The following is a 63225-nucleotide window of genomic DNA, read 5'->3' on the forward strand; positions in this document are numbered from 1 at the left end:
GGTATCACATATTACAAATTTCTCACATTAAGACAAGAAAAATTGGCCTTTAGAAGACATGAAGAAGGATAATGTGTCCCACCCTAAATCATATTCTATAATCTTAGAGAGGTAATGGAGAATGCCTTCAGCTAGACTATGGCTCATTCGGAAAAGAAAGAGGAGGGGAGAGTGTGGTGGGCTGGTTAAGGAAGAAAAAGGTGATCACAATCTCCTAGTAGCCTCAGTGGTGCTTTCCTAGTTTTTCATACCACAGCTCATGTAGAAAACGGCAACGTTCTACACAGCACGTTGGGGTAGACAGATGAGTCTGCTCATAGAAAGAGCTAAGCAGACCAGAGATTCTGAACACTGCAAGAGACAGGAGATCAATGCCCTCTGTGTGCAGAAACCCTGTTAGGAAAATGCTCCAGGGAATATCCATCATTCTGTTAGTGTTCATCACCGCATGCTCTCAGCAATGCCTGGCACTGGCTCTATCTTTTCTACTTTGAAGAATAGGAAGGCTAATACCAGGAGGTTGCTGGGCCACTTTCCTGCTCCTTGTAAAGAAGGATATGGGATGGTTTCCCCATTTCCACAGTCAAGTATGGAATACTATTAAGTAGATATGGCATTACATGTAGAACATTTTTCTGGATTACTCTATGTTATTTACATTTGAGTGTAATGATTTAATTGTTATATTAGAAAGCATGTACAAGTTATCTTGTCTTTTAAATAAGAAAATAAAAACAAAGGCAATAGAACTTATTTTTATCCTCAGATGAAAATTATTTGCATGTTGGCATCTTAAAAAATCATATATTCCAGGTTAATAAAAATGAATAAAGATGAGGAGAAGGAATCAAAAAGAGATAAAGTCAAAAAGCAGCTTTGCTATCAACTTTTATAAAACCAAAAATAGCTAAAAACATCAAATGATTAATATTTCAAATAAAAATCCTTGTTGATCACTTTCCTAAATTATGTAGTACTAAAAATTTGAGTTTCAAAAAAAAATTTGAGTTTCCATATATACATGTCAAACTAGGTTGAACTTTAGTTCAACATTGTATCTTTCAACATTAATTGGGTGCACCAAAATAAATCAGAATATATAACTTTGAAAATAATGCATCAACTTAAAAAAATAAATGGCACATAGTACTAACCGTAAACTATAGTAACATTTATACTAACATGGAAAGCAAATAATGATCATACATTTTGTGTTGATCTAGTTGTAATTTCTGTTTACTCATGTCCCCAGAAACCTAACTCATTGACAAATAGAGCAACTTAAAATCAAATGTAAAACCAAGTTGCATATTAAGCCTACTCACCAATTGACAGTAATGTGAACTAAGCTTCAGTTTTATGAACTGAATAAATAGCCACTTCATCTTTACAGCATAGCTATTATAACTACTAATTTTTAACTTAAATCATATCAAAAAGGTGGTTGATGATTTGTTTCTAACTATGAGTTAATTTTGAAGGGAGACATGAGAGGCATAAAAGTTAATTGATCCCTTCAGAGATGGTAGGGCAATTATCAAGGTCATTATTTGACTTGCTGGTGAGCCACGTAAGGAAAATTAGACTAATGGAAAATTCTCTTACGATGTTTCCATTAAATAATCTATGGATTGCTAGCTCCCTTCAGCACTCACTTAGAGTTAGAAATAAGAAAATTGAAGATGACTATAAAAAAGGGAAATTGCAATGGTTGAGACAGGAAGTGATTAAGGTAAAAAGAAGAACTTTAGTTGAGTCAGGGTCACGGTAAGAATGATTTCTGTTTTGACCCTGTTCCAGTGTATTGGAAAAGCAAGCCTATGGAGAGAAAAAGTAATTCCACAGTGCCAACATATGGCATATGTTACACTTCAATTGTTTCATCATCCACTTTGATGTGAATGAATTCAAACAGTAAGCTAGAAAAATTGGTACTCTACAAAATTGGTACAGAAATTTTGTATAAATATGAATGCATGTCATAGATACTGAAATTCTGGGTTTAATTTTAAAGTTAAAGTGATTTTAGAAACAACAAATACGGGAATCCCTGGGTGGCTCAGTGGTTTATCACCTGCCTTTGGCCCAGGGCGCGATCCTGGAGACCCGGGATCGAATCCCACGTCGGGCTCCCGGTGCATGGAACCTGCCTCTCCCTCTGCCTGTGTCTCTGCCTCTCTCTCTCTCACTGTGTGCCTATCGTAAATAAATAAAAATTTAAAAAAAAAAAAAAGAAAGAAACAACAAATACCCACCATTTGCTTCGACATGGATAGAACTGGAGGCTATTATGCTGAATGAAATAAGTCAATCGGAGAAGGTCAAACATTATATGGTCTAGTTCATTTGGGGAATATAAAAAATAGTGAAAGGGAATAAAAGGGAAAGGAGAAAAAATGAGTGGGAAATATCAGAAAGGGAGACAGAACATGAAAGACTCCTAATTCTGGGAAACGAACTAGGGGTCGTGGAAGGGGAGGAGGGCGGGGGGTGAGGGTGACTGGGTGACAAGCACTGAGGTGGGCACTTGACGGGATGAGCACTGGGTGTCATTCTATATGTTGGCAAATTGAACACCAATAAAAAATAAATTTATAAAAAAAATTTTTTTAAGCAAAAAAAAAGTTAAAGTGATTTTTTAAAAAACTCACAACCTTCCAATGTTTTATTAAGATTCACTGCACCAGAGAATGGAAGGATATGAATAAGATTTCACTACTTCATTCAGTGGGCAGTAGGCATGATGTGCTCTCTGTATAGTTAACTGTGGAAAACCCAGCAGGAAATGGAGCTCCCTCCCTGTCAAGGATGCACTTTAATTAACTCTTGTAGGGAGAGAAGATTACATGCAGGCATGATGAGTAGTAGTTTTGCCCAACAAAGTATCTATGCACAATAGATTAATGACATCCAAAGAGACCTGGAACTCACATTCACCTGGGTACAGTCCTGAAGTCTAGCAAGGAAATAAATGCTGATAAGAATATGGAGAATGAAACAAAGGGAAATGGAAAACAACAAAAACTAAATATTGATATATTTTAATGAAAATTCAAGACCCAAAGGAAATAACCAAGATAACTGAAAGGAGTAGATCTTGGCACAATTGGAAAAAACACCTGATGGAATAACGGCACATTGAATCCTATGAGCTAGGAAAGAGGCGCAATGAGTAAAAGAATGTATGTGAAGGATTTGTCACTATCTATATCATTAATAGTATATAACACTTTTTCTCATAACGTTTTTTATAGGAATTCATTAACTTACTGGGTTTCAACAATAACATATCATATACCAAACACATGATATGCTGGGCAATATGTTAAGTACTTTGTATCTGTCTCTTTAGCTTCACTGATTCGATGAGGTAGGTGTGAATATGACGTTTTTTTTACAGAGGTACAAACTGAGACTCAAAATGGAAGTGACTTGCCCAACACCTCATGATTAGTAAGTGAAGAAATAGGAATGAACTCAGCCCTGCTTGACTTAAAGGTTCATATCTTAATCAGTGCAACGCCAAGCTTGCTGGACCTTCCACAACACAGGGGCCAGGTCTGTCTTACACAGGCTTGAACCCGTGGTTCTAAGCCTTCCAATCCACATCCCCACCTTAGCCCCCATCTTATAGCAAATGGTTTGTAATATTCTCTTTAGAGAATATGCCAAAAGGAGTTTATATATAGTTTACTGTAATATATACTGTTTACTATATATATATATATATATATATATAGTTGACTATAAATCATACATATATATATATATAGTCAATGTAATGTACTGGTTCTTATATAAAGAGTAAACTACAGAAAGATTGTTAATAATAAATAATAGGCATTTCAATAGATACACGCTCAGGAATGACAATGCTAAAAACTTCATTAAGAAATTTGATGCTTGGGGATCCCTGGGTGGCTCAGCGGTTTAGCACCTGCTTTCTGCCCAGGATATGATCCTGGAGTTCCAGGATTGAGTCCCACATCAGGCTCCCTGGGTGGAGCCTGCTTCTCCCTCTGCCTGTGTCTCTGCCTCTCTCTCTGTGTCTCTCATGAAAAAAATAAATAAAATCCTAAAAAAAAAAAATTGATGCTTGCATCTAAATATAGAGTCACCATAATGGAAGAGTTATACATGCAGAGAACTTTCTTTGGTCACTAAAATACATAAGAGGTATTGCCATTGGTAATGCAGTTTTCTAAAATAATAAGCAACTCTTGTTAAATTTCTATGCAAAATATGGTGATTATATTAGCATAAAACAAAGTAGAATTCAGGACAAGGAATATTATCAGAGATAGAGACATTGCATATTGATAAGAGGGGCAATTCTTTAAAACCTTAATAGATATTCATTTAACAACAAAACTTCAAAATTCATGAAGCAAAAACTGAGATAACTAAAGAAAGAAAGTCCACAATTGTAGAGACTTTGACGTTCATCTCTTAATAATTAGTAGAACTAAGTAGACAAAAAACTAGTAAGGATATAGAAGATCTGAACAAAACTATCAGGAAACTTGATCCAATTGATACTTACAAACCACTGTATCCAACAATTATATACACATTCTTTTAAGAGTATGTGGAACATTTATCAAATATACTAAGCTATTAAGGAACAAAAATCAGTGTATTTCAAAAAGTCAAAATCTTATAGGGCTTGTTTTGAATGGAACTAAATAAGGAATTAGCAACAGAGAGATATCTAGAAAATCCCCATATATTTGGAAATAATACATTCCTAAGTAACACATGGGTCAAAGGGGGGAAAATATCTTTTAACTAAATGATAATAAAAACCTAATCTATCAAAATTTGATATTAAACAAAATTGGTGAGATTCAGATAATGCAGTATTTACAGGAAAATTTATAGCTTTAAATGACTACACTAGTAAAGAAAAAAAAGGCTTAAAATCAGCGATCTATGGGGCAGTTGGGTGGCTCGGGGTTGAGTGTCTGTCTTTGGCTTAGGTCATGATCCCAGGGTCCTAGGATCACGTCTCTCATCGAGGTCCCCACAGGAAACCTGCTTCTCCCTCTACCTATGTTTCTGCCTCTCCCTCTGTGTCTCTCATGAATAAATATATACAAATCTTTGAAAGAAAATCAGTGATCTAAGTTGCCATCTCAAGAAGTTAGCAAAAAAGAAGCAAATTAAAACCAAATAAGTAGGGATCCCTGGGTGGCTCAGCGGTTTAGTGCCTGCCTTCAGCCCAGGGCGTGATCCTGGAGTCCTGGGATCGAGTCCCACATCAGGCTCTCCGTAGAGAGCCGGCTTCTCCCTCTGCCTATGTCTCTGCTTCTCTGTGTGTGTGTGTCTCTCATGAATAAATAAATAGTCTTTCTTAAAAATAAATAAATAAATAAATAAATAAATCAAACAAACCAAATAAGTAGAAGGAAAGTCATAATAAAAATATGAGAAAAAATCATTTCAATAAAAAACATTGAAGAATATTAAGAAGTTGAATATTTGAAAAGATTAGGAAAATTTGTAAACCCCTAGCAAGAATAATTTTTTTTAAGTGAGATAAAACATAATGACTGCTCTCCAGTATAAAAGATATTACTATAGATCCTAGATATAGCAAATGACAATGTTTATGAACAATCTTAGACCAATACATTTTAAAATCTAGACAAAATGGACGAATTTTTTCTAAAACTCAACTCCTTAATGCTGATTCAACAAGCAATGGAAAATCAGAATGGTTATATTCTATTTTTAAAAATTAAGATCACAACCAAAACCTTTTCCATAAAGAAAACTACAGGTCTGAATGGTTTCATTAGAGATTCCTAACATATATGTAAAGAAGAAATAATGTCACTCACAAATTTTCAAAAAAACAGAGGAGGGAATACTTTCCAATTCATTTTAGAAGGTCAACAACCACTACCAAAAGCTGACAAAGACATTACACAAAAATTCTCAGCAAAATTGAATCCAACAAGATAAGGATGATCTGTTATGACAAAGGGCTTTTATCCTGGGAATGCAAGCATACTTTGACATTCTAAAGTCAATCAATACAATTCACTACCTTAACAGAATAGAGGGGGAAAAAACATCTCAATAAATACAAAAAAGGCATTTGACATAATTCAGGTAAAAGCACTCAGCAAACAAGGAAAGATGGGATTTAATTGGGCTCACAGGGGGAAACTATTAGAGAAAAAAATAAATAAAAAGTAGTCGAGGCACTGCTTTGCCTATCATCTAACAAAAGGAATCGCACTGGAAAAATTTGCTTTGCAATTTGGGTTTGCAAATGGTCACAAAGGTGGTAAGGATGATGATGGTGATGGTGATGACGACATGATGGTGATTGTATTCTATTTGGAAAGCTTTGTTCTCAAGATTCAAAGGCCTTGTCTACTGTCCTTGGCTCAAAACAAAAACACAGTAGAGAAGATGTCTGCATATTCAGAAAATCCAGGTGAGCAAAGGTATAACAGACTTTTCTTTCTAAAACTAAACTGAGGGGATCCCTGGGTGGTGCAGCGGTTTGGCGCCTGCCTTTGGCCCAGGGCACGATCCTGGAGACCCGGGATCAAATCCCACTTCGGGCTCCTGGTGCATGGAGCCTGCTTCTCCCTCTGCCTGTGTCTCTGCCTCTCTCTCTCTCTCTCTGTGACTATCATAAATAAATAAATAAAAATTTAAAAAAATAAAAAATAAAATAAAACTAAACTGAACTTACTTCTGGAGGCCTCATATCTGCTCAGTGGTAGATAATATAACCTTATTAATTCAAGGGAAACTCATTTACTCCAACAATTAACAAATATTTACTAAGTACTTATATGTGCCAGGCACTTGGGATTCATAAGTGAAAAAAAAAAAAAAAAAAAACAAGAAACAACAACAACAACAACAAAAAGAATAGAAAAAGATCTTGCCTGTGAGGAGTTTTTATTCTTCTATCAAGAAGATAGACAATTTAATTAATTAATTAAGTATAAATAAACAAGTTGTATATGAGGTTAAAAGGACCTAGGTAGGGGGAAAAGTCAAAATAGTACAAGGTAAGTGGAATCAAGAGTCTAGGGCTGATGGAAGTGTGAGAGGGTGCTAGGGGTAAGGATAATTAATAGCATTAAATAAGGTGAGCAGGATATGCCTCTTTGTGATGATGACATTTGAGCAAAATACTTAAAGGAGGTGAGGAAGTTTGCCCAGTGACCATGTGGAAGGACAGTATTCTGGGTAGAAGAAACTCCTAGAGCTATTAGCAGCAACATGCTGAATTTTTTTTTTCAGGAGAGCAGAAGGCCATTGTGGCAGAGGTGAATGAGGAGGAGGACAGAAGAAGAAGGTGAAGTTAAATAAGTAATAGGGACTGGATCCTGTAAAGTCTTGAAGATCACTATAAGAACTTTGGGTTTTACCCATTGCTGAATTTTGGGCAGAGAAGGGACAAGGTCTGACTTACATTTCAACGTTCCCTCTGGCTTCTGTGTTGAGAATGGGCTGCAGAGGAATGTTCTGGTTATCTATTGCTGGCTAACAATTCACCCCCAAAAAAAGAGTCTTAGGACACAACCACCATTTTATCTCTTGATTTTTGTGAGTTAAAAATCCAGGCAAGACTCATCTGGGTAATTCTGTTCCATGTGGCATCAACTAAGGTCATCTAGTGATATTTTGCTGTTGGAAAGGCTACTCTGGAGAGTCCAAGATGGCTTCACTCAAGGGTCTAGTGTTTTGGAAGGTTGGGCTGAGACTGTCCACTGGAGTACCGACATATAGACTCCTCACCGTGGAGGACTGGACTTTTGCATAGAACTGTCGGGCTCCCTGGCTGTTCCAAGAATCAGAAAGTGGAAGCTGCCCATTTCTTAAGAGTTGGGCCTGAAAACTCACATAGCATCACTTCTGTGATATTGTAGAGCTTGAGGAAGTTACAGAATCAGCCAAAAATCAAGGAAAGGGACCATAGATTACATATCACATCTCTCTGTGAAAGAAGTATCAAAGAATGTGTGGCAATCTCTACAGTCTATTCTCTGACCACAAATTACTTAATATTCCTCCACTTGTAAACTATAATCCTTCCTTCCTCAAACCCTTAAATGTACCTTCCCTTATAACACCAGCTTCAGGCTCAGGTCCAGGATCTCATTGTCCAGATCACAACCTTGCCCCTATCTTCTGCTTCCCCCAACCTATGAGAATTTTATCAAATCAGGATGGGGGATCTGCTTTGATATCATCATCATCATCATCTTTTTTTCAAATCAACTTTACAAGGCAAACACTTCCTACTCCATTGCCCCTGGGCTGCATCTTTGCTTTCTTTTCTCTCACAAGTCCAACCCCATCAAGAAAGTCTTGGCTTTAAGATGATAGTCTCTGCTGAATTTTTTCAAAAAAATTTTGAAGCTTATACACCATGAACAAGCTTTGTGTTTAATCACCATGAGAAAATTAATGTCACAGTGCAAAAGGGACTGGCCTGGGAGAAAACTGGGGGCAGACAGGCAACCTAGGAGGTCATTGCAATCCTCTGCACTTAAGACGACATGGACCACGATCTTGCTTTGGACTGGGTTGGTGATTTGTTCTCTTGTCCAGTGATAATGTTGAAAATGATTTCTTCCTTAGGTTATACTGACTCTATCCAAAACATATTTTATTATTCTATGTTTTGCCATGTCAGAAAGCTCTTAAAAAGATGTCTAACACCACGTAATCATTATCATTATTAGTAGTAATTTATTTCTTAGAACCTAGGAATTTTCAGTTCTTCCAGTAAATGTAGTCTATCATTGTGTAGAGTTACCAGTAGGTGGGGATGTTGAACAATATTTTTCTGGATTGTCATAAGACTTGTTCCCAATTAAAAAAAGGGGGGGGAGGGCTGTGAATAAACAGTTGCCCTATTATTTGCATAATCTCTTAATGAAAAAAATATTTTAATTATAAAAAACTTTTTAAAGGTTTCTAAATAACCAAAAATGATCGTATTCAGCCTAGAATGTGAACTCTGAAGCTCCTGTGGAAAGAGTCTTTCACTGCAACAGGTCAACATTTCAGCCTCTCGCCTCTTGATTACTTAGTGGACTCTAAATCAATATCTCATTTCAGTTTTGGGCTAAGGACTTCAAGAGTGGCTTATAAAATATAAATAATGAGTAAGTGCCTGTATCTGACTCACTTACTGAAAATACTAAAGTAGAGCCTGACTTTACTTACTTTCTTATTATTAACAGCTGTTAAGCAACTCCTGGTGCCAGGTGCTAAATTAGGTGCTTTCCATACTCGGTAACCTTGTAGCTGCAGGGCAGCCCCAGGAGGGAGTATTATTCATTTTATTTTACGTATAAGGGAGCGGAGAAATTAAGTTACTTGGCTAGGCTCATTCAACTACTAGGTGGCAGAGACAGAAGTTTAACTCACCCTTGGTTGACTCATGTTTTTCATCTACCTAATAAGACATCAAAATACATTTACTGATTTTTAAAAGAGAAATTAAATTGAGCACATGTGTTGTAGGTCATACTTCTGTTTAAGTATCTAATTGATGGACTGTTTCATCCTTGGAGACAATTCTGACTCAAGAGCCTAAATATTAAGTCAAATTGGCAAATATCTCTCCAGCACAGAAACGACAACACTGAACAGCAAATGTGGCTTCAGTCTCAGGGTGGGGGTTTCTGGGCATCTATGGAAGCTGCCAATTTAGCAACAGAAGAGTAATGTTTTCCTGATTTCCCTGGAGAGTTCTTGCCTTGAACTTGTCATCCTAACCTAAATGAGATACCATTTTTTCCTGAAACTTTAGGGAATAACAATGGAGAGGGATTTGAGAAGACAAGAGACTGAATGTTAGAAAATATTTTAAATTCATATGTTTAGCATAATTTATAAAGAACCCCTTAAATCAATAAGAAAATGGACAAACCTCATTTTCAAATGGACAAAACAGAATATGCACTTTGTGGAAGCTGTCTCCGTGTGGCCCCCTCTCCCTAGGGTGAGGGTGAATAAAGGCGGAGAAGTGAGAACCCTGAGAGCTTGGGGGGGGGGGGGTCGAGGGGAGGGGGAAGGGGAAGGAACAGTTCAACCCAGTGTATCCCATTTGATTTAGATAAAAAATCCTTTTATCAAAGGACAACTAATAATATCTTAAGGAAGTTTGGGAAGCAATGATCTAGAGATTTTATTCTTTGTCTCTTTCTCTAGTACCTCACATAAAATTCTCTAGCAGATTTTCCTAGCACCCATACTTTGAAGTCATCAGACACTTCTCTTTTGCTAGGATCCTATCATTCCCTGAAATTCTAACTCATCAGTATTTTGTGGGTTTTTTTTGTTATCTCCTAAAATATTTTTTCTGAAGTGGAGTTAAATTTTTTGTTTACTTTATCATCATAAGAAAATGCTTTCATCATTTCTTGTTTACTATAGTAAATTAGAGTGGTTTTAAACTAACCCAGAAAGTGAAATGTGAAAATATACTAAGAGATAGTAACAGAGTTCAAAACTTGAAAAATATCGTTTATTCTTTTCCTGTTTTTCTTTACTGTCTTTGAAGCCAGTTGAGGAAACTCTTTGATCTTTTCATTTTCCAAGATGGACATATTCTGTTGTTGTTAGGTAAACAAAAAGACAGAGCTGTGAAGACCGAATTAAATGTTTCAGCCACACCTCATTAAAATGTATATTTACCACATCCTTAGTAAGAGAAAAGATGGTTTGCATTTTACCTTTTATCCCATTTTATCTGAATATTTTGGGATAAATATAACGATACAATAGTATTGAGAAATATTGTATAGTTTTCTTGAATTTTTATCTACCTTGTTACAGTCTCTATAGCCAACTAACACAACGTTCTGAATCTGTCCAACATCCTTAGTGTATCTGTGAATGAAAACTGAGAAAAGAAAAATATATGAATTTTAGAGCTGGCAATTTTTCTAAGTAATGACATCAGCAAATTCTCCTGGCTCTACTTTTTAAATATATTCAGATTTTGACTACTTCTCACTTTCTGTGCTGTTACTAGATTCATCAGAACCAGCATCATCTTATCTAAATTATTGCAACAGCTACTGACTCACATCTAATCTATTCTCAACAGAGATAAAATGATTCTTTAAACATGTAAATCGACTATATCACTCTACTACTCAAAATCTTCCAGTAAGTTCCCATTTCAGAGTAAAAAGTCAAATCCTTACGATAATTTGCAAGGCCCTCATGACACAGTCCCCTGTCATTTCTCTAGTTTATTTCTTACTTTCCCCCTTGTTCTCTTTCCTCCAAATACACTGGCCTCCTTGCTATTCTTCCTTTCCAGGCCTTTCCACTGGCCTCTACCTGGGTAACTCTTTCCTCTCACATCCACAGGGTTCCCTCCCTCACCTTAAATCTTTCCCCAAATGTCATCTTCTTAGCAAGGCCTTCACTGATGAACTTACCTGACTAAAATCCCAACCCTACTCTGGAACTTCCTATGTCCTTTCCTGATTTACTATTCTTCATAACCTTCCTAATACCTTCTAATATATGATAAAACATACATTTTGTATAATTGTTTGCCTCCTCCGTTAGAATGTAAACTTCCTGAGGGATGTTTCCTGTTTTGTTCACTTGTGTTTTCCCACCACCCAACCCAGAACAGTTCCAGAGATATTTAGGCACAGTTTAATATACCTCTTTCCCAAAAAAGGAAAGTATCTACAGGCAAATTAAAAGTAACTTTGATCAATTGCCAGCTAACTGTCTGAGGCTAATTTAGACAAAGCATGCCTCAGAATAGAATTGCAAGTTTAAACGATCCAAGTTCTTTCTACATTTCCCTAAAGCACTGAATTGCTACATAGTCGGTTTACCTTTAGTAGTCTCTCAGAAAATTTGATAATAGTCTATCAGCACATGATTCAAAGGGGCACATGCACCCCAATGTTTGTAGAAGCCCTATCAATAGCCGAATTATGGAATGAGTCCAAATGCCCATCGACTGATGAATGGATAAAGAAGATGTGGTATATATGTACAATGGAATATTATTCAACCATCAGAAAGAATGAAATCTTGCCATTTGCAACAACATGGATGGAACTAGAGGATATTATGCTAAGTGAAATAAGTCAGAGAAAGACAAATATCATATGGTTTCACTCCTATGTAGAATTTAAGGAACAAAACAGATAAAAATGGGGAAGGAAAAGAAAAAGAAAAGAAGAGCAGAGAGGGAGGCAAACTATAAGAGACTCTATAGTTAAGAGAACAAACTGAGGGTTGCTAGAGGGGGGGGTTGGGCGGGTGGGCTAAATGGATGATGGGCATGAAGCAGGGCACATGTTGTGATGAGCACTGGGTGTTGCATGTAAGTGATGAATCACTAAATCCTACTCCTGAAACCAATATTACACTACATGTTAACTAACTTGAATTTAAATAAAATTTTTAAAAATAGTCTATCAGCACAAATATATATATGACTCAATCTCATTTCTTAATTCCAGCTCTCATTTTCTATTCTACAGATTTAAAGAATTACATACATTTATTTCTATAGTATTTGAGGACAAATTTGAAGAGCTAAATTGAAATAACTGGTCAATTGAATCTAGCCATTCTATAAAGCAGACATAAGTAGAATTATCTTTCTAAATTAGTTATCTGTTACACTGGCTTTTTCAATCATAGTAGAGAGGTTTCTACCTATTTGTTCCCAAGAGCTCTATTATCCCTTTGTACAAGAAGCTTTGGAAAAAAAAAAAAACTCTCAATGATTGCTTGCCAACTGCAGCAGTTAGATCTGCAATAATTCACCAACCTAGTCTAACCAAAGTTGTCTGCCTTTGTTTGAGGGATTAAACCTGTTGATTATCTAGAATCCCAAGGAAGAAGACCTGAGCTTGTCTTTTACACAATGTCCTATTTCCCTCCCCAAATCACCAACCTCTTATTTTTGCTTAGATCGATGTGAAACCTATAGAGTCAAATATTTTTGTTGCTGAGCAATCTGCAGTCCTTTCACTGGCAACCTGTTCATATGCCAGTTTCTGGTTTTGTCGTCTATTACCTATCATGTACTTTGGCCTGTTCCTTGCTACTGAATTGAAACTAAGAGCTGCATACATAGCACACATAAAAAGTTGTTTATCCTTAAAACACAAACATGTGACACTCACAACATGAACTGTGAACCTAATGGAGTGGTTTGAAAACAAATAACAAGTTGGTAGTGAACAGTCTGTTGGGCCTCCACCCAGCCAGGTGCTTCTTACTATGCTGCCTCCTTAGGAATGGAGAGCAGAGAATGAATAAATAGGGAAGCGGGTGTCAGTGATTCCCCAAACAAGTCATCATCCTGACCTTACAAACTGGAGAAAACCAATATGAACTTGGAGCTCCTGTTTTTCACTGCTGAATGTTCTCCATTGATATTCAGGTTTGACCTCCTCTGAGTAGGGCAGGTCCCCAAAGCAACGTCCACCCAGCTAAGAAGGGTAGTCTAAGCTATAATCACACATTTCTCTGCTGTTCCAACATACTCATTTATCTGTTCCACAATTAGTTAGTGCGTGTCTACCTGGTGGCTAGGCACTGTATAAGATACTGGGTATAATTAAGTAAAAATACAGACATAAAAAAAAACATTAAAAAAATACGGACATAATCTCTGTCCTTATAGAGCTTTAAAATATAGTGGAAGTGATGCATTATAAACAAATAACCAACAGCAACAGATATTAATGAATGCTGTGAAGAAAATTAATACATTCTCTAAGAAAGTGATATATAAGCTAAAATCAAATACAAGATGGTTGAAAATCCTCTAGTATCAACATCTGCAAGGTAAAAGAATCTCTTTACACTTTTTCAACTTTGAGCCAAACACAGCAAACTGGGGCAAAAGGAACAGGCTTCTTGCCAATGTAAGCATCTATGGTGTGCAGAATGTTTATTTGGGAATGTGGGGATATAGAGGCACAGTTTTTAAATTCCTGGAAAAAATATTTTTATAGATTAAGTATTATTTATTTCCCATGAAGAAAAGAGAGCAAAGTGGTTGACTTTCACTATGTCCAAATATATCAAAAAACTGATTGAAAAGTAAGACATTCACTCAATCGATGAATTGTATCAATAGCATTAAAGTAATGACATAGCAGATTTGTTCTTAAATTGAATTCGTAATTTATTTGATATTAAAAATGTCTTTCACGTACATGCAAATTGTTATGCAAAAGACTAAAAGCTTTTAGGTTTTTTAATAACACCGTCAAAAATAAAATCTTGAAAAAAATAAAGTAAAATAAAATCTTGTTTGCAATATGAGGGATTCAATTAATACATAAAAGAAGATTGAGGCCATTGATTGGATACTGAAGCAGATCTGTCAGGATCTTGATTTCCTTGCTTATTTTGCGATTAGTGATGAGGTGGGCAAAAGCAGTACTTTTGTAAGTGGAACAGTAATATCAGAAGGGAAAAGAGAATGAAATGCTGCATTGCCATTCCATGGGAGGCTATAAAATGTAGATCTAGATGATAACATAAAATACTCAAGTTCTTCCCTTCAGAGAGAGGGGAAAACACACACACACACACACACACACACACACACACACACACTTTCAATTTACGAGACATTTTAATAACAGTATCTTTTTTTATATGATTTGCAGAAAAAATGAAATGAAAATATCTCTGAAAAATGAACACCTGTCCTGTTCTGTAAAAACTACTAGAACACTGCAGGCTGCTTCTCCTGCTTAGCCTCACTGAGAAATAACTACCCTTCCCTTCATTTTGTGGTAAGTAGGGGAAGCAGGTCTGGGTTCCTGAGGGTAGTGATGTAGCTGCGTTTTCCTCTGCGATGGATGAGAAGTGACTTGTGGGTGATAGTGCTTAGCTTACATGATCTTTTGCCAGGTGGTATTAAGTGGTGACGTGTATCTACCAAATGATGTTGGTGGAAGACTAGTGAGATAGTTCAAGTTACGAATGGGAGCAACAAAGGCAGGATCGTTATCTCAGAAAACATTCCTGTGTTTCCTGGGAAGCAAAGCTTAAATTGAATAGACAGTGTTTTTAGCTTTTCTGGGGGTAACAGGCCCATTTGGCAATCTGATAAAAGCACCTAATGCTCTCCCCAGAATAATCCACATATGCACATTTACTCAAAATTTTTATACAATTTGAAGGGATTCACAGACTTTCAGGAACTCCATCCATGGACCTCCATGGGTGCCCTAAGTAGAATAATATCCTTTATGTTGTATATTAAAGGAAATTAATTATATAATGTTAAAACTATATATGAAATGAAAAAAAAATGCTAGGAGAGAAATTTTAATTACAGATAGCAATACAGCAGAGAAGATGATGTACGATGGAACAGAAGTGTTGCAATGATAAATGACAATTCAATATGGGATAGCATGGTGAGGAAATACTCAGGCAAGGTGGATAAATGCAGAGGAATGGGGTACCTGATAGGGGAAAGATTGTAACAGGACCAAAATTTGACTATTCTCTTATAATCTTGCTAAGAGCCATCTCTAATCTTATTGATATATTTGAAATCCAACTAAAGGAAATAAACTGCTTAGCTATGCAGTCTATTAGGTTCTTTGCAGATTTAGGCCTTTGCCATGTAATTTTACCCTTTGCTGAAGTTTTACTGAACTTTGTGATTTACAGGACAATGGTATTCCTCTAGCATTCCTTGCTGCTTATGCAACATGAATTGACATTTTGATTTTTGCAAGTGAATAATAATAGACTATAAAAAATGCTGACCATATCTAGTATAGACTCGAGCTCAAATTAGCTTACTGGGGCTCATCTGCCATGAGCTTATTGATGACTTGTTAAAAATATCAACTGAACAATACACTGGTAATGTTGATAAATACATCACAAAACTGTATTTTTTCAGAAAGACGATAAATTATGGGATGTACAAAGACCCATCAAACCCTGTCTCAGCCCTACAAAGAGTGTCCATCTAGTTGAAGTGGTAATAGTTAAGGACACACAAAAAAATCAAGAAACAGTAAGAAGAGGAAGTAAATGTGAAAGACATTAGCACAATAGATGCCAGTTCAAAGTGCCTGAAGCATTGAGTTCCCAGCTCAGTGCTTAGAGTTGTGTTCCTAAGGCTACACTCTCCTGTTACAACTACTTGATAAGGGATTCTTGTGGAAGAGAAGCATACAATGAACATAAAAAAGCACTCGAATTTCATGTCAGTCAAGTAAAATGTAGTTTTGGTATTGTGCTCTGAATATTTGCTTAATATATAAGTTTTAGCTAAATATATTTTTTTTGTGTGCAGCCTTGGGGGGAAAAAAACCCTAAAGCGATGGACAATGTGGACTGATGCATGAGAACTAATTCTTAAACTCTGTATGTCTTCCCCCAGGCTGTGGATACTGGCATCTACCTTCATAACACTGGTGTTAGCTTCTTTCATGTCAGGGTTAGCACTCTGAACTGTCAGGCTGGCTCTGTATGCAGGCGGAGCGTCATAGCCTGGCTAGTGGCCCAGAAATTCCCCCATGAACCTCTGCCATGCTGTCCCTCCCTGCGGTTCCTCTTGCAAATAATTGAAATCCATTGTTTAAATTGATTCCTTTAATTTTGAAGACAGTACTTCTGTTTCTAATAATCTCATTGCAGATGCAAATAGCACTGTGGTGTCCTTACTAGTATGACATTTAAAGAAGCATGAAAGAGGGCTGTGGAGTTGGGGAGGGTGGATGGAAAACCATGGTAGCAAGAGAGAAAACTAACATGTTGATTAACTAACATGCTAAAACTAATACACTGATTAAAAGGGTCTTAGAGTGCTGATGCCATACTGTGAGCCTCAGGTCCCAGAGAGCCATTTCCAGCCTTACCCAGTCTTTACCGCAGCCTTTTATCATTGTGGGGAGGAGGGGGTCATTCCATCATCAGTGCGACAAACATGGTGATAGAAGAGAGCATCCCTACTCATTGAGTACATGTCCCTGCTGTACTTGTCCAAGCAGGGCAATGGTGTCTTTATGAGAATTACGTGAGTGGTATAACTATCACTTCCATTCTACTTCCTTTAAATAATATTAACCAGATAGCTCTTCCCATAATGAGAGTTACAAAGAAATACAGAACCTTGAGATCAAAAGGAGGAAAGAACTACAGCCATCAGTAATTCATCTCTCAAAATTTCTTCAAGAGTGTTTATCCTTCAGAAACTGTTGTTTAAAAAAGATATTTTGGGGACGACTGGGTTTCTCAGCAGTTGAGCCTTTGGTTTAGGTTGTGATCCCAGGTCTGGGGATCAAGTCCCGCATTGGGGTCCCCACAGGGAGCCTGCTTCTTCCTCTGTCCATGTCTCTGCCTCTCCCTCTGTGTCTCTCATGAATAAATAAATAAAATCTTTTTAAAAAATTTAAAAAGATCTTTTGGAATAGTAATAGTTATTGCTGTCATGACATGTCAAACACATGCAAGTGTTTTTAAGTTGCAGAAAATATGTGGTTACTGTAGATTCAAAATTATGGCTAAAAGTACAGTTCCTGGTCCCAAACAAAACCTTGATAATGACAGAAACTACAGTAGTGAAGAGAATATGTCCAGTGGAATTCTGAAGTAATTAATATACTCTGTATCTTCCGTCAAGCCTAACTCAATAATGACTCACCTCCTAGGGAGACAATAACCAACTAGTGGTACTAGTATAAACATCATCGTTTCCACCAGGCATACATTTATGGTGTTTGAGGAAGAGCTCTGAGCAATGCCAACTGTAGAGAGCACTCCAAATTTAAGAAATAAGAAACTTTCAGATTGGTTTTGGAAAGGTGAAGGTGGAAGCTGCTATGTTCTGAATGTTTTGTGTCTTCCCAAAATGTATATAATGAAATAGAACCTCAAAGGTTATGGTATTGGGTGGTGAGGACTTCAGGAAGTGATTACATCCTGAGAGTAGAGCACTCCTGAATGGGATTAATACCCTTATAAAAGCAGCCTTGAGAAAGCTCACTGGCCTCTCCTACCATATGAGATTTATCACGGGATCTTACCAGATATTGAACCTGCCAGTACCATGATCTTGGACTTCCCAACCTCAAGAGCTGTGAAATAAATGTCTGTTGATTATAGGCCACCAAGTTCACAATATTTTTGTTATAGCAGCCCTAATGTACTAAGACAGGAGCTCATTATTGAAAGCCTACTAGAATACAGGAGCTTTATAAATCAATTCAGTTCAAGTCTCAAAATGTACCTATGAGAAAGAAGAGCCTACATATTTTATAAACGAGAAAATTATTGTTCAGAAAAACTTAGTAACTGATTTATGGTCAGTTATGATTTATGGTGAACAGAGCCAACCAGTCTGTAAGATTCTAAAGTTTGAGCTCTTTCTGCCACATAACATTGCATTTTATAGGACAAACCCTTTTTTCCTACCTTTAGAAGGCTCCTTTATAAAAATAGACTTTCCAACTTAGATTATATGTATTAAAATAAGAAAATGTGATTTATCTTTAACTTTTGTCAGATTAACAAAGTCCCTAAATATTGTTAAAATTGCAACCTAAATCTTGTTAAAATTGGTACAACTTTGTCACTGATTTTTTTCAAATAAATGTCAGGTTTGGGTAATAAGGTCACATGAGGGTCATACTTGAGAATCACTCAGTTATTTAATATCAATTATATACTTTTGCTGGACAATTATCTGAACTTACCATTTTTTATTATATTTTTGCTAAAATCGTCTTTGAATTTGTAACTTCAGTAGACCTTGGAGGTTATCTGAGCAAAATGCCTGCATTCATGAAAACAAATATATCCAACAGCACACATATGAATACATACACAAATGAATAATAAGATTACAATGGGCAAAATGCAATTACTTTACATATGAAGAGACTTCAAATCCATGTATATTAAACTTTCAAACAACTGAAGTTAACTGATTTGGATTCACAGAGGAAATTCTTCCATTGGTAAGAATGTAGGACTTAAGGAACATTGGACGCTGTGTGAAGAGCTGTGACTCGTCCACTCTTTGGTTGCCATTACCTCACATGTCAATGGAAACTAAGGCTGATCTGGATGATGAAAATCACTAAAATAGCCACTGTACTCTTTTATCTCCTGAAATTCCTTTAAATGTGTCAGCTTCCCAACAACAAACTGGTTGTATGGAGTTTGGAACTGCCCGCCCATGATACAGTCTTTCTTTTTTTTTTCTTTTTTTTTTTTTTTTTTTGATACAGTCTTTCTTAATCCAATGTCTCAAAAAGACTGATTTTTAAAAGTAAAGTTAAAATTTTTAAAACTTTTTCTTAATGGTTCCCAAGTTACTGAGGTTTATCTATCCTCTGTTAGATTCTAAAAGATATCCATTAAATCACATCAGTTCAGATTCCTAAGCATGTAAGAACATGTAGAAACAAATTTTAGTTTGTCCCAAATTTAAATTTGTTCCAAATTTATAAAAATAAAATCTACAAACTGTGGCAATGTCAATGATCTATGACAGACCTTTCTTGTTCAAAGCCAAACACTAGCTCAGGTAAATTTCATCTCAATTTTAGGCTTGACCATTACCACCAAAACTACTTATTTCTAACACATGTAAACTGAGAGGGATAAATACCTAAACTTAATTGAATTTCACTTTTTTAAAGATTTTATTTATTTATGAGAGACACACACATAGAGAGAGAGAGAGGCAGAGACACAGGCAGAGGGAGAAGCAGGCTCCATGCAGGGAGCCCTATGGGGGTCTCGATCCCGGGTCTCCAGGATCACACCCTGGGCTGAAGGCGGCACTAAACCACTGAGCCACCCAGGCTGCCCAATTTCATTTTTTTTAAAAGAGCTTTTCTGGAGAAACAAAAGCAGAGTGCTATTTTTCTCAACTGTTTATAACTACACTTTAGATTTTGGGCCTTGAATGCAAGATCTTTGGAAATGCATAACTGTCCACTCCTGATATGGGAAGCCTTTCCCAAACTGCACCCTCTTGGAGATTCTTGTATTCTACTTCAAAAGAAATGCCAACATGACCCAAAGTCCTTGGCATATCAGTGAGGCAAAAGAGTACTATCCCAGGGAGGATCAGTGTTTCTAATTCTATAACTTTTTTCCTAGCATGACTGCTAGGATACATCTCCAACAATGGAATGTTGGAGTCTGATATGTTCTTATTGGTGAAGAACTGTTTTGACTATCATCAAGCATCTGAAAACTGAATGCTTCCGGCCTTTGACACTGCCCTATACCTTACATGGTGTTTACAGGTGAAATAGAAACCATGTTGTTGGCACTCTGTGAGCTTAATGATCCCTAAGAACTCACATGAACTGAGCAAATGAGATAGAAGCATGGCACTACTGATTATACCGATTACCTGCTTTGGGAGTACTCTTGTTACTTCCCAGCCTTGCCAGACTCCTGATGACTTTGTGGCTGCCACTTCTCCAGGACATATCATGATTGGAGGTTTATTTGCCATTCATGAGAAAATGCTGCCCTCAGAAGACTATCCCAGACGACCAGAAATCCAGAAGTGTGTTGGGTGAGTAAAGTCTCAAAGAACACTTTTAGATTTCCAGAATATATTATGAAACTAAGGCATGTAAACATTCACTTGTATTAACATCTAAATTATTTTTATAAAACTTAAACTCATATATTTTTAAGTTGCATATAGTCTTGCAATCATTCCTGTAAAGAGAAATATATCAGCACTGTATGTATAATCAATCTCCAAGTGCAGAGGCAATGAATGATTTCCATTAATATATTTATTTGAATTTTGCCTAAAACAAACAAACAAACAAACCCTGAAGTCACTTGAGGAAACCAGTTAAGAGACACTATAGCCTGTCCACTACAAACATGCTTAACACATTTATATTTATATTATATATATTTATTACATATTAACATTAATGTAAATCAATTTATATTATATATCTATTTATACTATTCATTATTCATGTTTCTATCATCCACAATATGCATATTGTTTTATTTATTTTATTTTTTAAAATTTTTATTTATTTATGATAGTCATACAGAGAGAGAGAGAGAGAGAGGCAAAGACATAGGCAGAGGGAGAAGCAGGCTCCATACACCGGGAGCCCGACGTGGGATTCGATCCCGGATCTCCAGGATCGCGCCCTGGGCCAAAGGCAGGCGCCAAACCGCTGCGCCACCCAGGGATCCCCTGCATATTGTTTTATTTTTTATTTTTTTTTTAATTTTTATTTATTTATGATAGTCACAGAGAGAGAGAGAGAGAGAGGCCGAGACACAGGCAGAGGGAGAAGCAGGCTCCATGCACCGGGAGCCCGATGTGGGATTCGATCCCGGGTCTCCAGGATCGCGCCCTGGGCCAAAGGCAGGCGCCAAACCGCTGCGCCACCCAGGGATCCCTGCATACTGTTTTAAATATCAATCTAGGGATCCCTGGGTGGCTCAACGGTTTAGCGCCTGCCTTTGGCCCAGGATGAGATTCTGGAGTCCTAGGATCGAGTCCCATATAAGGCTCCCGGCATGGAGCTTGCTTCTCCCTCTGCCTGTGTCTCTGCCTCTCTTCTGTGTGTCTTTCATGAATGAATGAATGAATGAATGAATGAATGAATGAATAAATAAATAAATAAATAAATAAATAAATAAAATATCAATCTAGGGGATCCCTGGGTGGCTCAGAGGTTTAGCGCCTGCCTTCGGCCCAGGGCGTGGTCCTGGAGTCCTGGGATTGAGTCCCACATCGGGCTCCCTGCATGGAGCCTGCTTCTCCCTTTGCCTGTGTGTCTGTCTCTCTCTCTCTGTGTGTCTCTCATGAATAAATAAATAAATAAAATCTTTAAAAATAAATAAATAAATAAGTAAATAAATAAGTAAATAAGTAATAAATAAATAAATGTCAATCTATTATTTAGTGTTTTGTTTAAAATAGGCTACATTTAAAATTTCTCTTTACACTAGCATTTTGGTCAGTACTGCATTCATTTCATTCTTGAAATAATCTAATTCTTTCATAATAAAGTTAGACCTTACTTCAACTTAAATTGTTCCTTCTTCTTTTATGAACGCTTTCCCCTGAAAGTTTGATGATAGAAAAGACACATGGCACAGTGTATAATTGAAAAGTAAAGCTAGGCAGAGGATGTTACAAATGGATTTTTTTGTATTTTTTTAAGGAGAGCAAGATACTTGAATTGTAATTTCTGTCTGGAAACAAACTAATTTCATAGACTTAGGCACATCACTTAAACTCTTTGAGTTCCAGTTTCCAATTTTCTCTTTTGTAAAAGAAGGGCCCGATCACTTCTAAGGACACAGGCAGCATCAGCTTCTGTTGCTATGGCAATGTGACTGCCATGCTTCCTTCCACTCTGAAATCCTGCTTTCTATCTTGATGTTTTTGTATATAAATGTAACATTCTCTTTCCTCCCCCCTTTTTTTCTTTATCAAAAAGTGTTTACCAACTGTCAGATAAAATGTGGTTGCATATCCCACTAAGATTCCTTCCTGGCATTCTCTCTAGAAGTTGAACACTTTAAGCTACTGTCTTCTTAAATGTTGATTATCAGGAATACCAGCAAATGCCTCAGGATAATTCATTAAAAATTTCAGAGCATTAAATTGGTACCCAAAGAATGACTGCAGATTTGAGGCCCACAATTTTAAGCCAACAATTAAGGATGGAAAATACAAAAAAAAAAAATCATTGATCTAATAAGCAAATTTTTTCTGAAAAATCTCTGAATTGAACATCCTTTCACCGTATTGCCACTCCGGGACAGAAACAGTATTCACTCAGCATCAAACAACTATTTACTAAGTGCCTACATTAACTAAGCCCTATTCTAGACACTGGGATACTGAAGGAATACAGCAAAGAGGTTTAGACTCTCATGGAGCTAACATGTGGGGACCTTGAAGATATTATACATTTAAAATGTCATTTATTTTTTTTTAATTAATTTTTATTGGTGTTCAATTTACCAACATACAAAAAAACACCCAGTGCTCATCCCGTCAAGTGTCCACCTCAGTGCCCGTCACCCATTCCCCTCCAACACCCGCCCTCCTCCCCCTCCACCACCCCTAGTTCGTTTCCCCGAGTTAGGAGTCTTTATGTTCTGTCTCCCTTCCTGATATTTCCCAACATTTCTTCTCCCTTCCTTTATATTCCCTTTCACTATTATTCATATTCCCCAAATGAATGAGAACATACACTGTTTGTCCTTCTCCGATTGACTTATTTCACTCAGCATAATACCCTCCAGTTCCATCCACGTTGAAGCAAATGGTGGGTATTTGTCGTTTCTAATGGCTGAGTAATATTCCATTGTATACATAAACCACATCTTCTTTATCCATTCATCTTTCGATGGACACCGAGGCTCCTTCCACAGTTTGGCTATTGTGGCCATTGCTGATAGAAACATCGGGGTGCAGGTGTCCCGACGTTTCATTGCATCTGAATCTTTGGGGTAAATCCCCATAAAATGTCATTTAATTCATTATTTTGGTTATAGTTCATTACTTAAACTTTTCTCTCTTTGTTTCTTTCTTTAAATTAAAAACTTAATGCTGATTTGCCAAACTTCACTTTTAGATAGTCTCCAATAGGGCACCCGGGATGGCTCAGGGTTTAGCGCCTGCCTTCAGCCCAGGGCGTGATCCTGGAAATAAAATCTTAAAAAAATAAAAAATAAAAAATAGTCTCCAATGACAAATATTATTCAAATACTTTAATTTATCGTAACTCAATGAACTAAAAGGAAACTTAAAAATATCAAAACCCTGAACAATGATATTCTCCTCTATGAACGGATAAAGATGATGGAGCATTATAGACCATTATTCAGCCATAAAAAAAGAATGAAATCTTGTCATTTACAACAACATGGATAAGTCTAGGGAGTGTAATGCTAAGCGAAATTAATCAGGGAAAGACAAATACCATATGGTTTCACCCATTTAAGATACAAAATGAACAAAAGAAAAATAAAGAAACAAACCAAAAAGCAGTCTCTTCACCGCAGAGAACAAACTGATGGCTAACAGAGGGAAGGTAGGTAGGGGGTTGGGGGAAATAGGCAAAGACGATTAAGAGTATACTTCTTATATTGAGACTGAGTAATATACAGAATTTTTGAATCTCTATATTGTACGTCAGAAACTAATATAATATTGCATGGTAGTTGTACTGGAATTTAAAATAAAATAATAATAATAATAATAATGTCCTCTATTCATTTAAAAACATTTGAATGCTTACTAATCTTTACTATATATTAGGTACTGTTTGTAACTGCATATATGCAGTGGTAGGTGACAATAAACTTAATTGTAAATCAGTAATCAAGCAACTCAATGCCCTGAAGTAATCATAAATCAAGAGGTCAAATGGGAAAACCCACTTAAAGAGGAAATAGCTATGTTTCATAACTAAAATAGTGCACTTCATCTAGAAGAAAACTATTGTGTTTATACATATAGTCTGTTTTATATGTAATTCTTAAGAGTCTTTTTCTTTTAAAGATTTTTTATTATTATTATTCATGAGAGACACACAGAGAGAGAGAGAGAGAGAGAGAGAGAGGCGGAGACACAGGCAGAGGGAGAAGCAGGCTCCACACAGGGAGCCCAACATGGAACTCGATCCCAGGTCTCCAGGATCACACCCTGGGCTGAAGGCGGCACTAAACCGCTGAGCCACCCGGACTGCCCAATTCTTAAGAGTCTTATTAATCTGGTTTCCAACCACAATAGTTTATAATTTTAAAAAAAAACACATAAAACACAGGCTAGTGAGTCTAAGGAATAGATACTTGGATAACAATAAAATGGTGACATCTAACTAGAAGAAGGACTAAAAATCAGACACATCTTCATACTGCAGAATACTAAACTGAGTATTCAAATGATCCCAAAATTAATTAAGAAAAAGTTAAATTCTGTTCCACAGACTCCATTTGAGACCCTGTATACCTTTTAGAAAGGTTTCCACCAAGAACTATTTTTAAATAAATAAAGTTTAGACCAGCTTTACTGGTCCAGAAATGGTCTATTGTAAGGCAGAAATGTGAATAAAATGAGTTACCATAATGTCTATAGAAGAGTTATGTTCAGATTTAAAAAAAAAATTTGTTTCCCAACAGCTTTGAAATATCAATTTTTCTTCAAACTCTTGCCATGATTCATAGCATTGAGATGATCAACAATTCAACACTATTATCCGGAGTCAAACTGGGGTATGAAATCTATGACACCTGTACCGAAGTCACAGTGGCAATGGCAGCTACTCTGAGGTTTCTCTCTAAGCGCAACTGCTCCAGAGAAATTGTGGAGTTTAAGTGTGATTATTCCAGCTACATGCCAAGAGTTAAGGCTGTGATAGGTGCTGGCTACTCAGAAATAACAATGGCTGTCTCCAGGATGCTGAATTTACAGCTCATGCCACAGGTAGGTTTTGTCTTACCCTAGATGTTGTTTTTGAGCATATTCTTTATTATTAGAAGATCAGGGAGTTGCTTTTATTTTATTCTTTCTTTCTCTTCAGTCAAAGAGGGCATGGTGCCCTACTCTGGATAGTATAATGGACAGAGCACTAAGGGAATATAGTTGCCCCTCAATCTGTCATGTCAGATCCAGTTTCTGACAGTTTTCAGTGGGATTCAGATAAGACAAATCTCTGAGGTCCTCAACTCCCTTGTTTCTGAAATAACATCAGTTGGGTGCTATGAAGAAAACCGAAGAGAGATCGGGGGATAAGAGGACACGCAGGTCAAGGAACACTTCCTGAAACTCGAATGGGAAGGGATAGCCAAGCAAAGACAGGGAGGAGAGGACAGTATCTATGCTGAGAAAGTAGCAAGTACAAAGTTGAAATGTCCAAAGAATAGCAAAAGGTCAATATAGCTAGGTCAGGTATATAGAAAGAAGTGCAGTAAGCAGTGCATTTCCAGAGATAAGCAAGGGCTGGTCATTCAGTATCTTTTAAGCTGTGATACAATTTGCATTTTCTTCTGGGTATGATGGGAAGCATTGAGCAGAGACTATAGTACTACATGTCTCCTTGTAATGCAAGCCAATATATAATCAGGAAGTAAGCAAAAAGGCCTCTGAAAGACCAAAACCAACATAAAGAGCCTTTCACTGAGGCACACTCTACTCAAGAGTCTAGCACGTCCCCTTGGTTTGCATTTTGAGTCTACTTACCTTCCCATCACATTACTCTGTGACTCACTAAGCCACTGTTTCTAGGCTCCAGGGAGATTAGAAGCCAAAAGTTAGAAAGGAGAAAGAGTTAATAGTCATGTTATCAAGAAATAGCCATTTGATAGAAGTGAACAGATGGAAAATATATATATAATAAATGTGCATAAGAATTTAAAATACATAACTTTCTGGAGTTAGAGTAAATAAGAGCATACACCCATGAAGAACTCTGAGAGTTCCATTATATAGCCTAGTGAGGTTGATAAAAAAAGGTTTATATCCAAAGTGACAAAAGAATTATCCCCCCAAATAACTCAGAGATAAAGCTTTGGCTCAAGTTTTCTAGACTACGTATAATGCTAGTTAGGTGATGAGTAAGAAAAGTAGACTATTTTTAACAATGATTATGTCGTGTAAAAATGTAATTTCCATGATAGACAACACAAAAGGAAAGGGGACTCTCCACAGGGGACACTGATTTTACTGAAGCTCAGGTGTCAAATGTAGATGAGCACAGGGATGCCAGGTACAAAATGGAAATCTGCACAGCAATTTCAGGGAACTAAGGTTTAGTCAATGTCAACCATGGGCCAATATCCATTTAAATGTCCTCCTTGAATCTTCACGGGAATCCTATCATGTCATAGGCAAAGAAATATTAATTTTCCCAAATTTATTGAAGTCAAGATTCTGACTGTTTGTCTGACTCCAAAGCCTGTTGTCTTTCCACCATACCAGGTGGCTGCTGTAAATAGTTAAAAAAAAAAAAAAAAAAAAATATATATATATATATAGAAACACATATGCATTCTATATATATATATATATATATATATATATACACAGAAACACATATGCATTATATATATATATATATATATATATATATATATACACACACAGAAACACATTGGAATTGCAGCTAATAATAATTCCCCCTCGAACAAAATCACCAGAGCTGTACATCAAGCCAAACTTTGCATACATGTTAGGTGGGTCTCCCAAAATGCTGATGCCTGTTTGAGTAGAGCAGGGGCCAGAAAACTATAGCATGTTGATCAAATGTGGCTCCCAAGCTATTAAGCTACCAAGTAAGAAAGGTCTTTACTTGTTTTAAGGATTGTAACAAAAAATATAAAATACACACACACACACATACACACAATGGAGACTGTATGTGACCAAAAAAGCTTAAAATATTTTATCTCTCCCTTTACAGAAAAAAAAGTGTGCTGACCCCCTAGACTAGATAATTATTTGGCTGGATAATTTATCCTACCTACAATAAAAATTACCAAAGTTGTCAATTAGACAAAATGTTGAACATGCTGGGTGTCCCAAAATGCATTTTGCTTATTCAACCAGCTGCTGTTGAATAATTCAATGCTTATTCAACAGCATTTTTCCTGTATTGATGCATTTAAATAATATTCGCCTATTCATGTTGGCATGAGATATAAGATAGGTATAATTGGATACAGAAATGTAGCTGGAAATATAAGATAGAGCCTGAACTTTCAGAGAACTGTACTGAACACAATATGAAATGATTGTGGAGCAATGACTCTAAACAGTCACCGGGTACTGTCATGATTTAAGCTATTTATAAAGTAGAAGTTCTTTGAAAGGGAAGAAGGTAAAGGACAGAGAATTTAGGAAAAGATTATACAGAAGATCACAGAAAAGAGAGTGTGAACAGGCCACCCAAAGTACATCAACACCATAACTAAGAGATTCTATCAATCTCCAGGTGAGTTATGAATCAACTGCAGAAATCCTAAGTGACAAAATTCGCTTTCCTTCATTTTTACGGACTGTGCCCAGTGACTTCTATCAAACTAAAGCAATGGCCCACCTGATTCAGAAATCTGGATGGAACTGGATTGGCATCATAGCCACAGATGATGACTACGGACGACTGGCCCTCAACACTTTTGCAGTTCAGACTGCAGCAAATAATGTGTGCATAGCTTTCAAGGAGGTTCTCCCAGCCTTCCTCTCAGATGATACCATTGAAATCAGGATCAATGAGACCCTTGAGAAAATCATCGCAGAAGCCCAGGTTAATGTCATTGTGGTATTTCTGAGGCAATTCCATGTTTTCAATCTCTTCACTAAAGCTATAGAAAGGAATATAAATAAGATCTGGATTGCCAGTGATAACTGGTCCATGGCCACCAAGATCACCACCATCCCTAATGTTAAAAGGATTGGCAAAGTTGTGGGGTTTACCTTTAGAAGAGGGAATATGTCTTCTTTCCACTCCTTTCTTCAAAACCTGCATATGTTTCCCAGAGATAATAACAAGCCCCTAAATGAATATGCCATGCTCTTGTCTGCCTGTGCACACGTCAAGGACAGTGATTTGAGTCAGTGCATTTCCAGCCGCTCTCGAGGGACTTTGGCCTACACGGCTAACAAGGATATAGAAAGGAACTTCTCCCTGAGAAATGATTTCCTGTGGGATTACACCGAGCCGGGACCTGTTCACAGTATCCAGCTCTCAGTTCTTGCCCTTGGTTATGCCATTCGGGATCTCTGCCAAGCTCGAGACTGTCAGAACCCCAACGCCTTTCAACCATGGGAGGTACTAACTCACACATCCAAGAGAATTCCCCTACAGTCACTTCTTTCCTTGCTTTAATTTGCAAATATTTATATTAGCTACTCCTTATCATATTACTTTTGTAAGTAGATACCTTCAGTGTTTGAATACCCTGCATTTCTATCACTAGCTCTTTGCTCTTGAGGATACTAGAGTTCTTATTTTGCCTTCACTACTACATTGACCCTCTAAATTGGTGTTTCTTTTTATTTTCCAAGAATATTCAGTTTATAGTATTATTTTCTGTGAGTTTATGGATTTGTATCCAATCTTACAGTTTTTCAATGCTTCATATGAATTATCTCTTTTAGTGCTTTTGACACAAGACCATGCATGTTTAATGGCCCTTTTATTATTATTAAATATTATCTATAAGGAAACTAACATTAGAAAGTACAGGAAATAGGACTCTAGTCTGGGTATTCTGCCTCCATGTCCTTAATTTTTCATGCTATCTCTGGTGGTTAATAGTTTTCAAAGCCTTCAGCTACAACTCTTAGGACAGTCTCCCTAGGACTCCAGTCTTCCTCAAATTAATGTTGTTAGATGAATCATAATTTGTATGGTATCTCAGGTTGAAATGAGCCACTAATTGTGGGTTAAAGAAGTCTTTTCCTTTCTTCATTTCGATTAGTTTGAAGAAACTCAAATTCAAGCTTAATGTGACCCCTTTTAGTGAAAATTTTCCACTGTGTTTTTTATATGCCTATAAACAAGACATTTACATGCAAATTGTTGCTTTATATGATGGTAAATTTTACTCATTAAAACTAGATTTCCCAATAGTGTGTATTCAAAGATAAGCTTGTCTGTCTTGATGCAGAATCATGTTCCAAAAATATAATTATTACAAATGTGTAAAGAAGAAGGCGGCAAAAGGAAATAAGACTCAATTCGTACCATATACGTGAGTATCCAGGACAGGCTATTTCTATTTTTGTCATTTTTACTTTAAACACTCACAAACACAAGCTCCAAGGTCTAAGGTCATCAGCTTATATTTGGGTGGATCATGTGATGGTCATAAGGTGTTTTAAATTGCTCATTTTAAAACTAGTTTTGATCTTGTAAATGCAAGGCAGAAAACCTTATGAAGAGTTAAGACTAGAGATTAGGATTTTTTTTAATTAAAATTATCTTTTAAAAATCTGTACATATATGCCCAGCTATTTTAAGACATCTGTTTGAAAGCACACTCTTTGTAATATAAAATTGTAATGAGGGATTGGTAAAAACTATACATTAAGTGAACTGCAACAATGAAACTACTACACAAAATTTTTGGAATAAGATGTTGAGAAGGAGTAATAAAGAAAAATCAGACAATCCTAGGGACAGGTAGGCTAAAGGTGAGAGACTTAAAGAGCTTCATACGGAAAGAAAAATGCAAATCAAAAGAACTATTTATCCCTCAAAGATCTGGGAAAGTATTTTAAATCAGAAGTAAATCTCAAACATTCTGAGGAAAAGACTTGAGAAAGTATAATCTAAGCAGCGTCTTCTAAAATGTTTTACTTAAACAGTTAAGAGTCTGGGGTTGTTCTTTATTCCCCCTGGGAGCCTGGTTATCTAGAAACAAACAGAAACAGATTGGAAAGGAGGAATATGTGAGTGACTTGCTCCTTTGATCACAATGTGAGTGAACCACATCTGTGCCAGATTGAGTAGGACAAATAATGCAGACAATTGTCTTCTTATGAAGAAATCTCCATACACTTTAAATTTAAAAGATCAGTAACATTTAGGGTCACTAATCAAAGATACTTTCCTAAAGATTATTTTGACCCCTGGTAAAATTCATTTGTATTTAAATATTACTTTTTAAATAATTTTACATTCAAATAACTTTAAAGAAGTTTTTCCCAGTATTTGGAGATATGTCTTACTTTGGCTTCCCATTTGGTGACATCTGTGAGCAGTCTTCAGGAATGGTACAATCAGAATTGTCTTACTTCAACAGATTTTTAATGTTAGCCAGATGTGCATGAGGATACCACTTCCTTGTTGTGACCAGTGATATGGGGGGGGGGGGGGGGGCTTTGTTTTCCATTACTCATGATGATATATGGAAAGTAGTAAGTGATGCATATGGGATGACCCAATGTCTAATGGTCAAACTTCCAATTCATACATCTATTTAGCAGATATTTATCCGATGTCTCAGTGTTCCAGGCACTGAGTTGAGTGTTGGAAAAATTATGAGAAACAAGACAATTCTCATCCTAAAGGAGTCATCTGTCTACTGGTGTTTATATACAATCAAACAATTAAGGAGCTGTTTACAATGAGGATTAATGCATTGCTCTGTTTCATAGAGACACAAAATGGCAGAGAAGCACATAACTGAGGCAACCAAGCCAGTATTGGTTCAGAGAACATTCCCCAGAGGTCATGACATCTCTGGGGAATATGATGGGTGGGTAGGAGTTAGAAAAGAAATACTTTGAGGGATCCCTGGGTGGCACAGCGGTTTAGTGCCTGCCTTTGGCCCAGGGCACTATCCTGGAGACCCGGGATCGAATCCCACGTCGGGCTCCCGGTGCATGGAGCCTGCTTCTCCCTCAGCCTGTGTCTCTGCCTCTCTCTCTCTCTCTCTCTCTCTGTGTGTGACTATCATAAATAAATAAATAAATAAATAAATAAATAAATAAATAAATAAATATTTTAAAAAAAGAAATACTTTGAGAAGGGAGAGAAAACATGGCATCTTCATGGATAAGAAAATAGTGCCACAGAATTCAGTGTTTTATGGCAACTACGGGTAAATGAAAGTAAAGAGATTAGTGAAGGAGCCATCATGAGGGCTCAATCAATCAGAGCATCTCAAATTTTGATGTGCAGTTGAATTATCTGGGAATCTTATTATCATGTATATGCTAATTCAGTCACGGGTGAGGGGGATACCTGAAAGTCTGCCCTTCTAACAATCTCTCAGGTGATGCTGATACTGCTGGTATAGGGACACCCTTTCAATAGAAAGTCTGCAAACTATGTTTATAGGTTTGGACTTGATAGAGCAAAGGGGAACCAGTTAAAGATATTTTTACACAGGAAAGTGTCGTGATCCTCTTTCCACGTGATTCCTCTTTCCAATGCAGAAATAGCATTTCATTTCCACTGTGATGTGCATTGGTTAGAGGGACACAAGCCTATAGGTAGAAGGACCAATTAGGTAATCCAGGCATAAAATAATGATGGCTTATACTACAGGTACAAGTACTACAAGTATTCTGTGTGACAGTGAGGATGGAGATGCACATATGTGGATTTTTAAGAAGAAGAATGAAGAGCATCTGGAGATAGATTGGGTGTAAAGGACAACAGACAAAGAAAAGCAAAGATGTTGCAAGTGAGTCCACATTTGGACAATTGGTACCATTTGTTGGGGTAGAAACAGAGATAAATAGAGGTCTGGTGGGGAGAAGAGGCATTCAGTATTGGAAATGTTGAATTCGAAGAGCTTCAGAGACATTCAAGTGTAGCAATGGCAGTTACATATTGGTCCAGAAGTCAGAAGAGACACATGCTGAGGAGATAGTGATTTTGAAGTGATAAGGAGAATAGTAACTAATAATTTTTTAAAAGATTTTATTCATTTATTCCTTTGAGAGAGAGAGAGAGAGAGAGAGAGAGATAGTGAGCAAGAGAGAACATGAGCAAGAGGGAGGGACAGAAGGAGAGAGAGAACAGATTCTGCTGAGCAGAGAACCCTACTCAGGGCTCAATCCCAGGACCCTGGGATCATGACCTGAGCCGAAGGCAGACACTGAACCTACTGAGCCACCTAGGCACCACAATAACTAATTTTGAAGGGCTACTATAGTAGGCATTGACCTCTAACCTCTATAATATTCTGGTAGGTCCACATGTTCATGCTCCTTACACTCTATCCTAAAGTAGTGGCAAGAGGAAAATGTTACTAGTGACCAAGATTTGCAGCTGTTTAGACATGGATGGGACCCCCACAATAAGCGTCCAGCCCACAGTCACCCACAGTTAGTGATGAAACTGTTCCAGCCTTAGTCCAGGATGCTTTCCACCACAGCATGTAAAACTTCATGGAAGAAAAAAGACATGGGTTGGGCACCAGACAGAGATGCAAGGCCGCATCCTCTGTGACTCGAATTTCCTCACCAGCACAGCTTACTTAGGGAAATGTCCTGGACATCAGGGTAGACAGGGAAAAGGAAGACAACATTAACCACAACAGCTTGAGTGGTGTGGCCTCCTGGCCTTGCGTTCTCAAAAACAGTTCCCTGCCCTACAAAGGGAGAATTCTGTAACATGGAAATGCAAATCCCACTGTTTACGATTTATAGCATCAATTTACATTGACTTTCAGAGTCTCCATGAAAAAAATTGGCAGAAAAAGCCTTTAATAGCCTCATAATCAGAGCATCAATGTTTGAAACTCACCTTAACCCAGAGTAAATGCTCTATCTTACTTACCAGGTCATGAATGCACTGTTTTGTTTGCCTGCACCCCCTCTGCTGTGATGACAAGCATACAGTTAGGCTAGTTTATGTGCATCATACAATGTTATCACTATTTACAGAACATGCATGTGTCAAAGCTTTACCCTTGAAAGCCTCATTAAATACAGGAAAAAAACAGACAGAAATTATAGTCCAAACACAAGAGTAAGAAAGGAAATGCTCCCTAAAGAGCTGAGTTTTCTGGGGTTCGTTGGTGTGAATTGCTAAAGAAAAATCAATACACAGGTAGAGGTGGAAATATAGGTCCTTACTTCCTTTTTTAAATTTTTGTTCCCTTCACATTTTTTATTCCAGGCAAGTGCTGGAAAAAGCTTTTACTGGTTAATTCCACCCTGTTAGATCTGATGTCCTGCTTCTTTAAAGTAATACTAATCCATTTACGTTCATTAAAAGAACTAAGAAATCTGTGGGGACATATAATAAAATCAATAGACATTGCTTAGAGATTTTACTAAAGTGACATTTGATCACTGATCTGTCATAACTAATATATTTACCCTAAAATATAAATTGATTTTCTTACATTCTATTTTTAAAAATGGAAGAAAAGAAACATTCATAAAAGATTAACTGCAAAGGAATAAAATAAGAAGAGCTCTATTCAAATAGAATAATTTCTGCCTCATTCCACAGATTTTGCATACTGCAGAAGCCTCATAATCTCATGGATTTAGAAGAGTAGGCCGAGTGTATTCAGAGAGGGTATTTACTTAGCTGTGATTATATATCCGGTTAATGGTGGAGCCGGGGTCCCTTCCTCCCAATCTATGATTCTTCCTCCAAAGCACAAACTCAACACAGCTGCCTTCTGTGTCAGTAAAACATTCCCTGTCCTAACTGCATTGTATACAAGTTCTTACTGTACAAATTGGGTAACAAGACCAGTAATTTTTCACTGCATTTCTTTCCTCTCAAACTAAAAAAAAAAATCATTTTATGAATTACATTGGAAATAGAATTTAGAGGTCACTTTACCATACAATCACTGAAACAGATGTGAAAATGACTAGAGATAATAAAAGCCATACTTCCCCCCAAATTAGTAACAAGGTACGGATTTAGGGGGCAGGTGCTGGCAGTACCTTCCACCCACCAGCTAACCTTGTCTGGTGGGGAGACACCCCGAGAACAGGGTGCTATTGCCAGGGACTGTTTCCCACATTTGTACCTCTGTCCCTTTAGCCCTCATTTTGCAGATGGGGAGCATAATAACCTCTGGCTTAGATTACCCACTCCAGGCTTGGCCAAGGATCCAACTGTGACTAGAAGGAAAAAAGGAATGTTGCTGCCTTCTATAGCTCCAGATGACACACTGATGACTGCTTTTGAGTCAGAAGGAAAAAATAAGAAGCTATTGAATTAATATAATGTTAGATGCAATGGAACGAACTGAATGCCAAAATGTGTGGGTCCGGATAAGGCCCTTCACCCCTTGGCTGGTGACGTTCATCTAACAAAAGAAAATGATCCCTGCTCAGCTTGTTTCACTGAGTTGTTATGGCATAGAAGGGTAGCACACTTCTGAGTATTAGCAAGTAATATATGAATGTCAGGGGGCATCATTAATTGATAGACTCAAAGTATTTTTATGTATTTGTACAATACCTCTATTAGCTAATTAACAGTATTAACAGATATTTATCTTTTACTAATCTTAATCTGTGCCCAACGCTGGGCTAAACTCTTTATATGCTTAATTACATCTAATCCTTTTAATAATCCTATAAGGAAGGTTCCATTTATTTCATTTTACAGATGGGGAAGCTGAGGCTTAGGAAGCAATTGGGTCAATACCACATCACTAATGAGATACAGAACCAGGATTAGAGCCCAGGCAACTGCCCCCAGAGGACTCACCCTGAAATTCTACATCATGGAAAAAGAAGATGCCCAGATTGCAATTTTATAAGCCAGAGAAGCTGCTCTCTGTAAATATTAACTTGATTCCTCAAATTTACAGAGCAAGACTTTGGCAGAAATCAGACTAGAATTCTTAAATTGTTGCCAGATAGTTACAAACCTTCTCAACTAATTACCACACTCGCTGATCCAGAATGTCCAGAATGTCCTTTTCTTTTTTTTTTTTTTTTACCTTTTAAGTGATATTCTATGTAAGGCAGTGTTATACTTGGGATAATAGATACATATTTCCATTAGTTTTTATTTCCATTTTTATATTTTATAGTTACTTGATGTATTAAAAAATGTGACATTCACTGATGAAGGGAATTCATTTCATTTTGATGCCCATGGGGATATGAATACTGGATATGATGTTGTGCTCTGGAAGGAGATTGACGGCCACATGACTATCACCAAGATGGCACAATATGATCTGAGGAATGATGTCTTCATCATCACAGACCAAGAAACAAAAAATGAGTTCAGAAATCTTAAGGTAATTTTGTGGTAGGCCTGCTTTATAGCATTCAAATCAAATTAGTACCTCAGTTGCAAAAGTCCTTGATCCGACCAGAACCTCCAATAACCTCACTTCCTGTTTACTGTCCCCAATTTCCCTCCTTAAATTCTATGATCAACTTATATATCACTCCCTGTTCATGCTGTCTTCATCATACACATTCGACCAAAGCATGATCCTGATTAAATTCAACTCCTTGCCTAATCAATAGAGCCCTCATGTAGCTGAACTTGGCAAAACAAAAACAAAAACACCTTGTTGACAGTTTTCACTTCAAATTCATGATCTCTCACCTCCAATGGCCCTTAATGCTGTTGGACAATCAGACTATTATCCTACTCCATTAATTCACCCACCTTCCTGGATAGCTATTCCATAATTTTTCTTCTCTCCTCTGACTCCCACACATCTTTCCCATCTTCACATTCCATTGACCTTGCTTCTTATGTCACTAACAAAACTGAAAACATCAGAAGAGAACTGCTTCTTTTCCATCTTTCCTAAAATGTCGCCATGTCAGGGCAATCTTCCCCAGTCACTTTATTTACAACTGCAATGCCAACCTAATACTTCTTATATATCCTTCTCTTTTTCTCTTCTTAACACTTTTCACCATCTAGCATTCTGTACCCTTTGCTTATTCATAACTTGCTTATTGTCAGCCTTGTCAGCTAGAATGAAGGTCTGTGCAAGCATGGATTTTTGTGTTTTGTCCCCTGCTGTGGCCCCAATAATTACAACAGTGCATGACATATAATAGACACTCAAAAAGTGTGCTGAATGAAAGAATCAAAGCTTCAAGTCACTACTTTTATTCTAATTTTCCCTGTCATAAGTTTCAGTAAGGCAAGATACTTTTTCCTTGAAAGATAGAAATGTAGCCATCTTTCTGTGTTTTCAAACTTTCTTTATCATTTTCATTATCACCTCCACTCTCACAATGATATTGTGAACCCAGAACTCTGCTAAACACCGTTAACTCAATCTTTACTTTACATAGTTTACTATGTGGTGACTCATTTTTTGTACTGAATACAGAGGGGATTCTCTACTAAAATTCCTGCAAGAACCACTGTTTTTAATCCTACCAAGACTATCTTCAGACTTTGTAGGGGAGACAGTGAGAGGGAGGTGATAGGATGATAAGTAAGCGAGAGGGGTTTTTGGTGACTAAGTGGAAAGGGCTGATCACCATAAAAAAGATGGACATGTCTTCTTTTCTGATGGTAACACCCATAAATATTTCAAGGAGGTAGTAGGAGACCAATTAAGTCAGATTTCAGGAACCGCTTGTCAATATGTAGGCTAGTTGGGGTATCAGCATTTCTGGTAAATCATCAAAATCCATAGTATAAAACCTCAGATAATCCTATATCTTTTGATATTCCAAAGTTATTAATACCAGACTTTAGAATGTCTTTGCTGTCTCTTATGTGAAGAGGAGAAAAGGTTTCCCTTTTATCCCCTAATGACATCCTGCCTGCTGAAAACCCAGATGAGGAATAACTGTGTTGAGAGGAAGAAAGCCACTGCTTGTGGACACAGGGCTACCACATCTCAGCTACTTCTCTCTCTCAGCCAGATATTTTCATCTCCCAGAGTAAAGGCCAGTTAGCTTAGTCCTTGGATTGTGTTCCTGGCTCAGGAATGGCTATTAAGATAATCTGAAGAAACCCTATTTTACCCATTTTGCTTTGGTCTTCAGAATGTAAGAGGGAGACGATAACAGATATAGTTTGCAAGATATGCCATGAGAAAGGGACTATGAATGGAAAAAAAGCACAACTGAAGTGCAAAGAATTATTATGTAAATTGGAAAAGCCTTCATAAAAATAGGATGCTATATATGATTCATACTGCGGTGTGCACAATTATAACCTAAATTCTCAGGATTATTAAAATTCTATTTATATATCTAGGGTTGCCTTTTTCGCTAATACTTTAATGGTTTTAAATTCAAAATCTCCACTGTTTTTTTAAAAAAATATTTATTTATTTATTTATTTATTTATTTATTTATTTATTTATTTAGTGTGAGAGTGGAAGGAGGGGCAGAGGGAGAGACAATATCTCAAGCAGGCTCCCTGCCGAGTGAGGAGCCAGACTCCAGGCTTGATCTCATGACCCTGAGATCATGACCTGGGCCGAAATCATTCATCAGATGTTCAACAAACTCAGCCATCTGGGTGCCCCTCCACTGTTTTGTTTTTGAAGGTCAGACTGGCCAGAGTCCTTGGACAGCATGATTACTAACCTTCTTCTGAAGAATACAAAAGCCCATTAAGTTTCTATTTTCCAATATAGTTAAAGTCTTTAGATAACACAAGATTGTACATCTCCAAGCCATTGTCCCCTCTTTTAGTGTCATCACTATACATTTGTCCCTCTGCTAGGGACTTTCTGAAAGAGCTCATTTCTCTTATTTGCTTACAGAAGCTATTAATGGGACAAAAACTTCTTCTTCCTAAGGCAGTATCACTATCTGAAATAGTTTCTGTTTTTTAAACTTGTTCGCATTCCTCCAGATGACAAAACAATTCTATGGTGCTATTTTTTTTTTAAAGAGACCAATGTTTACTATTTAATAAATATATCTTTACATTAAGTCAAAGTTACTTAGGATAAATCTTTTTTTAAAAAAAATCTATTTGAGATTTCTTTCACTTGGCAGCAAATTCGATCTAAATGCTCCAAGGAATGCAGTCCTGGGCAAATGAAAAAAACTACAAGAAGTCAACATATCTGCTGCTATGAATGTGTGGACTGTCCTGAAAATCACTACAGTAACCAGACAGGTAACTATAGTCACCACAGCACATACTGTGATAGACCTGAACCATTTCTCTTAGGCTGATTTTTTTTTTACAAGAATCCTATTTTGTTTTGTTTAGTTTTGTTTTTCACTTAAGGATTTCATGCACCTGCTAAAATAAATTCCAGTGAAATTTCATTTTACATTGGAATTTGCTCTTTTATATCAGCAGATACTTTAACCAATACATAATAGAGATATAAAAGTAACTTCACTTCCAAGGAGAGATGTCACCCCCTCAACTGGACTTCCTCTCTCGCATCTCTCAAAACAATGTGAATTCTATCCATTTTTGTCCATCTGTCCCCCACACAGACATGCCGGCCTTGTAACTGGGGCACAGTAGGTATGAATAAATAAATGCTGAGTTAGCTAAACAGAGCATGATAGAGACCCAGAGGTGTGCATACCCTGGAGATCTCATTATTCCTACCAAGAGGCAACGGTAAAGCCTAAAAAGAATCATCTGTGAGAGGAAGGGGTGAACTATTGACATAGATGAGATGCTAACTGCTTGTTTGACAAATCTGTCTTTAACAGTTCATGATATCTAAGCAAAATACACAAATTAGAGAACAAGAAGGAGCCCAGCAATAGAAAGGAAGGGAGAAGAAATGTTGGGAAATACCAGGAAGGGAGACAGAACATAAAGACTCCTAACTTGGGGAAACGAACTAGGGGTGGTGGAAGGGGGGAGGAGGGCGGGTGTTGGAGGGGAATGGGTGACGGGCACTGAGGTGGACACTTGATGGGATGAGCACTGGGTGTTTTTCTGTATGTTGGTAAATTGAACACCAATAAAAATTAATTAAAAAAAAAAGATAAAAAAAAAAAAAAAAGAAGGAGCCCAGCAGCCTTCGGGGTCTTAAAAGGAGCTATCAGCGCTTTCTTTGGAGTTAAGCCTACTTTAAAGCCTCTTGTTCCCTCCCTGGCTTATTGTTCATTATAGATGCATCCCCATTCATCTCTAACTGCTGAGAACCTCAGAGCTGGACCAGTTCTCAAATGCTTACTCTTTTTTCTCATTGGCTCCAAGGGGAATAAATGACGATGTTAACATTCCAACACTCACGTTCTATCACTATCTCACAAAAATGCCACTTGTCCCAGCCCAAGAGATGGGCTCTGCTGTGTGAATAATTAGATAACAGGCAGGGAGGGGATTTTCCAGGTAATAACGATGTCTAGCATCTGTCTGCCAAGTGGATAATAGAGTATGTAGCGTCTGTTTCCCATAAAGACGTGCACGAGTTTTCAAAATACAGTTTGGGTTGCCCTTTGATAACCCGGGAAAGAACAAGTGTAGAAGACTGCTTTTCCCTTGGACGAAACACAAGGATTTAGGATGGTCTGAAAGGACAGCATCTCTTGTTGTTCCCTATATCTCCAGCGCACGGCCCAGGTACATCGAAAAGGCCATGAAACATTCGCCAAACAGGTGAAGAAGGTGGCACACACTTGCAGCAACAGTTAGGGGACCACAGAGAAGAATGGGTATTTATAGGGACACAGGGTTTGGAAAGAGGAAGAGGCTGGAGAGGTAATGAAGAAGTTTATACACAGAAACACAACCTGACTTTGAGATTAACAAAGAAGAGAACGCGGGCCCCCTTATAAAACAGAATGGGCACTCTGGAGGGTTCTCAGATGGATGCCCGGGGAGGGGCTTTTGGTAGTAGGCGGGACCCCAACTTTAGGGGGCTGAGAATGGAGAGCAGAGGCAATCACACTCCCAGAGACTCCACTCTAATATCAGCTCATCATGAATCAGCTGAAATCACTTCCCAGCTTGTCACTGCCTGTGTGAGAAGCTCAATTTTATGACCTCCTAGAAAAAAAAATTAACTAATTCTTCATTCACTGTCATTGGTTACAATCTTATGTTATCTCACTTTTAGAGAGCTTTTAGAGCAACTTGGCTATATTTTCTCTGCTCTTAAAGAACTGCTGTCGTATTTATTTATAATAGTTTTCACTACATTGAGCGTCTAAGATGTGTAATGCTCCGTGCAAAGCATTTTATATTTATTGGCGTGAATGCAGCACCCCAGTAAGGCAGGGTCTTTATGAATTTTTTTTAAGATTTGGATCAGAAAGTTCAAATTACTTATTCAAGATTATGGGAATCGTAAGTGATAGAGGAAGGAACTTGAGATGCATTTTGACTCCAAAGCCCTTCTTCTTAACAGAGTCCCTGAACTGCCTGCCACCTATAATAATAGCAAATTCATAAGAGGCTATTGTCTATCTTGAGTATTGATTTCCTAAAGACTCACAGCCCAGCTATCTTGAGTATTGATTTCCTAAAGACTTGCAGCCCAGCTGTTTTTTTTCCTTTCTCTTCCCCTTTTTCTTCCTTCACCTTCACACTTTCTCTCTTGCCTTCTTTTGGATTCTGTGTGAATGAATAACCAATGTGAAAATTAACTCTAGCTTAAATGTTTGCAATGTAACTGAATCTCTTCTGTCTTTTAGATATGGATCACTGCCTCTTATGCAACAATGAAACTCACTGGGCCCCTGTCAGGAGCACAAGGTGCTTTGAAAAGGAAGTGGAATATCTCAACTGGAATGATTCCTTGGCTATACTGCTCCTGGCCCTCTCCCTACTAGGAATCATCCTTGTTCTGGCCATTGGCATAATATTTACAAGAAACCTGAACACACCCATTGTGAAATCATCTGGGGGATTGCTGGTCTGCTACGTGATCCTTCTCTGTCATGTCCTCAACTTTGCCAGCACAGGCTTCTTCATTGGAGAACCACAAGACTTCACATGTAAAACCAGGCAGACTGTATTTGGCATGAGCTTCACTCTCTGCATCTCCTGCATTTTGATGAAGTCCCTGAAAATTCTGCTAGCCTTCAGCTTCGATCCCAAGTTGCAGAACTTCTTGAAGTGCCTCTATAAACCAATCCCCATCATCTTCACTTGCACAGGTATCCAGGTTGTCATTTGCACAATCTGGCTAATCTTTGCAGCACCTGCTGTGGAAGAGAATGTCTCCTTGCCCAGAGTCATTATCCTGGAATGTGAGGAGGGATCCATCCTTGCATTTGGCACCATGCTGGGTTATATTGCCATTCTGGCCTTCATTTGCTTCATATTTGCATTCAAAGGCAGGAAATTACCTGAGCATTACAACGAAGCCAAATTCATAACATTTGGCATGCTCATTTATTTCATAGCTTGGATCACATTCATCCCCATCTATGCTACCACATTTGGTAAATATTTGCCAGCTGTGGAGATTATTGTTATTTTAATTTCTAACTATGGGATCCTGTGTTGCACATTCTTCCCCAAATGCTATATTATTCTTTGTAAGCAAGAGGCTAACACAAAATCTGCCTTTCTCAAGATGATTTACAGTTACTCTTCCCACACTGCAAGCAGCCTTGCCATTAGTCATGTTTCACTGGACTCCACTAACAGCAATATCACAACGACCAATCCCAGCTCTAGTGGCAAGTCTGCAGCCTCGCAGGAAAGCAAGGATCTTCAGGCACAAGCATTTGCACACATATGCGGAGAAAATGCGATAAGTGTACCTAAAATTTTGCCTCGAAAAAGAATTTCAAGTATATGAAGGAGTCCTGAAGAGATGGCATGTTCGAGAATAAAATGTTTCTAGGATCTTTGTATTTAAAATGTACATTTATTTTCCAATGAATATATAGTTTGTTTTTCTTCACTGCCACCATGTTCACCAATGCTCCCTCTGTCTAACCACCTGTTTTACAGAGAAAATAGAGCCCTCAACCTGAAACTGCCTTGGTTCCTCCTTCTGCGTCCATCTTTACCTCCTTCCTGTTAGCCATGTTTTTATTCAATATTAGCCCATGTTACATCATCCTTGTAATATCCTCTGTCTCCTCTTCTCAAACTTCTTCATATGGGTTCTCCTTCTCTTCCAAAGCATCTTTGCCTTTCCGCCTTCATTGCTCAGCTTAGTTGAACAAGCATTTTAGCAGTTACCATGTGCCAGGTCGTATGCTAAATACGAAGGTACAAGAAGGATCAAGGCATCATTTCTGACCTCTAGGAGTTCAAAATCCAGGAGAGAGGGTCACATATCAACATTTTCACTTCAGTGTGGAGAATTCTGATTGTCATGTGCATAGGGCACTGTAACAGTATAGTGAAGCAGCACTTAGTCACCCTGGGAGATGATGAGAGAGCTTCAGAGAAAGCTAAATATGACACTTAGGTAAAGTCTCGAAAGATGAATAAGGGTTAGCTAATCAAAGAAAGTACAGAAAACTGTTCCAGATAAAGGGGGAAAGCAAGGAGCAGCAGCAGAAAGGGTCAAGAAGGTACACTCGGGGGAGTACAGCCATTTGGTATTACTAGAGAGGAGTCCTGTTTTGTATGTAGGGGTTAGGTCATGAAGGAATACCACAGACTGGAGTTTTTTCATAGGAAGCTTAGATCTTTATCTTGTGAGTTGAAGGTCATCAAGATGACAGGTTCAAAGTCTCATTTTAGGAAGATCACTCTGAAACAGGATAGAGGATGGAGTCTAATTGGGAGAGGATTTGGATCTACATGAGGGAAAAGAGAAAAGAATATGAATAGGTATCTAAGCTATATAGGAAGTGGTACTTTACTTCATGTGGTTGGTGAGGGGTGAGGTATAACCTTCTTGTCTGGTTTATTGGAGGAGATATGCAATATGGGAAGAAGACTGGTTTAGAGTAGGAGATGGAATATTGAATTTGAGGTGCCTGGAGTAATTTCAAGATGTATCAAGCATTCATATGGATATAAGACTCTGAGCCCAGGGGACCAGGTCAGAGCTGCTAATAAGGATTCGAATGCCATGTTCACACTGCTGCCCATCCTTATAAAACAGATAAACATACAAAATAACATTGTCTCCAGTCTTGACAGTCTCTTTAACTACAACTCTCTTTCTTCCTCTTCTTCACAACTGAATGTTTGAAGGAATAGTGTCATTATTGACTTGGACCCACTGAGCCCACTGAAATCTGGCTTCTAGTTGTACCACTCTGCCAGAGTAGTTTAGAGAACAGCTGTCTGTGGCTTTTTATCTATCAGATTCAATGGTGATTCTTTTTTTTTTTTTAAGATTTTATTTTATTTATTCATGAGAGACACAGAGAGAGAGAGGCAGAGACATAGGCAGAGGGAGAAGCAGGCTCCATGAAGGGAGCCTGATGTGGGACTCGATCCCAGGACTCCAGGATCACGACCTGAGCCAAAGCTGGATGCTTAACCACTGAGCCACCCAGGCGTCCCTCAATGGTGATTCTTAAGCCTTCATCTCCCTTGAATCTGATGGGCATTTGTGGTATAATTCCTCCTCCCTGAAATTCTCCTTCTTCATTCCCTACATGATATTCTAAAGCTTCTAATTATTTAAAACTCTTCAATCTGATGCAAAGACTCTTTTGGTTCTATTCTGGCATCCTGACCATATGTCTTCCTCCATTTGACTCTCAAATATGGGTAATCCCCAGAGTGCCATCCTCAATCTAAATCCCTTTTCTCTCTATCCACTTTCTTGCTACAATACCATCCATCTCCATACCTTAACTTTGGCCCAGATAACTCCCCAAACCATGTCTCTGGTCACTCTAATAAACCCACATTCTTGTCCCTTGTACTTTGACTTGTCGAAGTCAACATGTCTAACATTTGATCCATTACTTCCTTTTCCTGGCCCCTCCTCCTGTTTTCCATTTCTCAGCATGTTATACCACCTTTGAATTCATCAGAACCCTGCAGATCATCTTATTCATCTCTGACCCCACCATTTGCTTCACCTTTCTATACCTTTAATTCATCACCTGTCTTTTGTTTTCTAACTTTTTAATTTTCTCAAAACCTTGCCAAAACCTCTATCCCTGTCATCACTTCCTTAACCTAGGCCTTCATAATCTCTTTCGTAGATATTTACAACAGCTTCCTACTTTGACTCTGATCTCTCATTTTATTTCAAACACAAGTTCTTACTAAGCCTTCCATTCATTTCTACCTCATGTATTCCTAGAGTAAAAACCTCTTCATGTTACTCGGTTGTCCTAAAACCTCTAATAAGTCAAAATTTCTTATCTTGATGCCCAGAATCTCCATGCCCAGGAACAATGGCTGCCCTTCCTAGCTGGTATGTTATTCTTGAGAAATGGTCACCTGCTGGTGATCGTCTGTACCCATAACATGCTATTCCATGCCTCAGAGTCTGCCTCTCCTCTTGGCCTTGATGTCCTTTCCACCTCTGTCCTCCTAGAACATTCTAGCTAATCCACCAGACACAATCAAGTGTTTTCCCTTCTACCAGGACTTTCTTTCTGCCACTGTCACGGCACCTATTATACTTCATTGCATTCATGTGTTTTTAGTTTAATTTATTCCACTAACATTTATAAGTGCCTACTGTGTGCCAGGTATAATTCTATGCACAGGGCGTATACAATGATAAAGGACAGACAAGTTCTCTCCTCTCAAGGAGTTTATATTTAGTGTTTTCATCATTATGCAGTGAGCAATCAGTTCTCCTTTGGATCACGTTCTTGGCTGCCCTTTCCTCTCTACTACCACTGCTATCATCACCCCAGTTTAGGCTGTCATGACTCTACATCTCTGTTGTTGAAACAGTCCAAACTAGTTACTACCCTAGAATTCCCCTTCTAATGCACACAATACATCACCACAGATTGATCTTACTCAGGGTAGTTTCAATACTATTATTCTCCTATTCAGAAAAAATTTAATAAATTCCTATCACTTTCAGAATTAAGTTAAATTCCCCTATCTTGCTAAGCAAATCTTCCACAGTCTTAGTCTGACATGGATTGAATGTTAAACAACAACAATAAAAACAAACAAACCCAAGATATTGATCCTAGGTTACTGCTTAACCCAAATGTATTCACCTATAATATGGTGATAACATCTCATAAAATTGTTAAGGGTGAAATACCCTGATGTACATGAAAGTGTTAAGAAATGAGTATTCTGTTTGTTATTTTACTGACTCATTGCTCTGTTGATATGAAAACAGTTTCTCTTATTGACATGAGAGCAAAGCTGTAGGAGAGCTTCCAGATTCTTGAGTGTGATCACACAAAACAGAAATCCCAGTACTGTTGTGCCAATAAAACAATGAAAGGAATATTGTTTCATAAGAGTTATGACTTTTACTACAGTTACATAGCTTTCAACAATTATTCCAGAATTTTAAAAATGCTATTTAACTTAAGAAATTAAGTTCTGAACTGCCAAAACTACATCTTTGCCATCATGTAAAACAAACAAACAAATAACAAGGGAAAGACTATTGTACTTTTCACTTTTCTGTTAACTTTTGGGGCTCTTAAATTCAACTGAGTATAAGTTAAATAATTGCTTACTCTCTTAAATAATTTCTTGCTACCTTTGGAATAAAGTGGGATTTTTTCTATCATAAAGCCAATATCGAAACATTATTTTAAAATAAGGAAATAGGGATCCCTGGGTGGCGCAGCGGTTTGGCGTCTGCCTTTGGCCCAAGGCGCGATCCTGGAGACCCAGGATCAAATCCCACGTCGGGCTCCCGGTGCATGGAGCCTGCTTCTCCCTCTGCCTGTGTCTCTGCCTCTCTCTCTCTGTGTGTGTGACTATCATAAATAAATTAAAAAAATAAAAATAAAATAAAATAAGGAAATAAAAATAAGTAAAAAGAACACACAAAAAAGAACCTATAACTCTATGACCAACCAACAATCCATTACATAAGTAGTCAACTTTTTACAGGTTGTTTTAGCAAAGTCCAAATCATTACTCAAACAGAAGCATTCCCATTGGTCAAGACAAACTGATCTGGGGGTGGGAGAGCATTTAGAATCCAGTGACAGACTGGTTCATCTAGTTATCATCTTACACTGATCACAGAGATACACACACTAAAATACTTTATTGCTAAAATGCAGGGGTAAGGGAACAAAACACCTCACACCATAGCCTTAATTGGCAGGCTGAAATCAGAAGGTGGTCATCCTAGGCTGTGAGGATCTCAAGAGCACGGTCCAAGCATAATTGTTATGGGTGCATTTGTACAAAGTGAACCCCAAAATTAGTATTCAGCAAGTGTTGAATGAGTAATGTTGTCCACAAATATTCTTAACGTCTTGATCAGCACAATAACTCACAGGATTTTTTTCCAAAATTTACCTCTCATATTAGAGTCTCCATAGCTCTTGAGCTGTCTGTAAGCCAAATCTTCAGATAGGCCCTTACTGCCATTATTAGCAACATAAGACTTCCAGACAGTTCAAGTAGAAAACAGTTAACTGCAGAACCCTCAATACTTGGGTTAGAAGACGGTGAAGAATAAATATGTGAACAACTGAACATGGAAGTGGTAAGTGGATCTTCTAGTGTGGCACTGAAAAGAAAGGAGTTTGCCCTGCTTCTACTTCTATTCTCCTTCTTTCTGGCTGTTATGCAGAAGTAAAGCCACCATCTTGGACCATGAGATGCGATCTGCAGGCTTCAGAGGGCAGAGCAACAAGACTGAAAAAGCATTGGTCACCAAGACTCTGGTATTGCTTTTCAGCTTATGGATTTCTTATGCTTAGAGAATATGTTTCCTTATATACTCTCTAAGCAAACAGCCTGATAAATTCATATTTGGGCTGTCTGCCTTAATGAGTGACCATGAATGAAGAGTTGGAAGACTGAACACAGCAAGAAGATGCATTCGCATTCAAGAGCCCCAAGTAGGAAAATCTCAGGTGATTGAAATTTCTTACATTTTACAACTTCTACTCTTACATAATTTTCTGATACCTGACATTACATTTCCAGCCAAAATAGTATTATGAGAAAAATGAAAGTTTGAAAATTCCAGACCAACCTAAAAACAAATTAATCAAATACTTTCTCATTTTTACAAATAGCCACCCTTTCATATCCATGAATATGTGAATTTGATCTGCTTCTTGCTTGTTAGACATAGAAGGCATGACTAAATATGTATAAGCCAAAAGTGTAAAATCTAGTCTGCAATTAACCAGAGGGTCTGTGGTAAGAGTATTTCTCATCTAAAGAGCTATTCCTTGTAAATACTCAGATAAAACAAAAAACCCAGAGCCAAGTTCTGGGAGTTACCAGCGTAAAACTATTGGAATGCAGTATATTAGAAAAACTACTCTGTTCTTATAAGATATAATAAAAGTGAGAATATCTAGTAAGAGGCCCCATGTTGGTAAAAAGCAAGAGAAAAGTGTTGGTGGGTACAATTTATTTATTATGTTTGCAACCACCCATTTCCAAGATCTCAAGTGAATTTTATGAAAAGAAATGTATTTAATAAAATTCTTAAAATAAGCATTTTAAAAATCGAATGTGGAGTGAGACCAGGCAGAAATAACTGACATCAAGACTAGGAAGAGTGGTTGCTCTTGTACTATTCACTCTCGGCATCATGGCAGGCAAGAGAGGTGGACACTATAGCCCTCCACAGTCATAACCTACAGTAAAGTTGGAAAATTCATAGCCTAGGAGGTTTGTTTTTGGGTCTAGTTCCCTTTTTATTTGCTTTGTAACCTTACAAGGTCCCGTCCCTCTTCAGAATTCTTTGAGGAACTGTCCACTCTATATGCCACTGGAAGGATCGTTAATCACTTGGAGCTCCACAGTGGTAGAAGAGTGGCTCATAGTAAACCTTAAGAGTCCTTCTGGGTCCTTTCTGCCCTTGGAAGGAAATAGAAAGGCTCTCTCTGATTTGGGTTTGTGAATGATAGGGCTTCCAACCATCATCCTTCCTGTCTCATGAAGGAAAACAATTTGACACAGGTAAGGTCAAAATGAAAAGTGAAGAGAGCCAAGTGATAGAGAGGAAGAAGGAAGGGCCAGAGGAAAGAGGATGGAGGTGAAGTGGGGGGAGGGAAGGCAGGGATGAGATGGAGAGGGGACAGAGAAGCATTTGAGCACCTTGATCTAACTGTGCCTGAAGCCACACCAAACTTAGACTTTAGCAATGCCCAAAGTTGAACCATTCTTAGACTATTGGTTATAAAAGACAATACATTTTCCTTTTTTATTCACCTTAATTTTCTTGGATATCTATTATTTGAAACTAAAAAACCATGACTAACACACTTGTGCTTTGCATTATCGGTTACATTTTCCCATCTGTAAAATGAAAGACATGACATAAATTTATTTAAAACTTCCCTTTGACCTAAAGCACTATAGTTCTAACTAGATTAATATGTGAACTCCTTCAGGACAGGGATATTATCTCACTTATTTTAGTATTCAGAATTTCCAGTGCTTTGTAGGCTCTTATTAACTATTTCTTGTAGTAACTGAAAAGAACAGGCTGGCCACTCTCTAAGCCTATCCTCTTATGAAACTTCTGCTTACTTACTTCCCTTCTGTTTCCCCAGGATAGAGTTGAATACATATTCTCAGGTCTCCCTTTCATAGGAAGAGAGCTAAATAACGCAGTTAAATTACTGAATGTGTTTAATCCTCAAGTGAGAAATACACATTATACTACAGATTTGATTCCAAGGGAAATATAATACTCCAAAAGAGATATTTATTATTGACATAGACCATGATAGAAAAATTATTATTAATCATTACATTCATAATGAACTTGAATATTTGATATTTCTAAATTTCTGTTGGTGGAAAACAGGGAAAATTTTAAAGGATTTACTGGATCAGTTGATTATAAAGGTATAATCCAAGTTTTAGAAATTGTACTCATGCTTCTGTTAATGTCAGGGCTTTCTTTTCTTTCAAGTGTACCTTCTTCCCCTCCAAAAAACAAAAAAAATCAGTGCTTGTAATGAAGTTTTAGTGGAAGCTCAGAAAACAGGAGCTACAAGTTAAATGCACAGCCAAGGCTTCCAGCAGTGATCAAGGGAGGAAAACTTGAGTGTCCTATCTTTGTTGAGTATGGATCAGATGAAGTGCTATATAAAAGCAATGCCTGTCTGATTATTCTGTTTCTATACAATGTAAGCATTTATAAATCATACACATATTTCTAATAATTAAACTTTTTTCTATAACCATATGTGAAGAGTTTTGGTGGGAAAAGTGGAGGGGGAAGGCTGGTCACAGAACATTTCATTTTACAGATGGGAACATTGGGAAAAGACACGTCATACATATATAGTATTCCCCAAAGCTCCTTGCCACAAATACGTATTTCCTTGTCCTTGGTATTACCTTTGTGTAATAACTTTAACTTCTCGAAGGAACATTTGTTGATATTTTTACCAAATCTTAACTGCACCTTAGTTTTCTTATGTGGAAAAAAAAAAACAATGATAAAAATGCTTGTCCTTATCTACCATATAAGGTTATTATGAAGATCAAAAGAGATAATGCACATCAAAGTGCTTTGGAAGCTATATAACAGTACTCAAAATATTATTACTACCCTCATCACTGTCATTATTTGTTTCCACAACAATCTTGTGAGGTGGTAACTATTACCAAGGAGGAAATTAAGGAACAGTAAGATTAAGTGTCTTGCCTCAAGTCCCACAGTTTTTGGTGGCCAAGGTGATATGAATTCACACACCCTAACCAGCTACTAAACCATAAACATCAGGAAGAGAAAAGATCTCCAGTATTACAGATGAACACTTTTTTTCATACCTTTGACCTAAAATGCTTAAACTTTTGATGAGATCTATTAAATAATTTTACAGGCATCCAAGTCAAAATACCAGGGTAGAATCATAAACCTGTTTCTCCAGTCAATCAATCAAAACTGGAAAAGAAGAAAAGGTATATTCCATGGAATGTTTATCCAACCATAAAAAGACAGATATTCTCAGATCTTCAAAATATGTTAAGTTTACTAGTTTGGAAATAGGAATTATTATATACTATAGAGGGAAGGACAATTCAGAGCAACTTTTTAGAGGCTAATTTGTCAATATCACAATTAAAGGAACAGTTTCTGACTTAGCAATTCTGATGCAAATTTAGACTCACATATAAATTCTCAACTACACAGAGATCTATTCAGTTAGAGGATGTTCTTTGTAACAATCCTTACAATAATAAAAAAAATTTAGAAACTTGAAAAAATTAAAGGTCCATAAAGAATTTGCCAAATAAATTATAACACATTTGTTCAATAAAAGACTATTCAGCCATTTGAGGAAGGGAGTTAAGTGTATATGAACAGATATTAAATGACCCTGCCATCCATATTGAGTAATGGAAACCAGTTTCAGAATAGTATAATTTTTGCCTAGATAATATATACACAGATTGGAAAGACAAGTAGCTAACTGCTAATACAAGTTTTCCCTAAAAAGTGTGTGATTGGAAAGATTTTCACTTTCTATGTTTTGTTGACTGAATTTTCATTATAATGAGCATGTTCTATTTCGGAATGAAAATTTAAATAAAAATAATTTCTTAACCAGTCCAATTCTTAATTGGGATAATCACATTATCCCAATGAAAATCATAAAATTATGTTTTATATAACAAAAATAGAAAAATAAATGGTAAAGAATATTCTAAAAAAGAATAATGATAAAGGTGGGAGAAGTGCCACGCATCACTAGTCCTTCCAGATAATGAATGTAACAATAATTAAATGATGCAATATTGACACAAAAACAAATGTAAGTAAATTAGAATTTTAAAACCCAGATAAGCCAATTTGTATATTATGTTTAAGTGTTCAGTGAAATAAGAATCACATAATTCAGGGTGCCTGTGTGGCTCAATCAGGTAAGTCTTGATTTAGGCTCAGGTCATGATCTCAGGGTTGTGAGATCAAGCCCCATGTCAGGCTCAGCACTGGACATGGAGCCTGCTTAGGATTTTCTCTCTCCCTCTCTCTCTCTGTCTCTCCCCACCCCCTCTCTCCCTCTCAAAAAAAACCCCCACATAATTTCAGGCAAGTGAATATTATTTAATAAATAGAGAGGGATAATTATAGTACAATATAGAGAAATTGATTTAGATATAAAACTTATACCCCCAGTGAACTCCCTGTCGATTATTTGGTTATAGAAATGTAGAAAGAAAAAAAGAAAAACATTAGTTACAAAAAATAAAGTCATGCTAACATTGCCAGAATTTCAATAAAGTATGAAGAAACATTGTAACATAAAACTCATACTTTTAAGTTTGTTTGAAATATTTCCTTAAGTCAATTTCCCAGAATAGAATTCTTGGCAAACACACACACACACACACACATTTACATGGTTCTTGACAGGTGTTGGGAATCAAATTCAGAACATGTTTTGACAAATATGAGAGTATTTACAGATGGAATTAAACAAGATATCTGACCTCAAGCCCATCCAGAACATCACACATTCTAGAAACTACAACATATAAAGTAAATACAATCTGTATCCATCACTGAAATAAAATAAAGTATGGCATGTCTTTATAACTAAATATTAAGATACCACATAAAAGGAGAAACATAAAGATGAGACTAAAAATAAAATGGTTTATCAAGTGAAATGATACTAATTATGATACTGTAATTAGAACTTTGTATACAAAGCCTACAAAGATAAAGATTCTCAGAAAGCACAAAGAGGTAGAAAATATTTGTTTTGAGAATGTGAGAATATGGGATAATTTTGTGTTAACTTTCATATTATTATAAATATATATAAAATATTTAAATTATCTCATGGGGTATATCAAAATGTACAGATGATAAGAGTAAGATTGCTCCCTCCAACTTGCAGCTCTATTGCCACTAGTTAGGATGTGACTGGATATCTTGCATATACAAAAATATCATAAATATGATATCTGGATATCATATTTATTGAAAGCACAACTGCTTTCTCATCAATAAATATGAGTTTCAATTGTCTAGAGGCTAAGGAATAACATGAAAAAGGCACAATGCCTAAAACCACATATATTTTTAATGGAAATACTATCACAATTTACTATCTAATGTCTATTAGATTAATTTGGGGGCAAAAGAGGAGTGACACTACACTCATAATTTAATTCCAGGAATGTCACAAAACCACTTGGTAGCTCAGGTTCCCCACTAGCAAAATAGCCTCACTTTTTCTTCTAACATATGAGAATAGTCTGTATTTAAAGTTTTACCACCAAAAGAAAAAGAGACACAAAGTACATATATTTGAGCTGCAGAACAGACCATGAGTTAGCTGAGGACAGGGACAGAATTCAATTTCTTTATATCTTCAAGAATTTAGTAGTGCCCCTACTTTGAGGATGTGTGTTTGTAGAACAATTTGACATACTCCTGCCACCTGGTGGACAATTATGTGTTTCCTTTTTATTTATAGACCATAGAGTAACTGGAAAGGAGATGCTCATGAACACTTATTTTTTTTAATTCCTACATAATTTATTCTTTTTAATGTTATTATAAATGGAATTGTTTTCTTAATTTATTTTTAATTGATTTTATGTAAATCAATTAGTTAACATATACCATACCATTACATTCAGACGTAGAGTTCAGTAATTCATCAGTTGCATATAACACCGATTGTCCATGACATCACATGCCTTCCTTCATGCCCATCACCCAGGTACCCCATCTTCCACTCACCTCACCTCCAGCACCCCTCAGTTTGTTTCCTATAGTTAAGACTCTCTTATGGTTTGTCTCCCTCTCTGATTTTGTCTTTGTTTTTATTTTATTTAAATTGAATTAATGTATAATGTATTATTGATTTCAGAGGTAGAGTTCAGTGATTCATCAGTCTTACATAATACTCAGTGTTCATTGCATCACATGCCTCTTTAACATTCATCACCCCGGTTATCCTGTCCTTTCCCCCTCACCACCCCCATCTCACCATAGAACACTTTTAGATAAACATTAGTAATGATGTTTCCACTTAGACCAATACTGATTAATATAGCCATTAAACTATATATTTTAGTAATTTACCAAATATAAGTAATTTAAAAATAGTAATGTAAAGATATATTCTTAGAAGCAAAGAGTTTGCTTTTAAATTGATTCTTTGAGGAAAAAAATACAACTTTAAATATTGGCAGGATAATAATTCTTCATTTTCAACTTTTACACATTTTTTGTCCTTAGGGAGAAGTCGTTATAGGATTTGTCCTTTCTCCCCAAATATTCTAATTTTAATGCATATAAACAAAGTTCATTCTCATTGAAAAATTTTAAACTTCACCATTTATTCATGCACCATTTTCCAGTGCTTACAATATTCACCCCTGATGCAAGTAACAAGAAAATTATTTCTAAATAGTTCAAATATGTTCTATATATCATATTCTGGCTCATTGATTATTATAATAAGCATTAAACACCATCAGGTATTCCTAGCTTAACTCTGTGCTAACTCAATACTAAATTCAAGTATTTCTTTGATGCTAAAGAAGTCCTTGTGTTGTCAACATATAAATGAAACAAAATTTAAAACAGCACAATTTTAAACAATCTTTATTAGAATTTTTTGCATCATTTAAGCTTAATTTACTGGGGTAAAGCCTTCATTGCCCCATCCTGATCATAGTTATGATTTACTTCTAGGAATTATATGAGCTGCTGGAGCATCAGAAACAAGTAAGACCTGGTGAGAAACACAAGTTTCTTTAACATCAGGCCAAAAACATGCTACAGGTGCCATGGCATTGGTTACCGGGCATGGATCTACAGTTAGCCATGACCAACATTACTGATGATACGGACACCGCAGGAGAATCTGCAGTCTCCCAGATGCAAGCTCTGCTCTTCCTGGAAGAGCATTGGAAGATGAGATAGATGAGGCATAGGGATAATCAAATAGACTAAATGTGTCTGAAGCATGTATTCTCAAGTGATTTGTAGCTCAGTTCTTGGTGAGCTAAAAACATCTTACTATTTGTCCCAGATAAAAGGAGAAAAGGAAAAAACTGCTAAGTTGGACCTTCATTAATCCTTATGTAAAAACAAAGTAACAGTTGCTTCTTTAACGTCTGAAGGGTTTTCTGCTCTATCACCTCTATTTCAAATTTCCTTTTAAGAGATATTTATATTCCTTGTCTCCAATTTCTCTCTTCCGGGGACATATATTTTATCATCCAAACAGGAACATTTTGGGAATGAAAGAAAGCACCAATAATAATTATGCAAGGACAATGGGCATCCCAGCCCCTTCAGGGATTCCCACCCTTTCCTAAACCCACTTCCGTCAGACTCTATCCCCAACCACTACACCAAAAGTGCTCTCGGTAAGGTGCCATGTCACTAACTACTGGAATCACCAATTCTTAGTCTCTACTTTACTGACCTTCAGTAGTATTGAATACAATTGATCCCACTTCCTCCTTAATACATTCTTTACTTGGGTTCAGAAACACTGCACTCCTTTTTCCTTCTTCCAATCAAAGTAGATGCTTGTTTCACTTTCCTTTGCTGATTCTTCCTCTAATCCTTGGTCTCCTAATGTTGTCATGCTCCAGAACACAGTCCTTGGTCCTTTTTGCTATCTACATTCACTCTCTTGGTGATCTCAACCGACCCGTGACTTGTCAGATGAGATGGGGCCCATTCAGGGTGGTACAGCCCTAAATCTCTGATTTGTAAAACCATTCATACACTGAAAGATCTCTCATTCATGTCCTAAACTCTAGACTTGTATATTCATATGCCTACTTCTCATCTCTGCTTGTCTTATAGACATCCATGATGGTTAATTTTATGTGTTAACTTAGCTAAGCCATGAAACCCAGGTAGTTGGCCAAACACTAGTCTAGCTTTTGCTGTAAAGGTATTTTTAGATGAAATTAACATTTAAATCAATCGACTTTGAGTAAAGCAGGTTACTCTCCATAATGCGGATGGGCTTCATCCAAGCAGGTGATGGTCTTAAGAGAAAAAGACTGAAGTACCCCAAAGAAGATGGAACTCTGCCCCCCAGACTGTCTTTGGACTAAAGCTGCAACACCAACTCTTCCCTGGGTTTCCAGTCTACTGATCTTCCCTGCCAACTTTGAATTTGTCAGTTCCCACAATCCCATAAACCACAAGCAATTTCCTTAAAATCTGTCACTCTTTCACTTTCTCTCTGTCTGCCTCTGTCTTTCTCCATATACACATATATTTTGAGGAGACAGTAAAGATATAGATATAGATACAGATAGATATAGATATATAGATAGAGATGCATAGATATACATTCATATGTATTTTGTTTCTCTGAAGAACTCCAATACATATTAAACTCAAAATATACAAAACTGAACTACATAATTTTTCCCTCAAACCCTTTCCTACCTACAGTCCTATATGTTTCTCCATTTAATGACAACTACGCCTTTCAAGGTTCCTGAATTGAGTCTTTTCTTTATCTCATACTCAACCATCATTCCCTGCAGAAATGCTATTGACTGAACATTCAAAATATATGTACCTTATATAAAATGCAATCTGTCTTCTATCCTGGTATTCTGAATCCCCCTTACGTTATTTTTTTAATTTTTTCATGCAACTTTTAACATACTAATTTTCCTATTTACAATGTTTAGTTTTTACTCTGTTTCCTCCAAACAGAATAAGAATTTCAAAAGAGTAGAGATCTTTCTTTTAGTCATTGACATTATCACGGTACTTAGGATTGTTTTGTCACAGAGGAGACAATCAAAATATATGTTAAAATAAACAATAGAGTTGAAAAATAAGCCTGAGAAAAAAATCTCTAAAAAGTAAGTTAAAAGAAAAAGAGGTTGAAAACAGTAGAAAAAAAATCAGAAGACTTATCTAAGAGACCACATCTAAATAGTTTCCAGAAATAGAGTACAGCGAAAATGATGGCTGGAATTTATCAGAGAAATATTTCAAGAAATCACTCATTACTCTCATTAGTAAGTAACATGAGTTTTTGAAAACAGAATCCAAAAAATGCCAAGTGCTTTGGATGAGAAGAGATCCACGCCAAAACACCTCATTTTGAAATTTTAAATCAGTAGAGCCAGAGAGAAGATTCCAAAAAATTTTTAAGGGGGAAAAAGAAAGGGTTTACTTCTGAAGATTAAGAATCTGAATAACACCATGTTTCTCAACAGCAGTACTGGTGCCAGAGTTCAATGGAACAATATTTAAAATTGCTTATTTTTTTGGTCTTTGAATTTTATTCTCAATCAAGCTTTTAATTAAGGATGAGAATTCTTTTTAAAAATCTGCTGGTTAAATGAAATTCATCAGTACATAATAAATAATATAACAAGCAGATTTTTTTTAACAAGCAGATTTTAATCCAAGCATCCAAAGTCTTATGATGGCATACGTATGAGAAGGAAATTTGGACACAGAGACAAACACACAGGGGAGAAGCCCATGTGAAGACAGAAACAGAGATTGCAGAGATGCATCTATAAGTCAAGGAACACCAAGCATTGATGGCACCCATCAGAAGCTAGCAGAGGCAAGGAAGGATACTTCCCTAGAGCCTTGAGAGGAGCATGAACCTACCAACACCTCAATTTAGAGTTCCTAGCCTCCAGAGCTCAGAGAACAAATTTCTGTTGTTTTAAGGCATTCAGTTTGTGGTAATTTGTTATGGGAACCCTTGGAAACTAATACACCACCCAACCTTTTTTTAAAAAAAAGATTTTATTTATTTATTCATGAGAGAGAGAGGCAAAGACATAGGCAGAGGGAGAAGCAGGCTCCCTGGAGGGACCCTGATGCAGAATTTGATCCCAGGACCCCGGGATCACACCCTGAGCCAAAGGCAGATGCTCAACCACTGAACCACCCAGGTACCACTACACCATCCCAACTTTAAAGACAATTGTTTTAGTCCCTTCAGGCTGCTACAACAAAAATACCATAAACTCGGTGGGTTACAAACAACAAACATTTATTTATTGTAATTCTGGGTGCTTGGAAGATCAAGTTGTTCGCAGAGTCCCTGTTTGTTAAGGGCCCGCCTCCTGGAAGACCATCTTTTCACTGTAGCCCCACATGGCAGAAAAGACAAGGGTAATTTCTTGGGCCTTTCTAAAAAAAAAGCTACTAATTCCATTCATGAGGGCTTCACCCTAATGACCTAATGACCTCCTAAAGGCCCCACCTCATAATACTGCCACCGTGGTTGTCAGGATTTCAAGAAAGGAATCTCGGGGGGATCCAGATATTTAGACCATAGCACCAATACTAGATTTCATGGTGAAAGTATTCCCATCAAAGTCAGGGACAAAATCCACTACCATGCTTTCCTATAAATGTTGTTCTGGAGGACATAGCCAATGATTACAAGGAGGTATAAAAGTAGGAAAGAAACAACTCAAATGCCTTATTTTTTGATAATATAACTAAATAAATAGAAAATTCAAGAATATGTACAAAATTATAAAAATATGTAACCCACCGAATTATAATTAAGTTCATCAGGATCAAAGGATACAAGATCAGCATACAAAATTCAACAGTGGAGCACCTGGGTGGCTCAACCGGTGAAGCATCTGCCCTGGGCTCAGATTATGATCTCCGGATCCTGAGATGGAGCCCCAGATCTGGCTCCTTGCTCTGTGGGCAGCCTGCTTCTCCCTCTCCCTCTGCCTACCTGTTGAAGTGCTTTGGAATTTCCCTCATTCCCATATGGGATTGGCAGGAGGGGGGCGGAGGAGAAATTCTTTTCTCCCACTTCAAACCCAAGGAGAGAAGTTTTGGAAGAACCTCTTGGAGAACTTGACACACGTACTCTGGAGTTTGATCCACGTCTAAGACATTTAAAGACAAAAGGTTGTGACTAAAGCCATCTGTCCAGCAGCAGGGAAGAGAGGTGGCTGCATCAGGAGCAAGCCCTCACTCCACTGATACCATGGTGGGCTTGCACGGTGTGTCTCAGGAACCTATAAAAAGACCCCACCCACACCAAGAAAAAGGGTCAACTTCTGACAGCCATCAAAGACAGAGACTGCCTACATCAGATCACAAAAATCTGTGAAGCAAGACCTTTCTCTTCCCTTTCTTCTCCTCCTCCCCTTTCTCCTTTCTAGATTTGAGCCCTAGGGGACCTGTGAAGGGGATGAGAGGTAGGGCCAATTAGATGTTGAAGAGAAGCATAAAGCAGGGAGGTGATAGATAGGAAACTGACCACACACTCCCATCTTCATGGCAGTCTGCCAGCCTGAAGCAGACCTGAGCTCAGAGAGGGAGGCCAGTTTTGTTTTAAATAAATCCCAGAATATTTATCATTACATTCAATTCAACATTTAATTTCTAAAATGAGACTATTCCCAGATTCAGAAACTTCATTTCTGGTAAATACCCCAGAACAATCTATTACACATGCACCCAAGGACATGTGTCAGGAATACTCATTGCAGCATAGTTTATAATAATGAAAATGCAAAAAACAGGAGACTAGATGAAGAAATTAATGAACAAACAAAATAGCTGATTTTTCACCTCTATAACACTCTCTTAGGTTGATTATGCAGTTTCAACCTTAAAAAATTTCCCTAGATTTTGGTTCTTCAAACCAAGCCAACCCTCTTGTTGGAGAGCTCCCATAATTTAAATGATTTGTGCTAATCATCTGTAACAGGTTCTTTTGTAAATCCTTCTTATCATGATCATAAATAATAATTGTTTCCATTTGTAGATGGTGGTATACAAAACAAAACCCTTAGTCCCTGCCCTTTTAATTAGCTCTGCCTAGATATGACGACTATACTTCTCACTGGAAATCAGAAATCAGTATGAGTAGCCCCAAGTAAAAAGGCTGAAAGAGAAAAAAAAATTATTTGATAACTTGATTTTTTTATCCCTGAATAGCCAAAACACTCAAACAGGTCAGTTCACAATTTTTGAGAAAACATGACCTCATAAATCAAGAGAGAGACAAGCAGCTGAAAGGAGTTAAGATCTGTACAAATGCAAGTAGGACAAGAGGTAATTATCTTATGGGAATTTGGGGTGGCGTCATTCACATTATGATTATGAGCAGCCTTTTTTAATTGTAATCATATAGGAAAGGTATTATGCTGGACATTTATATTGGGTCTGGTTCATTCTGCAAGACCGCTTCTCTATATGTGTCTGAGGAGGGTGGTGTGGGACGGGAAGCTGGAGAAGCACTAGTAAGTCAATCTAAAATTCTAGCCAAGCCTAAGATTTGAATTACATAAAGTCATTATTGTGCCTCAAGAGGGAGAAGTCTGAAGCAGATTTAGCCCTTGGGACCATAAAATGCTAATTTTGTCACATGAGATTGTTTACCAGGAATTTTGGAGTTTGATATTGAGCACGGGTTAGGACCAGAGGCTGCTTCCTATAAAGTGATTGGGAAATTGTGCACAACTGACACAGGAAAGAGCCTTAACAGACATCGAAGTCGACTACAAAAATAACCTTTCAGCCCAAGAATGTGAGAGACGTGGCCAATGCAGATGCCCCTTCACCGTCTGGGGGGCAATCTGCACAGACTTGTACTTAATAAACACGAATGCATTTCAGATTTGCTATTTGTACTATTGAACAGTGCAGGAGTGGTTAATCCAACCTGCTTTCTTCTGAATGTATTTCTCAGACTCCTATTGAGAGCAATAGGACCCCAAACAACTCATCCAGTCAGAAGCCTGCCGCGCCCTAATGAGAACTGGTTACACACACCATGCCTACCAGCCTTCCAAGCCAGAAGTAAACTGTGATGTTAACCGGTAACTGTTGTGCCTCAGTAATAGAACACAACAATTCTATGTGACCTACCTACCTGCGGTTAGTGACATTTTAATTGTCTAGGGATATGACAAAGGCAGAGAACTTGAACCAGACTACCCAAGATATCCAAGCAGGAGACTTTGAAAGAGTCCTCCTGCCACATTAGGATTTCTTTCAGGATCATCTTCATGGAAAGGGATGTGGAGTGAAAAATTAGAGAGGGAATAGGGAAAAAATGGGGCCCACGAAAGATTTACATGATTGCATCCATGCCTTAGAAAAGTTATCTCCCAGAGGCTGGGCAGAGGAACAACAAGAGAGAGAACAGACTAAAGATGGGGAAAATGCTTTGGGGGGCCATTACAATGGCATGTTTGAGAGAGAATGAAAGATTGAACTGCTGCAATGAAAATGGGAATGAATAGGAATAACAAGAAGATCTGCATGTGGGATCCTTGGATGACGCAGCGGTTTGGCGCCTGCCTTTGGCCCAGGGCGCGATCCTGGAGACCCAGGATCAAGCCCCACATCGGGCTCCTGATGCATGGAGCCTGCTTCTCCCTCTGCCTGTGTCTCTGCCTCTCTCTCTCTCTCTATCATAAATAAATGAAAATTAAAAAAAAAAAAGATCTGCACGTAGGAGCTCATGAATTGTTTTTCAGATCTCATTTTTAACTTCTGCATGTGTTGTCAACCTATGCTTCATTCCTATTGGGTGACTGGGCCGTCGCCTGGACCAGCTACTTCATTGAAGTTGCCCGAAGCAACCAACCGGAGACTACATTGAGCGGGATCGGCAGGTAAGCTGGTCACCTTAGAACTTTCCCCACAGACAGACTAGTAGGGGATTGGAAAACAAACTAGTTAAAGTTCCCTCCCAACCCCTCTTTAGGAAGAAAGGCATTTCCTGATGAGGGACTATCATCTGAGTCAGAGTAGGAGGCTCTCAGGGACAGCTCTGCAGCAATCTTGGCTTCTCCTGCCTTAGCCCAGTGGTGAGCACACAATGGCTCTTGATAATAAATAATAATAATAAAATAATTTAAAATTTACCCACACTTTCCACTCAGTCTATATAATAGCTTTATTTAAAATGGATTCATAGGGATGCCTGGGTGGCTCAGTAGGTTAAGTATCTGCCTTTTGCTTGGGTCATGATCTTGGTGTCCTGGGATCCGGCCCTGCATTGGGCTCCCTGTCCAGGAGGGAATCTGCTTCTCCCTCTCTCTGCTCATTCTGTCTCTCTGTCTCTCTAAAATAAATCAATAAGATCTTTTAAGAATAAATAAAAATTAAATAAAATGTATTCCTACTTTTAACAGTGTATCTTAAGAAGTAACTAAAGTAACCATAGGAATGGAAACATGAATCATACTAAGAAATGGAAAGGTAAACCATGCTAATCAAAATCAAGCCTGGAAGGAACAAAACTGAAAATAGTATATACAAATCAGATGAACCATGGGATTGAAAAATAATATAATATAGTACACAATAAAACCGCCACATATTAGTAATAAGCTCTGTGAGGGGCAAAGAGTTGTATTTGCTTGCCTACTGCAACCTCAGATCCTTGAACAGTGCCCAGCATACAGGAGGCACTCAGGAAATATTTATCGAAAAAATAAATAAGCTGTCCTTGTTGGAAAAAAAAAAAAAAAGGAAGGAAGGAAGGAATATAATTAGCTTTTTCTTCTATTAGAAGATGATTTGAGTATTTTTTTAATTTAGTCCAATTCTAGAACTAAAGAAAACATCTCACGCAGCTGTACTTTTTTTTGTAGACCACTGCCAAACAGTGACATTTTAATCCCATAAGGAATAGAAAATAGAATGCAGATTGTTCTTTTTCTCATGATAGAAGCTCTTATTCAATCACATTGTCATTCTGCAACTCTAGAGAAGCTTGGGATAGAAAATCATGTGTAGATGTTTGACATTTAGTTCTTTCCAGAGAAATAAACTTACTTGGCTAGTTTAATACTCCTTGGTGAACTATTAATGATGGGCTGTTTCCCAGAGATGTTTTTCTCAGAAACATGAAGAAAAATAAAATCTTAAAAGGAAAAGGAACACATCTGAATAACAGGAGAATTTTCAAGCAGCAAATTCCTGAAACAATCAAATATTACCTATGGCAACATACTTCATCAAACAGGAATTCCTTCAGTTCATCATGTGGCACATCCTCAAATACTTCAGTCTTTTCTTAAACTAGCCCAGACCGAGTCTATTTTATTATTGAAGACTTGCACTCATTTATTCATTTAACAAATACTTATAAGGGATCTACGAAGTGTCAAATTTTTCAGCTACATCCTAAGGACACAGTGTTGAATGAAACATAACCTTCACCTTCTGGGAGGTCATAGCCTCCAACATTGCCTCCATGAGATTACACAAATTAAAATGCCCTTGCGTTTTGGGACTACTGAAACAAAAGATGTGAAGAGAAGAAATGATAACATCTTTTGAAATGTTATTACCTGCCTGCCAGGCACAGTAAGAGGGGTATCCCTAGCTATGTTTTCTAAATAGCTTTCACTCCACCCCTGCTTCCTTTTTTTTCATCCTGCTTTTTGTCTCTTCATCTATTAATTCCCACTTGACACTGTTCCGGGCCCTATCCCCAGCTCTGAGCCGTAGCTGGCATATAGTAGGATTTTTGTAGTCTTTGCATGAAGGAACTTGAGAGGTAGGGATTCTTTTACAAATGAGACCAAGATTGATGGCATAAATGATTTGCTCATGATTGTGCAACTCTTAAGTCATAAATCAGGGGTTTCAACCTTTGTATGAAGGCAAAGCCTGTGTTCTTTCTTCAACCACTCCTTTAAATGCATATTTCTATCCAGAGGTATGAATCTCTTCTTTTGCTAAAGATTGTTAGGTGAGAGACAGTGGAGTTACAGAGATCTTGCCTTCAAGAGCCTGACAGTCTGGTTAGGAAGAAAGAAATATCTGGAGATCCAAAGAAAAGTGTAAGGCGGTGTCTGGCTATGGAAGGAACCCTACAGAAAACAACAG

At 37.4% G+C, this 63225-nt stretch overlaps 1 protein-coding gene across 3 annotated transcripts; it reads left to right on the forward strand.

The window, feature by feature from the left end:
* The first annotated feature begins 20312 nt into the window (after positions 1-20312).
* Positions 20313-46002, forward strand: GPRC6A (G protein-coupled receptor class C group 6 member A). 3 transcript variants are annotated; one of them, XM_026002296.2, is made up of 6 exons: positions 20313-20560; positions 25168-25471; positions 27978-28814; positions 35515-35727; positions 38423-38546; positions 41039-46002. In XM_026002296.2, the coding sequence occupies exons 1-6, from the start codon at positions 20367-20369 to the stop codon at positions 42151-42153; spliced, it is 2787 nt and encodes a 928-aa protein (XP_025858081.2). In that variant the 5' UTR covers positions 20313-20366; the 3' UTR covers positions 42154-46002. The 3 variants fall into 3 exon arrangements, with proteins under 3 accessions (XP_025858081.2, XP_072594509.1, XP_025858083.2); XM_072738408.1 differs by having other exon boundaries at positions 20348-20560; positions 25213-25471; positions 27978-28289; XM_026002298.2 differs by having other exon boundaries at positions 20367-20560; positions 27978-28289.
* The last annotated feature ends 17223 nt before the right edge of the window (positions 46003-63225 follow it).

This window comes from Vulpes vulpes, chromosome 1 (genome assembly GCF_048418805.1).
Source record: "Vulpes vulpes isolate BD-2025 chromosome 1, VulVul3, whole genome shotgun sequence".
NCBI classification, from domain to species: domain Eukaryota; kingdom Metazoa; phylum Chordata; class Mammalia; order Carnivora; family Canidae; genus Vulpes; species Vulpes vulpes.

Excerpts from the sequence above, each read along its gene's own strand:
- GPRC6A (XM_026002296.2), top strand. The coding sequence starts at position 20,367 with ATGGCACTACTGATTATACCGATTACCTGCTTTGGGAGTACTCTTGTT. Across the intron at positions 20,561-25,167 it reads GAAATCCAGAAGTGTGTTGG|CTTTGAAATATCAATTTTTC; the intron begins GTGAGTAAAGTC and ends GTTTCCCAACAG. Across the intron at positions 38,547-41,038 it reads TCACTACAGTAACCAGACAG|ATATGGATCACTGCCTCTTA; the intron begins GTAACTATAGTC and ends TCTGTCTTTTAG.